The sequence below is a fragment of the Nicotiana attenuata genome, unplaced genomic scaffold (assembly GCF_001879085.1).
Source record: "Nicotiana attenuata strain UT unplaced genomic scaffold, NIATTr2, whole genome shotgun sequence".
In the NCBI taxonomy this organism is placed as follows: domain Eukaryota; kingdom Viridiplantae; phylum Streptophyta; class Magnoliopsida; order Solanales; family Solanaceae; genus Nicotiana; species Nicotiana attenuata.
Genome location: NW_017675176.1, coordinates 1 through 53,964, shown reverse-complemented (window position 1 = coordinate 53,964; position 53,964 = coordinate 1). Strand labels below are relative to the sequence as shown.

The 53,964-nt window shown below is 40.4% G+C and overlaps 2 protein-coding genes across 2 annotated transcripts; one reads left to right on the top strand and one right to left on the bottom strand.

The window, feature by feature from the left end:
- Window positions 1-22,119: 22,119 nt before the first annotated feature.
- Window positions 22,120-31,342, bottom strand: LOC109219773 (protein pleiotropic regulatory locus 1-like). The gene is made up of 17 exons (XM_019384246.1): window positions 31,033-31,342; window positions 30,871-30,895; window positions 30,598-30,712; window positions 29,853-29,925; window positions 29,625-29,687; window positions 28,029-28,113; window positions 27,203-27,295; window positions 26,164-26,227; window positions 25,963-26,048; window positions 25,776-25,877; window positions 25,556-25,639; window positions 23,554-23,614; window positions 23,399-23,465; window positions 23,227-23,304; window positions 23,039-23,103; window positions 22,816-22,893; window positions 22,120-22,731 (listed from the first exon to the last, which is right to left on the bottom strand). Exons 1-17 carry the CDS (start codon window positions 31,170-31,172, stop codon window positions 22,559-22,561), a joined length of 1,452 nt encoding a protein of 483 aa, XP_019239791.1. The 5' UTR covers window positions 31,173-31,342; the 3' UTR covers window positions 22,120-22,558.
- A 6,745-nt stretch (window positions 31,343-38,087) lies between these two features.
- LOC109219772 lies at window positions 38,088-39,306 on the top strand. Its single transcript, XM_019384245.1, has 3 exons — window positions 38,088-38,227; window positions 38,376-38,437; window positions 38,956-39,306. Exons 1-3 carry the CDS (start codon window positions 38,170-38,172, stop codon window positions 39,079-39,081), a joined length of 246 nt encoding a protein of 81 aa, XP_019239790.1. The 5' UTR covers window positions 38,088-38,169; the 3' UTR covers window positions 39,082-39,306.
- The last annotated feature ends 14,658 nt before the right edge of the window (window positions 39,307-53,964 follow it).

Below are 53,964 nucleotides of genomic sequence, written 5' to 3'. Positions count from 1 at the left end.
CTCTGAGAACCCTTAGCTTTGACTTGCTTAGTAACCTCTTCTTTGATTTTCAAACTCATGTCGGGTTTGAATTTCCTGAGCTTCTGGTTTTACCGGCGGACGGGCTGGATCTTGTTGGCAGTTTGTGAGCTACAATGGACGTGCTGAGACCAGTCATATCATCATACGACCAGGTCGAATATGTCCTCATATTCCTTAAAAATTCTGTGTATTCTCCTTTTTTGATAGTGACAGGTGAACACTGATGCGAGTTTCTTTGACATTTTCTGTATCTCCCAAATTAACGACCCCAGTTTCTTCCAGGTTAGACTTAGGTCTATTCTCAAAATTCTCAACCTCTCTGACGACCTCTTCTGGTATATCATCCTCTTCTGAATCTATATCCTTTTGCTGCGTTGTTTCGTTGCAAGTCACAATCATTGGTTCATCATCAAAGTAAGTAATAGTAATGTTGTGTGAAATAGAGTAAATGATAGAGAAAATAAGAGCGAGATATATGATAAACTGAAATGCTTTGATTAAATTCATGATTGTTTGGAACATCGGAGCTCTTTTCAAAATTAAAGACAATGCGGAAAAAAAATCAGCTAGTAAAAAGTAAAATGAGATGCTTGGTGCTTTTGTTTAGCCTTGCTACCCCGAAGCTTTCTGGGCCCTGACGGTTTTAATTGACCAATTGCTGAGGTGGTCTCCTCGGTTCACCGCTTGTATGGAAGGGCCTTCCTCCCCTTCCTCCTCGAAAAGAACACAGAAATCCATATCATCATCCTCCAGAAACAGATTCTTCATGGCTGCCAATGCTTCATCTTCTTCTGACCCATATATAGTATCTGCCGGTTGGAAGGTCTGCTCCAGGCTAGGTATCGGAAGCTCCAATGTATAGTAGGGGCCGCGCCATGGTGGCGACCAGTTCTGGAATTCTTCCCAAGTATAACCGTACCCTAAGACAAATGTAGTACCATGCTTCTTTAGTTTGATGGGCTTAGTGATCCCCTGGAGGGTTTTGCCAAGTCCCTTTCCAGGCTCGTACCCACACCACTTCAGGATACTATCAATCTTGTTATCCCACCACTTATCCTTGTCTACAGCGTTGACCCTTTCAATGTGGTGGTATGTTTCTCTGCCTATTCTCCTTCTGCCTCCAATTATTGGGATGGTCTGGCGACTATATATGGGGTTACTACCATCTCCACGAGTAATCACCTCATGGTGATTCCATTCGAATTTCACTGCCTGATGCAGGGTCGATGCTATGGCTCCGGCGGCGTGGATCCAGGGCCGTCCTAACAGCAAGTTGTAGGATGTCGGGACGTCTATCACTTGAAAGTCGACATCGAACCATGTTGGCCCCATTTGCAAGCATAGGCTGATTTCTCCAATAGTAGCCCTTTGGGACCCATCGAAGGCCTTGACATTGATAGCCCCATCTTTGATTTCGTGCAGGATTTTTCCCAAGGTTCTGAGAGTTATCAGCGGACAGATGTTGAGGCTAGATCCTCCATCGATCAGGACTCTAGTGATGAATAATCCTCGCATTGCACGGTGATGTGCCGTGCCTTATTGTGGCTCAGTCCTTCCGGTGGCAGCTCATTTTCGTGGAAGGTGATTTTATGGCTTTCCAGCACTTGTCGTACCATATTTGCCATTTCTCCTCCAATTATGTTGTTGGGCACATAAGCTTCGCTAAGTATCTTCATTAAGGCATTCTTATGAGCGTCAGAGCTCTGTAGAAGAGCTACGATGGAGCTTTGTGCTGGTGTTTTGTTTAATTGCTCAACGACCGAGTACTCCTTAGCTTGTATTTTCCTCCAAAGATCGTCGGGCCCAGTTTCAATAGGCCATCCCGAGGCTTGCTTACTGGACTCAGCTAAGTGTTCTGGGGGTATAAATCCTCCCTGTTCTGGTCATTCCTTGTGCAACAATTGTCTCTCCTGTCTTGGTCTTTCCTTTCCTCCTAGCTTCGGCAGTGTAATCCCATGGTATGGCATTTGAGTGGAATGGTGTTATGTCTGACATTGCCACAGGAATAGGTACCCTTGGGGGTAACACAGCAACTTCAAAGGGTGCAGGTTCTTTTGGAACTCCAAATTCAACCTCAATTGGCCCGGGCGCCTTTGCAGAAGGAGGCGCTTCAAATTCGAGAGATATAGACATGTTTACTTCCATCGTTCCTGGAGGGCTGATTCTGCACAACAATTGGGCTAAGTGTAACCACTGTTTTCTTTGGTTCATCACCTTCAGCAATCAAACATACGACCCTTTGGGGTCCCAATCATCTTCGATCTCGATCATGTGAATGTTCCCACCTTTGTGGTCAGGCAGAGGGTTGTTGCGAACATTAGGAGCAGGCTCCTTTGCTACGATGAGCTTATTGTTAATCAGGGTTTGAATCTTGTCCTTCAATGAGCGGCACTCGTCGAGGGTGTGTCCTTCATGCCGGAATGGTACGCACAGGTCTTATTAGGGTTGACCCACTGGGAAGGATAGGGGTGACGTAACCACTAGTTTTAAGTCTCTCGTACAGCTGATAAATTGGTTCAGCGATGGTTGTGTATTGTCTGGGAGGTCTGCGGTCGAAATTTGGCCTAGGTTTGGGGAAATTTTGGCGGGTGGGAGGTGATTGGTAATGAGAGGGTTGAGCATTATAAGCTTGGTAGACAGGTGCTGGTTGAGAGTATCTGGGTGAGGTGGGTTGATATGTGAGAGGTGGAGATGATTGGTAGACGGGAGGTGGATTTGGATAGGAGGGTGTGGGTGCTTGGTAATTCGGGATAGGCTGATATGTAAGTGGAGGTGATGGGTAGGTGTGGTATTTTAGTGGTGATTTGGCTCCCTGTGCGACCATTACGGCACTCACATCTTTCTTCTTGGACGTGCCACCGGACTGTAAAGCCTTATTGGTGGCCTGTAATGCTTCAAGATTAGTAACCATACCATTCTTAATGTCTTCTTCGATTCTTTCTCCCAGTTTGATGATATCGGAGAACTTCTGACCCTCGATTAGCATCAACCTCTCGTAATATTGGGGATCTTGAGCCCGGACGAAGAACCTGTTCATCTGTTCTTCTTCTAGGGCCGGCCTGACCTTTGCAGCTTCTGACCTCCAACGAGTAGCATACTCGTGGAATGTTTCGGTAGATTTCTTCTTCAAATTCTGGATGTAGAATACATCCGGTGCATTCTCTGTATTGAATCGGAATCTATCCATGAAATCTGAGGCCATGCCTACCCAGCTTGTCCATTTCTTGGGGTCCTGGCTAATGTACCAGGATAAAGCATCCCCCTTCAGACTTCTCATGAAGAGCTTCATACGGATCTTCTCATCCTTTCCGACTCCGACCAACTTATCGCAATATGTCCTCAGGTGGACCCTGGGATCTCCTGTTCTATCGAACATTTCAAACTCGTTGTGCCTGAGGTAGGCCTAGCGACAAGTTGATTTGGAGAACTTATAATGCTAAATGCCTCATTTTATTGATAAAAATAAGACGAATCCCAAAACGACACTAAAATTACATAAAGTAAAATGTCACTAATGGCCATTGGCCTTATTACATTTTAAAGCGAAAAAGAAAAGAGACTCCTAACTACTTGGTCCCAGAAGGACCTTCCCCAGGTTGAATGCTCTCGTTGATCAAATCCTCCAGCTCGCGTAGGTTCACCAGTAAAAATGCCTTTGCCAGGCGTTCTCCTTCGTTTCCCTCAGCGTTCTGGCAGTTGGTGACTCTTTTTCTTACTTTTCCTTCCAATTCCAGCAGACTGTATTCCAGATATTCCAGCTTTTCGCTAGCCTTGGTGACCCTCTCTTTCCATTCATTGATTTAGTCACTTGATGGGAGATTCCTCCACCAGGTCAGCAAGAGTGAGGGTATACTGACCATACCGAAGTCGGGGACCTTGTTCTCCATTTTCTGCAAAACAAAAAGGGTTAAGATCATACCCCCCCCCCACCGGACTCGACTATTTAAACCAATAATTAGCATAAAAGCATTTAGTTCTCCAAATAAATGCACAGAATATGGTGGCGTCCGTCTGGGTTTCAAGGAAACCCAGTGGACTTTGGACAAGGCTATCTTAAAGAGTCATTATGTGGACAGCATAACCGACTCGAGAGGATATTAGACTGGTACCCATGAGCGGACAACTCAAGAGGGAAAGGCACGGAACCGTCGACTGCACCGCTGATCGACTGGTTTTACCGCAAATACGCCTTTGCCAAATTTAGGGGGTAATAATATCGGAAGAACGCAACAACTCATTATAAGCATTGCTATGGTATTTGTTTGGCACGAGTGGAATATGATGTTGAAGATGCAATTACAAAAATGAAACAAATTGTCACGTATTTTCACGTTCATAAAGATTACAATAATTGCTCAAAAATTACAACAATATTGAAGGAAGCAGTAAAAGAAAGCATTAAAGAAAGAAAAAGAAACAAAAAAGCCAAGTCAGTTCCGAATAAAGATGTTAAACAAAGCAATAAAAGAAAACAATAAAGTAACATATAACATGAAGTGGTAAAAGCCTAAAGAATCCCCAGCAGAGTCGCCATGCTGTCGACGCCCCCTTTTTCCCAAGAAATCGAGTTTACGACATTTTTTGGGAAAAGACAACTCTATTCCCGTTTGGGAATTGGGTTTTGGAATTGAAGAGTCACCACTTAATGATTATAGTGCATTAGGACACTTTAAGGAAGAATTTGAGATGAAGAACCAGAGTTCGGGTAAGGGCTAGAAATTATCTCGAGGGGAAGGTGTTAGGCACCCCTCAAGATCCACTAGTGTGGTTCCCGGCCATGTTACAATTGTGACTTTAAGCAAGCAAGCATAAGTAAACAAGCAAGAATTATAAATACGAGGGGGTGTTCATATAATGGTTGCAAATAATTTGAAACTAAAATGAAGTTAAAGAGGCTGAAATTTGGCGAAGAAAGTAGTTTTAAAATTCAGAATAAACGCGTGAAAAGAGGGAGAAATTTTACATAATTGCTGGAAGTAGCAGTTAAAGAAGCTGAAATTTGAGAAAAAGCAGTTTTCGAAATAAACAAGTAAAAAGATAAAGGGGAGAGGGGCTCCTATGTTTATAAATAATATGGATCACCCCACACAACACCCGGTAACCGTTTATACACGTGGTGTTATCGCGTGGTCATCATATCCATATCTACCCTTCCCACCACATTAAAGTATTAAAGCGCAGAATGTCTCGTTACTTATTGCATGCTAGTACCCGTCCCAATCCTATTAGTCCCGGAGGCATTTGGACTACTAGTCCTAAAGGGAGAGGGGTTTGGGGCCTTTTGAGAGTTTTTAAAGGACAAAAATACTAAGGCGTCAATCAAAACACATAATACAAGTAAAGGGGAAAGCAAATAAGCAAGTAGGGCTCAAATAAACCTCCTAGAATCAGATAAAGCCATAGAGTTTATCATGTCTTGCACATACTGGTTTGGTCTAAAATTAAATTAAAGCGATGAGCGGACTGGTTCAACACATATTTTTAGATAGGAAGTCTGCATTAGGCTTACTCGAATGCAGTTGTTTAAGACATGATCCAGTTGATTAGTTAACCTTTTTTGTCTATGTGTTGGATAGAACTACTGATTTTAAAACACAAGCTAATTTTAAAAGAAAATTTCAGAGTAACAAAAAGTTTCAGAAAAGTGTACGTGGTTTAACAACTAAACGAGTTCCAAAATGCAGATCGGTTGGGAAATGTTTACCAGAGTTCATGCGAGTAGGTTTAGAAAGAAAAGTCGTTTGTTTTAGTAAAATCAACACTTTTTGAATAAGTGAGACAATTTTTGGTTTCGAAATCCCTATAGGCATGCTTTCTATACGTGATACCTTTTTAAATACTAATGGAAGCCTTGTAAACCAAGATATCTACATATGCCATTTTATTATTAAACCTATCCGTTTGCCTAATGATGCTATTATATGCAGAGATGCAAACCCCTATAGGCATGGTACCTACATGCGTAGTTGTAGAATTCAGAAGTTAAATCCTATAGACATGCTTTCTACGTATGAAATTGCACAAAATTAGAGACAAAATCCTATAGGCATATTTTCTACCCTTTGTGCATAAAAGTAACCCCTCCCTTTTTCACTAAATCCCCATAAGTTTATACAATTTATTACAGACCAGTAGAACAAAACTGAAATTAAAAGTACATCAGAAATTATCAGCTGCATCAGAGGGACCTAATTCAAACTTAGTGTCTAATAATATGAGATTGAACCACTTCCGAGATCAAGATTTCCAAAGCCTTCTCTTATCTAGGGTGTTTCAGAGATCCAAGGAGTTTCAGGAACCCCAGGCAGTGCTTACACCCAAGATATTAATCAGAATGAGTTATAGTGCAGTGTGGAAGAGCCAACCCTCAGGTGTCCAAGTTCAGAGGGAGCTCAGGGGTCCCAAAGCAAGGCTCACAAGAGAGGGGCAGAACTTAAATTCTAAGAATGAGTGCAAGTGCAATAGAGGGGGATGGAGGAATTCCAAGGCAGGCTGGTGGTCATACCTAACCATGAGGTAGGCTAGCACACCCTTGACCAAGCCTGTTCAGCCAGCAAATAAGAGCACAGACCTATTGAAGGTCAGACTATAGTCTAGACAGTGATTAGGACACTGCCAGACCAAGGTCTTAAGCTCAAGATACATATAAAGGGGAAAGGGGAATGGGAATTGAAAGAGTTTAGGACTCAGGGAGTCCAGTCCATATACATGAACAACAATGTCAAGTGTTGTCATGTTTCTGAACCATAACTCAACATACAAAAGGGATTGGGGGATAGGGATTCATGTAGGAGCATAGCAAAGAGACAAACCAACTTGCAAAATTTACATTATGGAAGCAGTAAACCCAATAAAGAATGAACTGGAGAATAAACACATAGGGGAGTGGCAGAAATTAAACAAAGGTAACATACCAGTTGCAGAAGAAGCAAGCAAAGAGAAGCAGGATACTTTCAAACCAAGCCACAATCAAAAGAACCTTAAGCTTATGAGTACAGAGAACTCGAATATTTTTTAAAGAAAATCTGAGTGTATTTTGAGAGAAGAAGTGATGACTTGTTCATGTTCCAAGTCCCTTGAAAGGGAAGAAGTACAGGTATTTATAGTTTTGAAAACGAGTAGAAAACAAGGTAACAAATACAGTTTCAACACAAACATGGAAATAATCACAGTCAAAATCAATTAACACAGGTTTTCCCTTTAATCAAGGGATTACTGCTCAACGGGCACTTAACAGGATTAATATAAGGAAAGAAAATCAATTTGTAAGCAGAATGATTGTTGCCATAAAAGGAGCGGCAAAACCATATAATAGGGGATTAAGTCTAAATACAGGAGTGTACTTATTTTGGAAAGGATCTGGTAAGGCCAAACAAAGAAGGAGAATCAATTAACCCTTAACGGGCAAGTAAAAATCAGAACTGCACAAAAGTTTGAAAATCAATCACGAATTTGAAAATCAATCACAGAAGGGACTAAGTATTTAAATGAGGTGCACAAGTAATAGACATGTGAGGCCAAGCTATGGCAAGGAGAGGTAGCATACAGTAATAGCATGATAGTCATGTAGGTCAAATTTCGTTAGCCTAGTAAGAGAGAAAAGATCAGAAGCATGCAAAAGGTTAGGTGAAAACCTTTCTGAAAACATAATCGAGTTTGACAGATAGTAAGAAAGCAGAATCAAAAGAATCACACAAAGAGATGCTGAAACCTTCAAATAAAGTAGAACAATTTCAAATAGGAGAATCGCACAGGTAATCTTCAGGAACTTGAGTAAACCCCGAAGAAACTAGGGTTTTTCGAAATCAATCGAGTTTAGAGGCGATAAACAAGTAAAACAAACAAACAGTCTCAGAAGCTCGAATAAACCCCCAAAATTAGGGTTTTCGACACTAATCAGGTGCAAACAAAGTAAATCAAACAGATAGACTCAGAAACTCAAACAAATCTCCAAAAATTAGGTTTTCAACACCAATCAAACTTAGAGATGATAAACAAATGAATCGAACAAAATATTAACAAACAGACTCAGAAACCCTAGTTTGAAATAAAAGATTTTAAAAAGGAAAATCGGGGAAAACGTTTAAAACATCGCATATAGCACAGATCGAGCACAGATCCGAACAAATAAATGAAAAAGAACCTCGAATAGGCTAGGGTTTCTGAGAACCCTAGAAACGAGAAAGGCTTGGAAGAGACAAGATCAGATCTGGAGTCGATAAGGTCGGAATCAGGCTCAGGAGGCTAAGACACGTCGGAGCAAGGCCGGAGATGGCTGGAAACTTCGAATCGATGAAGGTCTGAGCGAGGACCTTCGAGGTCTGGCCTCGAACCTTCAGGTATCAAGCACGTGAGAGCAGTAGGGGGTGAGAATAGGTCGTCATTGGTTAGAACAGCCATAGATTCCGGTGGATTTGGGGTTGGAGGTGGTAGAGAGCGATTAGGGTTTCGAGAGAGCTCGAGAGCGTTTGAGAGAAGAGAGGAGTTAGAGGCGGCGCTTCTGAAAGAATGGGGTAGGGTTTAGGGGTCGTTTGGAATTAAAAAGGAAAGAAGAGATCTGGGTCGTTGATCAAAATGATCAATGGCTCAGATTTTAAAAAGAAAACGGGCGAGTTTGAGCGATTGGATAAAGTAATCGGGTTTTAATTGATTTGGGGGTTGCAATTGGGTTGAATTGGGGTGCAAATTGGGCTGTAATTGAAATGAAATTGAGGCCAGATTTTAATAGCCACTTTTCCCCCGTTTTATTTTATAAAAATAGCAATGATGGTTTTAAAAATAAATTAAAAATACTGAGTAAACAAATATTACATAAATATTAACTTAAAAATACTGGAACTAATTTTGTAATTATAAAATGCTATTAATCACAAAACAGGCTATAATTGCAATTATATGCAATTTAGCTTTAAAAATACCAAATAAATTTGTAAAAATATGCCAAAATTAGCTTAATTATATTTTGGTGCAAATGTGAGAATAAAAATGAATTATTCTCCAAAATGATAATTTTGGGAATAATTATTGGATTTTGTTGTATTAAAATAGGCAATGAATTGGTTTAAAAATCATTAAAAATGCCAGAACTCATGGATGTGCTTATATATGCACATATATGCTATTTTGGAAGTATTTTGAGTATAAAATTACTCGGGAAAAATTGGGTATCAACACCTCCCTCGTGCCCGAAGTAGTAAAGGAACTTTTATTAAAATCAGGCACGTCTTCCGGGGTATGGACCCTGTTCACCGACGGCGCCATAAACGTGAGAGGATCCGGACTCTGTATAGTCCTTAAGCCACCTACGGGCGGCGTCATCAAACAATCTATAAAAACGGCATAATTGACGAACAATAAAGCCGAGTACGAGGCTATGATTGCAGGTTTGGAACTGGCTAAAAGCTTGGGAACTGAGACCATCGAGGCAAAATGCAATTCACTCCTGATAGTAAACCAGGTGAATGGGAGCTACGAAGTCCGGGAAGACAGGATGCAGAGGTATTTGGATAAAATCCAGGTCGCATTGCGCCGTTTCAAAGAATGGACCTTGGTCCACGTACCTCGAGAGCAGAATAGCGAGGCCGATGCACTCGCAAACTTGGGATCATCTATCGAAGAAGATGACCTACTCCTCGGGGCCGATGTTCAGCTATCTAAATTAGTGGTTGAAGAAGGTCACGCCGAGATTAACTCCACCAGCCTTACATGGGACTGGAGAAACAAATATATTGATTATTTAAAAGACGAGAAACTGCCCGCAGACCCGAAAGAGTCGAGGTCCCAGCGAACCAAAGCAGCCCGATTCTCGCTCGACGAAAACAAGACTTTGTACAGAAGAACCTTCAATGGCCCCCTGGCACTTTGTCTGGGGCCAGGGATACAGACTATGTATTCAGAGAAATTCACGAGGGCACATGCGGCCGCCGACTCCTTAGTCCGAAAGGTGATCAGGGCAGGCTACTACTGGGACAGCATGGAGAAAAACACCAAGGAGTTCGTCCGAAAGTGCGATAAATGCTAGAGATTTGCACCTATGATTCACCAACCAGGCAAACAATTACATTCGGTCTTATAACCATGGCCATTCATGAAATGGGGAATGGACATCGTCGGACCCCTGCCGACAGCACCAGGTAAAGCTAAATTCATCTTATTTATGTCTGACTATTTCTCAAAATGGGTGGAAGCACAGGCCTTCGAGAAAATAAGAGAAAAAGAAGTCATCAACTTCATCTGGGATCACATTATATGCCGATGCGAGATTCCCTCCGAGATAACGTGCGATAACGGAAGAAAGTTCATCGGAAGCAAGGTAAAATAGTTCCTTGAGGATCACAAAATCAACAGAATCTTGTCAATGCCCTACCATCCGTGTGCAAACGGCCAGGCCGAGTCCACAAATAAAAACATCATCCAAAACATAAAAAAGAAGCTGGAAAGCACCAAGGGAAAGTGGAGAGAAATATTTCCCGAAGTGCTATGGGCATACCGAACAACTTCAAAATCAAGCACGGGGGAAACACCTTTCTTTCTAGTATATGGCGTCGAGGATTTGATACCAGTAGAGATCGGGGAGTCGAGCGCCAGATTCCAGCATACCATCGAGAGCTCGAACAACGAGGACATGACAACGGCCATCGAATTACTAAATGAAAAACGAGAAGCTTCGCTGGTCTGGATGGCCGCCCAAAAGTAAAGGATAGAAAGATATTATAACAGGAGAACGAACCTTCGATATTTTGGATTCGGGGACTTGGTCCTAAGGAAAGTCACTCTTAACACTAGAAACCCTAATGAAGGAAAGCTAGGCCAAAGCTGGGAAGGACCGTACCGCGTCCTCGGGATAGTCGGCAAAGGGTCTTACAAGCTCGGTACCATGGAGGGCGAATAGCTTCCAAACAACTGGAACATATCAATGCTAAAACGGCATTATTGCTAGAGCACCCGATTAAAAATTCCGAAAAGACCCTCGAGCATGCGTTGCACTCTTTTCCTTCAACCGGATTTTGTCCCTAGAAGGGTTTTACCGGTAAGGTTTTTAACGAGGCAGCGACCACATGCTACCTAAAGAGGCTCAACAAGTATTCAAGGTTTTCTTTTGCAATCCACCTCCAAAACTAGGGGCATTCCCCCCCCCCCCCCCGAAAGGTCACCTGCTCGGGAAAGCCAGGATATCTCAAAACGGGGCATCGACAGGAAAGTAATGTACCGGGCCAAACGGTCGAACAAACCGTGCCCGTATAGAGCAACCGAGCCCCTAACAGCAAAAACATGTGTACTTGTACCAAGTAACCGAAGAGTGCTTTTTCATTAAAGCAGTTCACGCTTCAAAGGAAACTCAATGTTCTAGCAAAAGGCATCTCCAAAACCAAAGTGTCCCGAACACTCGGAGACTAGCGTCCACAATTCGACATCTGAACGACCTCGAGGTCGGGACTCCAAACTCATAAGCCCTCAACGAGGCAACATGAAAATAGCAAAAAGCATCTCTAAAACCGAAAGGTGTCCCGAACACTCGGAGACTAGCGTCCACAATTCGACATCTGAACGACCTCCGGGTCGGGACTCCAAACTCATAAGCCCTCAATGAGGTAACGCGAAAATCATGAAATGACTCCAAGGCCGAAAAGTGTCCCGAACACTCGGGGACTGGCGTCAAAAGTTAGAGAATCACATGACCCCAGGGTCGGAATCGCCAAAATCATAAGCCCTAAACGAGGCAATACCAAGTCCACAATTAACGGCTCCCGAGCCAGAACACCCCCGATAACTCGGGGACTGTCGCCAAAACTCCATTTGTTAAAAAACTCGAGGCCATAAGACCCCGAGCGGGCAGACTTGGTCTCGTAAGACCTACATAAGGTAGCAACAACATGTGTAAGACCTTGAGCAAGGCATGAATCACACTTGTACCAAGTGACAACATCTGTAAAACCTACTTGTACCAAGTGGCAACATCTATAAGACCTTAGGCAAGGCATGAATCACACTTGTACCAAGTGGCAACATCTATAAGACCTCAAGCAAGGCATGAACCATACTTGTACCAAGTATCTAAAAATTGTAAGACCTTGACGGCATGAAAATTTTGTAAGACCTTGCTAAAGGCATAAATCCGATCTCAAAGTTTAGGCTATATATCGAACTTGTAAGACCCCTAAAAAGGCATACCCTCAATATAGACGCCCAAACTACTTCACTTGGGATCAAAAATGGCTCTGGACAAACACAAATGACTACGGTCATAAGGCTATACCAGCCAAGCTAATGCGACTCGAGGACGCCCGACCGTCGCTACAAAATCACAGACCTTCAATTACTTTGAATCTACTTCGAAAAGAACTGGTTAAACAGGATACCCTCAGCATAAGCAAAAGAGCTTCGACCATGTCAGCTCCAAATCACAGGCTTCGAGCTACTCAGCCTTCGAGCCAAACCTCCCGAGGTGCTCGATCATCGCCACAAAATGGCTCATAATCGAGGTTCTTCTCGAACCGTCGAAGAGTCGGGCAAAATTTATCGCAAAAAGTCCTTAATGAGGGAAAAATAAAGCCCACATGAAAGGTCACTTCTACCCAAGGCGTAAGAGCCATTGTCGCCAGCCCACACAAATCTGAAAACTTGAGGGTCGAATGAGCTCGAGTCGTAACCTGATTCAGAGACTGAGCCCAAAATAGTTACCTAAAAATTCCCCAGGGCAGAAAGCATAAGAGCCCAAAAGCCAGCTTACACATAAAAGGTCACATCGACCCAAGGCGTAAGGGCCATTGTCGCCAGCTCATGCAAATTTGAAAACTTGAGGGTCGAATGAACTCGAATCGCGATCCGATTTGGAGACTGAACCCAAAATAGTTACCTAAAAATGCCCCAGGGAAAAAAGCATAAGAGCTCAAACGTCAGCTTGCACACAAAAGCATAAGAGCTCGAATGCCAGCTTACATATTAAAGGCCGTATCGTTCCGAGGCGTAAGAGCCATTGTCTCCAGACCGCACTAAAGTGAAAGAAAGGATAGGAAGCCAAAAACCTTCTTATGACCCCCAGGGGGAATGGTTACAAATATTGGAAAACCCCTTACAAAGAAAAGGCAAACAAACTCCTAATCTATTATTGAGCCTGCGCCTCCGATGGCTTCACCGAGGGTTGCGTCCCATCGGCTACGGGTCCTTCAGCGGCCTCTTCTCCTCCAGGGGCTCCGCCTTCATTTTTGTCTCCTCCTGAGCCACTGCCCGACACACTTCCGAAAGTAAGCAAGGCAGCATCTCTCCTCCCCAGGGTCTTCACCTTCCCAGTCTGAGCGCTGGTCACAATAGCATCCTCTCTATGCAAAGATATAAGCGCCTCAGCTTCGGTTTTGATCCCGGATAGTGCAACTACCAGCTCGTAATGGAGACCCATGTACTTGTCACTATCCTCCCTCGCATCACTAAGCTGACGTCCGACTAGGGTCACTTTCTCCTGGAGGGAATCCCTCTCGGAAGTTATCTCCCTTACGAGCCATTTGAGTTCGGAGACTTCAAAATCTCTGGCCCGGAGCTCCTCGCTCAACAGAGCACCTTCCTTCTCAAACTGCACAAACCAGGTCGGAGATGTTAAGACACTGAGATCTGGCGAAAACATTCAGATGATGGCGAACATGGACTAGATAACTTGTTCAGTATGATGAGCTTTCTCGAGCTCATGACAGATCACCTCACACCGTTACCAGGCAAAAGTCTGACTATAGAGCGCCTTGGCCTGAGCCACGGAAAAAGACAAGATTAAAAGACAAAGATCAAAACAACCAAGGCTAGAGCGACAGGCAGGGTTCGCACGGATTACCTGCTCACAGAGCCTGCTCATCTCACCGAAGACGAGTGAAGCATCGATCTCAGGGATTTCCTCGGGAACGGTTAGAAGCCCCCCGGGCGCACCTCCGCCTTTGATAGGTCTCTCTGATTCGGAAATCTCTTCACGCAGGGCATCTTGCACTCCTTTAGGAGATAGGGTCGTTCCCTGAGGGGAATCAATCACGACCACGGTGCTAGCAGGATCGATCGGGACCATCCCTTATCCATTCAAGGCCCCAAGACTAGGACCCTCCGAACCTTCTACCGAAGGCACCCCTGCCCAAAGGAAACCCTGACCATCGGCCACCTCGGAGGCTACACCTGGTGCCCGCTCAGTTGTCTCCTTGCTACAAAGCTGGATCGCAGCACCCTCAGACTCCGGCTCGGAAGCCACCACCTCCACGGCCCAAGGGTCGGCCAGGTTTGTCGCTCCATCGGATGCTGTTGAGAAGTTATTTTCTCCCTCGCCGTCAACTCGAGTTAGGGCCGCCAGGCCGGCCTCAGTTTCTTCTGCCTTCATCTTCTTAGATTCCAAGGGCCGGTCCGACGGATCCCGTTGTCTCTTTTTCCCTTCATCGGATACCAAAGTGCCTTCCTCACTAGGTAATACTCCCTTCATCAAGGGGACCTCCCCCAGGCCTACACAAGCGCAGGGGGTAAACACAGGAAACAACAATGCTGCTAATAGTGACTCAGGTCAAAGAATATGACTACGGCAGGGGTAAAGGCTCACCGTGATCTTTAGCTTCCCACCGAGCTTGAGACAAATCGCGCCACCCGCTCGACATATGGGCAAACCGAATTCAGACGACCGACCCAATTCGGGAGGTCCATAACCGCGTCGGGATAGATTATCGCGGCTGCATTATCAAGAAAAATTTAGTGCATTCTAACATAGTCAAAGAAAGGCAAGGGAACGCTAGATAACATGTCTACTTACGTTCCACATTCCACCTCTCGAGAAACGGCATCCTTCCGCCAGGATCAGGTCAGAAGTCCGTACTCGGACGAAGCGGCTTATCCATCCCTTGTTCCCGGCTCTTCGGTATAGGCAAAAAGGTCCTTCGGGACTCGGCAGCGGAGCTTAATCAGACCCCCGCGAAAGAAACGAGGGTTGTACATTCTGATCAGATGGTCGAGCGAGAATGGCATCCCCTCGATCATGTTCACGTAGTACCTGATCATATAAACAACGCGCCAGAATGAAGGATGAATTTGGCTAAGGGTCACTAGATACCGTTGACAAAAGTCGAGAATCACGGGGTCGATCACGGGCGAGGACAGTCCCACCAGCCCTAAGGTGAACGGGTAAGTATACACACTTAACAAACCGGCTTTGTATGTCGTAACATCCTCCCCTCGAGGGGGGATTTCCACAAGCATCGCGTCCCCCTAGCGATAATCGGCTCTCACTCTTCCGACATCTGTTATTGATCTAATGTACTGAGTCACGGGCTCACGGCATCCCGGCTTCGAAGAGGGCTTCTCGAGCTTGATATCAGAAGCCATCGTGAAAATTCCGGGGACATTCCTCAGCACGGGGAGGCATTGCCACTTCACCCTGAGATAGAAGCAAGGAGGAAGGGGTCGCATTATCTTGAGAAACGGAGGCAGAAGTTCTCGCATCCCTAGAAAATTCCTGAAGAAAAAGGGAAGTTGCGCTTTTAAAGAAGAACGAGAGTAAGTACAGAAGGAGCCTTTTATGAGGTTCGAAAATGCAGTAAGTTGGAATGAACGAAGAGGGGAGTATTTATACAAACCCCCGTGCGCGTCGAAGAAGATCAAGGGAGCGGCTAACTGACATAATCAATGTGAAAGCCTTCAAGGGCTGCGTGTCTCTTATGCCAAATATTCCTGAAGGTAATGTATCATTAGTACTTCTCTTCTGCCTTATGGATTCTCTAGCTGACGCACAACTAAATTCTCCATTTTGATTGGGCATCCAAAAACATTGGTCATTCTTTCCTCGGGCTCATAATCATCTTCAACTAACTCCTGTCCCAAGAAGTAAAAATAACTACATCATCAGCATATGCTAAATGGTTAATTTGAGAAGCATTAGCTGGCATGTTAAAGCCAATGAACTTCCTTTTTAGAAAAAGATTGTTCAACATCTTGGAAAGTATTTCTGTAGTAATTACAAAGAGAGTAGGAGATAGGGGGTCTCCCTGTTTAAGACCCCTTGTAGAGTGAAAAATTCCTTTTCTAACCCCATTAATCAATACAGAATACCAAGCATTAGTCACTAGTCTCAGAATAATATCAATAAATGCTTCTGAAAATCCTAACTTTCTTGGGACTTCAGTCAAAAAATCCCAAGAGACCCTGTCATATGCTTTTTCCATATCAAGTTTGATAATCATGTTGCCTTTACAATTGACATTCTTTATTTTATGAATAATCTCTTGAGTAAGTAGGACATTTTTAGTGATCATTCTACCACTAATAAATCTTGTATGGTGTTAGAGATCATATTTTAGGCAAGAAGTTTGATTCTAGAAGCAACTATCTTTGACAAGATCTTATTGGAGACATTGCTGAGACTGATAGGTGTCATCTGAGAGAAGTTCACAGGAGCCTCAACCTTAGGGATAAGAATAAGACATGGGTGAGTGAAAAACCTGCTAAGCCCTTTGCCTCTAAAGAAATTCTGCACAAAATTAACAATATCAGTCTTAATAATGTTCTAGCAATTTTGATAGAAGAAACCATTATACCCATCTGGGCCCCGAGCACTCTCTAGGCTGAGCTCCATAATAGTATTAAAAATTTCTTCTTCTTCTTGAATCATTGTCAAAAGGTTGTTGTCTCTTTCAGTGATCACTTTATCAATTTGGTTTAGAACTGCAAAATCTGGATTGTGATCATCTTTGGTGAAAAAATGATTGAAGTATTGAATAGTTGCCTCCCCTATGTCGTTGCCATTTTCAATCCAATTTCCTGTAGAGTCTTGAATCCTGTGGATGAAGTTTCTCCTTCTCTTATGTTTGATGACACTGAAGAAATATTTAGAGCAAGAGTCCTCTTCATCTCTCCATTGAATGTTAGCCTTTTGCCGAAGGATACTATCTTGTATACTCAGTATTCAGCAGACACTCTATTCAATTCTTGTCTATTTTGGTCAGTAGGATCTATACCCATAGTGAGTTTTTGTTCTGTCAAAAGTTGTTCAAAAATTTTGACCTTCTCAAAAATATCACCTATAGAAATTCTTGACCATGAACTAAGTTCTTTGGCTAGTTTTTTTTAACTTTTCTTGGAGGATTCTCATGGGATTGCCCTCAAAAGACATGTTCCATACGTTTCGCACTATCTCCTCAAAACCAGGTTGAGAAGTCCAAAAGTTTAGAAATTTGTAGTACTTGGTATGGTTACAATTATCAGTGGTGCATTTGATGAGGAGCACATTATGATCTGATCATTTCCTAGCCAAGTGAGTAACTGTTGTATTTCCTATAATGTCAGCCATGATTCATTTAGTAGGACCCTATCCAATCTCTTGTTGATTCTCTTCCTTTTCTTTCTTCCATTTGTCCATGTGAATATATCTTCACTGAAACCTGCATCAAAAATTTCACAATCATCGATACATTCAATAAAATTTAAACTATGTCTTACCTTGTGAGTTCTCCCTCCTTTCTTCTCTTCAGGAGCTGTGATGCTATTAAAATCACTCGTTACTGCCCAGGGTCTTGTAACCCTCTCACTAATGTGTCTTAGATTATTCCAGAGTGTCTTCCTTCTCCTGGCTTTGGCTTTGGCATATACTACAGTGTACCAAAAGTTAGTGTCAGAGGGGTAAATACTTCATGGCAAAGGTTATTTGTTGGTGATGATTGGATTATATGGAGGCTTCTACGGAATCATTCCAAAAGCACCATATTTTTCCATTCTTGTTAGCAGCTGCATTCGGAAAGCCAAGTTTTCTCCTATAGTTTTCCAGATTGGTCGATTTGACAAAAGGCTCCTGAATAGTCACTAGTTGGACTTTATACAAATTAACAAGTTGAATCAGTCTTTCAAAAGATATTTTTAATTTAACCCCCTTTATATTCCAATTTATAGAACTAATCATTGGAATTATAGAGGTTAAATCACATTCTTCTTCTCTTTCACCTCGCCAGTAGAGGCTACCCTAGCTAAGTGTTGCTTTTTCTTTCTAGTTGTAGATCTATCTCTAGGAGATAATCATTCTCTTTGCGTAATACTTTCTATTTGCCTGGTAACTGCATCCTCTGATTCAACTGGCTGGGGGGCTAAGACTTGCTTTTGAAGTATGTTATCATTCTGTTTCCTTTTGTCAGTATTTGTGTTGCTGTCGCTTCTTCTCTCCTTGTGTTCTGTGATGGAAGTCTCTTTTCTGTCTATCTTTAGCTCGATGGTTATATTTTCTCCTCCCTGTAGATAAGTAATTTCTAGAGATATTGCACTATCTTCTACTTTTTCTACATCGGTGTTCTCCTGGAAAGTTTGGTCCTCACTCTTAGAAGGCACTTGATCTTCACCCTCATTGACGGAACCCGCCTCTATCCGCCTGTTACTGGAGCATGTATTTCTTTCCTCATCGTTTATGTTGCTTTCTTCCATCTTGCTGTTCTCGTCCTTGTTAAACTCTTCCTGATTTTTTTCCAGCACTCTCTATTGTCGTTTGGTTGGCCACTTTCTCGATAACTTTATCCCTGGTCTTCTCTTTACCTTTTCCTTTAATGATCGTGTCAGTAGTATTTTTTAAACTGGTAATATTCTTAACCTTCAATTTCCTGAGTTCCTTTCTCTTTTGGTTTTTCTTCTTTTTCTTTTCCTTTTCTTTCCTACCTTGTTCTTGCTCTATTGCAGCCTGATTCTCCCTTTTTTTTGCCTTCAGTCTCTAGCTTATTGGCCCTATTTATTTGCTTTACACTTGACTCCCCTTTCTCATTGTTGTTTTCTTCTTGAGTAAGTACATTTCCATCCTTTTCCTCTGATTTTCCCTCCGCTGCTTTGATGGTATTGTTCTCTAGTATACCTTTGGCATCTTGTTGTGCCATTTGTTTACTCAGTTTTTTATTTTCTTTCTCCTTTTCAAACATTCTGCATTGAACTAATGAATGGCCCAACAATTTACAAAACTTGCAGCATTTAGGAACTCCTTCGTATTCTAGCTTCTGAGTATGTCCCTTTAAAGGTTGAGTTTCATCTTCAGCACCAACCCAAACTGATTGGAGCAGTGGTTTGGTTAGATCGACTTCTACCCTTACTTTAAGTTTAGCCATGCTCGGCCTGGTTCTGAGTCTGTAGCATTGTCCATAGATAAAGAAACCCCCACATGTCCCAAAACTTGTTTGACGTAATTCCATATGTGGCAGTGGCAGTGGAAGGGAAGCCCCGATAACAAAACCTAGATAGGCACTATCGGAGAATCCTCTTCCGGTTTAAAGTCGGGCGACCATTTTTGGAGCCACATAATCATTCCATCTATTTCAATAGATCTTTTGTACCAAACTGTATTGGTATCATTCGTCTTGTAAATCTACTAGATTTATAGTGTTATATCTGTCAAGAGTGGATCTAGAATATATGTAGACTGATTAGAACTAGGGAGTGCCTCTTTCTCCAAAATGCAATGTGCATGTAAGGGTAAATTTGGTACGTTGGTTTTTCTATTTTTGTTTAAGATATTATTCATATATACGACCTCAATTTGACTAGGACTAAGAAATTAAAGTTATTATTGTTGTTGTTTAAGATATTATTCTTTTCAATTAAGGAACCTTCTAAAAATCAAATGCAGGAATTCTCTTCCTATATACGTATATAACGATTAAATTAAGGGTTCGACAGCAGGAAATAATATTTGAAAGTATTTGTAGACAAATTATTTCCTTGACACTGATTTTGCAAAGGCTAGTGCTGAGCAGAGGCGGATCCAAGATTTATGGGTTCAAGTTTTAAGGTTTTAAAAATTGAACCCATTTTATTTTTAAATTATGGGTTCAAATCTACTATTTTTGTAATTTAATAAATTTTTGTACATAAATATTAACTCCTCAATTGAACCCATAACTAGCACATTACATCCGCCCCCGGTGCTGAGTACCGGTAAATATTGACCAAATAACAAGAAAAAAAATCATCACCGTCAAGTCTTCACCTTAGTTCCCTGCTAATAAGAACATATTGAGATTTGTCCAGATTAGTTTCAAGGGTTAACTAATGCTTCTGGACCAAGTTAAATGACCTAATTTTGACTCCGAAAAAAAAGTTCTACCAATCATACTGACATTTTTGCTAAGATGGAAGTCATATTTTCGTGAAAAATCTATTCTAATAGTTGGTTGGTAAGTTAAATATATTTTTCAAAAATATATATGTTCAAAATTGATAAAAACAATATTGGCACATTGTAGGTGGGGATGGTAATGGTGGTGGTGCGTGTACTGGGCATGGCGGGTTTAGACATATGTGGGGCGGGACAGGTTGAAATAAATTTTTTTGAAGTTCTGTGCGGGGGCGGGGGCGGGTTAAGATTAAAATTTCTTACAGAATTACATCTTTTCCGGCTATGCTAATTCTCTTCGGCTTTCACCTTTGGAAGATGACCTTCCTCTCTTTGTTCTATATCTATGATGACTGAAGCTCTCTAATCTTGTAATTTATAAAAAAAGCTTTTGACTAGATTGCACTCCCAGAAAGTACTTTGCCAAGTCTAGCATCTCCTACAAGGCTTGTTATTTATTATAACTGAATTCATCTATGAAATTAAAGTGATATATTCTATTATTATTCTGTTTTTGAATCCAAAAGATATTACTTTTATGTCCTTAATTCAGATTTTTGAATTCTTATCTTAATCAATGATTGTCCTAGTTTAATTGAAACTACTTGTAGCACTTCAAGTTCCTCTGCAAACGTGACAGCTTACAATTTGAATTTAAGTAAATGGAACCAAAATAGACACAATGTTTCCAGTCAGTTGTTTATGGATTTTGGTTTCCATTACAAACTAAGATTATGTTAGCTTAAAAGATTTATAGTGTATACCATTGTGATTGAAAAAATTACATGGGGCGCCCTATTTGGTCGCCTTTTTTTAACTTATACCCGTTTTGTTTTTCCGTTTGCATTCGTATCCATTTTTCGTTAAATGCATTTTAAAAAGACGATTTTGCGCTTCTTTAATAAAAAAAACTATTGACAAACTACTTAAGCATGTTACGCTGAAGTTTTAGCTTGTTTAGACTGAAGTTTCGGATAAAACTCAAGACAAAACTGTAGACTGTGTTACAAAACTTCAGCATGTTTTGGTATGAAGTTTTAGCAAATGAACAAAATAACTTCAGCATGCATTAGCAAAAACTCTTTAGAAAATTACATATTGCAAAATAAAAACTTAAGCATATTTAGTCTGAAGTTTTAGCAAATGAACTAAATAACTTCAGCATGTTTAGTCTAAAGTTTTAGCAAATGAACTAAATAACTTCAGCATACATTAGCAAAAACTCATTAGGAAATTACACACTGCAAGACAAAAACTTAAGCATGTTTAGTCTGAAGTTTTAGCAATTGAACTAAAAAACTTAAACATGTTTAGTCTGAAGTTTTAGCAAATAAACTAAATAACTTCTGCATGTTTAGACTGAAGTTTCGGATAAAACACATGATAAAAGTGTAGACTGCAGGATAAATAACTTCAGCATGAAGCTTTAGCTTCAATGTGAAACAACTTCATGCTACATTAGCATGAAGTTTTAGCTTCAATGTGAAACAACTTCATGCAAGTGTGATTCTGAAGATTAATATGGATAAGTTTATGATTTTTTGATAAAGTTGCTGAGATGAGAGGAGGAGATTCACGAATCACGTTGCAGATCACCCGATTAATGCGTGATGCATGTTTTATATCTTTTGTCAGGGGTGTAATTGTCATATTATTACGAATTTTTTGTCAGCCGGCTACCAAATAATTTTTAAAAATAGGGTACAGATTAAAAAGTAGCACAAATATAGGGTACGACTGCAAATCCCCCATTGTGAAATTATAAAAAACCACCTCAACATTTCCAGCCCAAGTTTAAATCCTAAGCAAAATGAAAATTCCAATTAAAAGCTTAAAAAGAAACTAACAAATGAAAAAAAAAAATCAGCAGGACGGTGGATGCGGGCAGGTGAACGCAGGTGAAAGTCGTATGCAGGACGGGGTGGGGTGGGTTGAAACCGAACCCCGCACCCGCACCGTTGCCATCCCTAATTGTAGAGAGTTTTGATGAAACTAGAGAAAGTGAGATATTTAGCTAAGAGTCAAAATACTTGTTAGGAAAATAATGTCCGTAAGTGAAGGAAATCACTTTCCCTCTTTAAAAGGAAAATGTTTTCCTTAACACCATTTTAATACAACAAACATCGCAAATGGCACATAAAAATGACTTCAGATGTACAAACACCCAAAAATTCCCTCTGTTTCTGCTTTTTTCTATTTATACATCAATGGAAGCTATTTTCAACTCGCTCTGTTAAGATAACTACTTGACAGCATATAAATGTGTAACAAGATGGATACAACGAGGCAAATGGAAATCAACAGTTCAACACCATCAACTCTGAAAATGGTGCCTTTCTTGGGTCTCTTGCTCTGAAAGACCCAAAGAGTAAAGTTTGATTTGTATGCTTAGTGCGACTACAACCTGAATAATTAGCCGACATGGAATAGCAGTAAACGCTTTCTGAACTGTAACTAGAAACGCCTAATGTCTTTTGGAGGCTTAAAATGAAGAGGATGAGTTTCTGGTGTGGCAGTTTCATCTTCTTTCCACATCTTGATGGTCTTATCAGCTTCACAACTGATCAGCCTTGAGCCAGTCATATCGTATGTGAGAGCGTAGATGCCTGCTTCACTGTCCAGTGATCCTGAAACATGGAAAGGACTAGAATAAACCTTTTGCTCCTCTTGACCAACAATAAAAGTAAACATCAAATTATCAACACGCATACCAGGTTGAACAATAGTTTGAGATTGCTGGAAATTGTGACCACTTCTCCAATCCCAAAACCACATGCTTCCATTGTCACCTTCACAAGGAGATACACAATGCATCAGCAGAGTACATCACTGACCTCCAGCTTAAGAACCAGAATGAGGAAAGCAGGGGTTGGAGGGGCGGAACAAAAAATGAGAGGAATGGGCAGATGGGGGGTGGCATTAACTATTTCTCACCTCCTGTGACCATTACGCCGTCATCATTGACCGCCATTGCATTGACTATGGTTTTCTGTTGGGAGCTGGAAAAAAGAAATGTCGACATGATCTTAGATTCTAATTTAAGAAATAAGGATATTAAATATGATGTAAGATACATTAAAGATGTAGAGGTAAAATTTCTATGGCATGTCATAGTAACTTACAGCATGTTATGCATAAATTCTCCTTTTGGAAGATTGAATTTTTTTATGTTGTCTGCTGATGCAGAAGCAAAACAATCCCTGCAGCAGAATAAATTTTAAGAAAAATTAACAGTGTACTCCAAGCAGAAGTTGGGGGATCATAAAGATAGCAGCATGTGCCATGTAAACATACTCCGTAGGATGCTGAGCCATAGCTCGAACAGATTTCTTGTGATGTGTGAGGGTTGCCATTGTCTTACCTGCCAGACAAGGACAATTAGTAACCACAGCAAGTCAGAAACTGAAACCATTATAAAATAAACAGAGCATTAAGGAAATCTGAGTTACCATATCTAAGGTCCCAGAACTTAATGGTACTGTCATGAGAGCCAGTTATAACCTGCGGATCCTGAAATGAAACTTCCCATCATGAAATCTGATTGTAAATACGTAGGCCATACAGCAAGTATAAAACAGTCATTAGCATATGATTACGACATCAACAAAATGAGACACCTTGCATAATGCTTTTAGTAGAACCAGCTCCCAGGAGTTCTTTGCTTCATAAAATGTCAGAATTTCCAGCAAAAGCACCCTGATTGTGCTAATTATACAGAAATCACTTCTAAAAAGAATACATACGTGTAGTTGCTAAGGTTTAACTGTCTCATGAAGGTATATCTGTTTTATTGGGCAGTCCATAACGTGTTTCTACTATGTGAATCCTCCTTATCAAGAAACATCCAGCCATCCAATCTTAAACCAGAAAGTATCCATAGAAGGCCATTCAAATGCGCTCATAGAGATTTTAGCTTAAAATAAATAGCATAAAATCACAATATATCTTTATATGAAACATTTCACAGATCCCATCTGATTACTAGCTAGACCACCACCATCTGGTTTTCAAACCAAACGTTTTGGTTCAGAAAACCATTTTGTTTTACTTTTTAAATAACACCAAAAACAAAAGACAACCCAAGACATGTTTTTCGTTTCCACAAGAGGTCAGCCCCTATGCCTGTAACTTCTTTTTTTTTTTTTGATAGGTATGTCTTTTAACTTCTATATCTTCCCTTCAACTTTATAAATTACAACCCCACCCCCAACCCCTACCCTCTTTTTCCCCCTTTTTTAGCCAGTACAGAATTAATCTTTCTACTTTTTCTTCAATAAAAAGTTAATGTGAAATAGATTTGGTTGCATCAAAGATGTGAACTCGGTTTTAATGTATTAGGTTCACCCATTTGTGAATCCCAAAAAGAATTAGATCAGCTAGAGATATCTGGATGAGCACTCGTGAAGTCAAGGGTCCGGGAATAGGAATTTGTGCAAGTACGAGTGTCTATGTGGGAATTAAGCCTAATCTAATATAATCAAATTCTTGAAAGTTTTACAGAAATATAATGGTGTCAAACATTTTTGAATGTTCTAAAATAGGAAGACTGACACAAAAATTGAAATGGATAGAGTAACAAAACAGTAGTAGATATTATGTGAAGTATAAAGCATCACATATTGAAGGAAACCGACATGGATCAAACTAAATCTAAATTATGTTTGCTCCTAACAGACAGTAATCTGGATGTAGACTACGATTAGCGTTAATAAACGAAAGAATTTGCTAATAATCTCACAGTGAAGAAAACTGAACCTAATTTCAGACGAAGATGAAAAAGAAGTTCTGGTAAATATGAAAGTTACAAACAGTATCGAAATCAAAAAAGTAGAAGATAGTTGGGGTTTTGAAATAGGTAGAGGAAGTCATAACGGGCTACTACTATTTGATGGTATAAGGTTTTATTATGTTCATTTGCACTGTTCCGGGTGCAGTATACCCTAAAAACCCAAAATCAGACTCTTCTTTGAGTATGATGCGGTCCTGCACTGGCAGAGCCTGGAGTACTATTTTCGAACGTTATATGGAGTCCTCTTCCCATGATTTTTGCTGCTTTCTTTAGTTATTTGTATTGTCTCAGTCTAGTCAGTCAGTCAACTGATCCACTTGTGAGTGCGTTAGTAGAGTAGTATTCTGGTAGTCCAATTTTTTTCTCCACAGTTACTCTGATAGTCCACCAATATTTTCCTCTTTGATCAGTTACTCTGGTAGTCCAATCTAGATTAAGGCTCCAGAAATTTAGGATTTCAGCTATTACCAAACTAGGATTTCAAATCAGGATGAAATTTGCTCCAGCATCTAGAATTTTGCAGCTGCCAATCGTGACTTAATTTCGACACTACTCTAACTCTCAAGTCATGGGCTATTGACTGCCGTATTGTCTCCTGCCCTCATGCTTAAAAAAATAAGACAGGGATTTAATATTAAACACAATTATAAAGGAATGCTTACCATTGGCCTGGTAAAAACAGAACAAACAGTGTTATCATGTCCAGACAGAGCATGAATTTGCATTTTGCTACGAATATCCCAAACCTGAAATCATGATAAATTCAGATAAAATTCAGAACTGCACCAATGTTATATTTAGAAAGAACAAAAGTAGTAACTACTAAAAGCTTCAGTACTAGGATCAGCTATCACCCAAGATAAAGAGCCTCAGTAATGATACCCGACAGACAGAATCGCGACCCCCAGTGAACAAGATGTCAATGGTTGGATGAAGAGCCAAGCAATAAACACCACTGAGGTGGCCATGATAGGAGCGGATCACCTGAAATTATATATATATATAAGCAAACATGTACCCAAAAAACATTAACCATGAGTTGTGAATGGCTATCAGCACTCTTAACTACCTTATTTTGTTCCAGGTCCCAGCATTTAACTAGCTTATCATCACCAGCTGAGAACATGTATGTGTGTTTGTTGCTAACAGCAAGGCCTGCAAGGAGACTCCAATTGTCACCGGTCTACATCTTATGTTATCACTCAATGTCTCAGACATGTTACAATGTTTGATTGAATTTCAGAACACTAAAAAGTTCTAGAGAACAAACCCCGAACTTGTTCAATGTGCCCTGTTAAAGTGAGCTTCAATCTTCCACTTGCTAAATCCCATATCTTGTATCATGGCAGAAAAAGAAGATATACTTAGTTCCTGATGGACAACCAATTAGAAAGGCCTAATATATGCGTAGCCATCAGTATATGAAAATGAAAACCAGTAACAAATTCCCACCACTCTAACAAAGACACAGGCAAAGAGGTATCCTCGCCAATTGGCATTCTATTCCACATGCACACATTTGATAATTTACGAATGTAGTGATGTAACTTTGTCTAGCAACTCTAGAGCTTATATCAAGTCACACGAAATATTTCCAAGTAACCTCCAAGATTTTCAAGACTCATGTTCAGAAGTGATACTTATAGGTATATATATTATAATCACAACTAAATCATCCTCATTGCTGGCCATGCATACTATTTTTTTTTTTATGCGAAGTGACAAAATATAAGCCACATTCAAATAAAAACTGCATAAACATGCATTAAGTTTCAACTGAACTTGGAGAAAACAACCAGTATGGTTATCATGCACTGAGAAACGTATTTTGGTACCAGCACTACAATTTCGATTTCTTTTTTTATCGTTGCTATTTCAGTTTTTTAGTCCAAGGTGAAAATTATGTATTTCGGTAATTCTTTCAGCATAGCTAGCTTATTCAATATAATACTGGCTGTTGAAGAATGATGCAACACTTATCTGATAGTTTGGAGCTAGTAGAACTGATCTAGGGTGCACAAGCTGAAACAGAGAGGTTATATTCCAGATCCCTTACACCTTAAATCCGATGTTACAGCAGCTTTTAAATTAAAATTATGGTCCACATGATAAATATTTCATTTCTACTGACCCCCAAAAAACAAAGAGAAATGTCTCATCTCAGAAAAAACGTGATTCTTGACCAATTCCATCTCCCAAAGAAAGTCATTTCCATCTCCCAAAGAAAGTCATTTCCAAAAGTCACACTAACAGGTTTATTCCCTTGTGGGGTATTGGAATTGTCAGGATTTCAAACTCAATTCTTTTACCTTGATAGTACGATCTGCCGATCCAGTACAGAACCAAGTGTTACTAGGATCCACCGCGACCGACCGCACCCATCCCAAGTGCCCACTGATAACCTATACAATTAAGAAACGCCATGCATTAGAGCTTAGATCTATAATATACCATGCCGCATTGACGATTGAACAGCATAAATAGTGCAGGTGTAAAGTATAAAACGATAAAAATGGATTATTTTCAGTCCTATGAATGAACTAGACCCATTTATAGGGGAGTTATCCTTTATGAGACTAGTACATAACAAGACTTCTTGCAATTCAAAATAACAAATCTTTAAAATTGTTATGAGGCCACTATCTTGCTGTTTTGACCAGACTGCAGAATATAGGAACTTGGAAGTCAAATCTTCTTAAGAGGTCAAATTTTCATAAGTTTATAAGTAATCAGGTAAAATGGCTCTACTGTTTTAAACATTCAAAAATTTATCTGCAAAGTAAAAAATTTGAACTTAAATGTGATGACTTTTTGGTAATCTAAAAGCAGGCCATAGGTGTGAAACCTGATGGAGGCAAAATTCTCCCTCCACTAGATTATTGATATAGTTACAACCAAATTTAAGGACTAAAACAATAACTAAATGACAATAGTAAGAAGGTAAAATTGATTCAGGCAATCTGCTCTTCTCAAGCGGAAAGGTTATTAAGCTGGAGTGAGGTGCTAAAGAATAATCTGAACCACTACGTGAAAACTTGGACAGGTAAGAAATTTATAAGAACGCAAAACATAGAAACACAACCAGGCTTTAATCAATGTACATAATGCCCAGCCACTACAACAGAATTATCTTACCCTGTAGTTTTTCCAGGGAGCATGCCATACTGGGCGAGGCCATTTGCTTGGTATTCTTTCCATGATTGCAGCAGTTGACAGATTTCTGAAGGGAACAAAAAATAAAGAATTCATTGCATAAGTACAAGATATGATTCCTGGCTTAAAGAAGAAAATTCTTTTGCAGTTTTGACTTGGTTGATTGATCAGAGTCACAACTTTATTAAGAAGAAAAAACACATACAGAAATGCACCCAGGGGTGTCGCATACTGGTCAATTAGTAGGGTGCAAACCTTGGAAGCCAGAGTCAAATCCCAAAAGAAACAAAAAGTACTAGTATATGATTTCTTCCTATTTGCCCAAGACTTGGTGGGCAAGGTTATTCAGTACTTGTGCTTTTGGGAGGTAGCATGTACCCGCTGGAATAGTTGAGGTACACCCCAGTTGGCCTGGACACCACCGTTATTCAAAACAACACACGCGTAACAGACGTCATTGTGGATTTGTTAAAATGGAAACTTCCAAATACCAACTCAAGCATATAAATTATTGCACTAAAGATGAATCCTTGATATGCTAAATGCCAAGACTAGGTATCAACATGAATTTTTGGCAGATATTTTATGGCAAGGTACTGCATTAGTCATACATACACGAGTAATACATATTTGTATATTCCGAGTTACACGTTATGTTCTTTGTGTCATTTGGTTAAATTCTCACTAGAAGGGAATACAACAAAAAAGGGCCATCATAACAATGTTGAATTATCTGTTAAGAAACATGAAAGCTGAAATACAGATTTGACATAGCCCTCCATCTAGTTTTCTACAGTACCCTTCCTCTAGTATTTGACAAAAACACATTATTCTGGTACAACCATATATCATACATAATAATTTCTGAAATCACACCTACCTTGTACTGGGGAAAAATGGCAATCCTGAAATACTATAATCACAACATCAAACAGGTACAGAATGCCAATTAAGTGTCTATAACGAGATCTCATAATATGAGCACTGACAATCCCTGATATCCAGACATCACATGGAACCAACCGCTCAAGCTTAACGACAAACACTTATCAAACTGCTTAAAACTTTGAAGCCCTTTTTTAGGAGGGTCCATGCTTACATCTTGAAGCCTTGTAAATACCCATTCCAAAACCTTATTCACTACACAGAAAATTGGATCTAAAATGCACCATATTTGAATGAGTTGGTAAAGAGTGCTACTTCATTGAAAGAGAAAAGGTCAACAGAGCAAACTAATAGCTAAACTCATATCATGATTACTACAATCACCCTCATCTCAATACTCTTATTTTAGCATGGGAAACATCAAAAAACTAGTTGAGTGGTTTCTAAACACTTTCCAACAGCTAGTTACAAATCCCCAGTAAGGTCTCAAGAGGGCTATCATAACCAGGCCGAGTTTATTCCCCAAATTTGTGAACTTCCCTAGTCCTATGTATGAAGAAGAGGTGAAAAAGAGGTTAGTAGATAAAGATACTCCACCAGATTAAAATATTTCTTGATACAATTAAAAAAATATAACCAACACCTCATCTAATATAGTGAAATATAATAGGAAAGAAAGGCATGCATAATAACCTTTCTGATGAACCATGAGAAGGAACAATGGCATCGCTTTTCCCTGAGAACCTGACATCAGCACTGCAAAATAATTTTACAATACTGTAAGTATAAATTTGAGTATATAAAAGGCCAATCAGTCCCTACCAACATCCTATCCTCCAAATAAATAAAACAACCAAGGATTATGTGGGTGTCCGTGTGGGTTGCATGCGGGTGTCTAAAGAAGGAACATAAAGTACTTACGGGCCCTTCGCTGGTATGGTAGGACCAAGAGCCAATTCATTTCCAGTCCCCTCGCCCCTTGTATTTTCAGGACCTGACAAGAAAAGCCAAATGTATATCACAAATGAGAGAGAGAATTTTAACGGGACAAATGAGAAATATAATTCATGACAGCGGTTCCAAATTCCAGCAATATTTGTCTTTTACAGAACTTATTGCAATTTCTCAAAATATGTTTCTCCTTCTCTTTAACTCACTCCAAATGCATACTTTTGAGAGTTCTAGTAATCTTCCTTTACTCAACTACAGATTGATAATAGTAATAAGTGCAATGCTCCATGTGCATTCATGAAAAACTTTCACAAGAAGATACTGCTGACAAGGTTCTGCACCTATTGCTATAATTATGCATTTCTTTTTGTACGCCTTTTATCAATATGATTTTCGTTTTGTCTTCTACTCGTTCCATGACGAAAAGGATATCAACTTTCCATTGAGAGAAGATGCCTTACAAGGCATATGAGCAGATTGATAACGAGAAGAATTTCATTAATCCATTCACGAGATGGAAAGGAGAGGCGGAAAATAGGTCACTATAAAAATTCTTGATAAGTGGGTCACTATGAATATATGTATGAATTGAAGATTTTGTTGACTGAACAGCTCACATCATCTAATACACTAGTGTTTTAGGTTCGGCCCTCCTATTCAATCTGTAGCAATAAAGTGTAATGTAAGGTTCTAAGTTGACAAGAAGATTGAGTACCTGGATGAGCAAGGGCATTAGAAGGAGCATTTTGAGCTTGATTCTGCACAGCCGCTTTGGCATTAGAAACCGGTTGGGCTGCTGTGCTTTTTATCCCTCCATACTCAACATTTAGCTGTTACATGTAAAATCCACATCAATTTTGATGAATAGCACCAAGTTGCCCACAATATGTAAAGCATATGCACTAAAATCTAGTACTAAACTTGTTCCTATTCTCATCTACTTAGCAGGAATGTTATAACCTTTTTCAAAAGAATCAGCATTACTGACCTTATAGCTCGTTCGAATTTTCTTGCTGCACAAAAGATTTAAATGAAGGTAAACAATTAGATAACACAATCATATTCGAGAAAACAAAAATTAGGGCAATAAAACAAAATTCCCTTTTTGTTATTTCAATTGGATGTGGGGTTTAATTAAACGGTACCGTACCTTTCAGGATCAGGAGGGGGAAAGTGACCATGGAGAGGGGAAAAGAGGTCAAGAGACCGTTTAAGGGATTTGAAGCTGAGCTTCTTGATGGATTGTGGTTCCACTGCCACTTCTGATTCCATTGTTGTGGGCCCCGGCATTCTTTACAGGAAGTGTAGGAGAGTTGCTACTTCTTCTTGCCGACGCCGGACGAGTACTGTGCCGCCGGGAGGAGGTGGCGGGGATATAGGACTCTCTTTCCTTCGAAACCAAAACCTCTTGGAACTTCTGTAAATGTTTGGGTTCACGGGACTAATAACTGGAGCAAAATAATACTCTACTACTTTGCATATAATAACTAACATATACTAATACCAAAATAATGTCGGCAAAAAATTACTAAAACAATAGGAGTATTGTTAAAAAATGTAGCACATAGTAAGAATATAAAACAAGAAGATAACTAGAATAAGAGAAGAAGAGATAAATTTCTTATTTCATCAAGTGTTCAAGTGTATTCCATCTCACATTTCATGCCTCTATTTATACTATTACATATGAAGGTTACAAAATCATTGTCTTAAACATGGCATTAACAATTGAGATCAAGGGGGAAGATCATGGGGAGGGGTTATGGAGGTGTGGGAGTTACAATCATAATGGTGATGTGTAGTGGGAGGTAATTTACATCATGGGTGAAAGTAGTGGGAGTAGTGGACATCCACATTTATTAAATATTTTATAACACTCCCCCTTGGATGTCCAAAAAAATAGATAATATGTCTCGTTAAAACCTTACTAAGAAAAAACCCTGTGGGAAAAATCTAGTGAAGGAAAAAAAGTCAACANTTCTTTCTCCATAGCCTCTTAGGTAAGTGTTCTTAACTTCTTTCCCTCTTAATTTCTCCCACTAATAACTAATTTCCTAGCCCTAAATCATGAATTCAAAGTAGAAAATGGGGGTTTTGGGTAGAGTTAGGGCTTTGGGGATTTTGGGTGATTCAACCTCAATTTGGGATCGAATCTTGAAATAAATTATATATTTGAACTCGTGGGGTTATGGGTGATTGGGTTTTGGTCCGAGCCTCGTGTTTGGGCCATGTGGGACCGGTGTCGAATTTTGGTATTTTTGGAAGAATGATTGGAATTTCATTTCTAGGCTATGGGATTATGTTTTTGAGCCCTTATTGATATTATTGAACTAATTATGCCTAGATATCATTGTTTCGAAGTTGGATTGTAGAGGAAAGGCGGTACTAGAGAGTTGATTGCTATTCTTGGACCGAGGTAAGTGTTTGTTCTAACTTTGGCTTGAGGGAATAGGATTAGGATGTTATTTGCTACTTGCTAAATGTGGAGTATGGTGTATAGGCATGGTGACGGTTATCTATACACCGGAATCTAGCATGATCGTGAGTCTTAATTGCTTTTAAATCGAATGATGTGACACAATTTCCTTGCTTAATTGATAAATTTCATATAATGTGAACGGTTGAGGAAGAATTGTGATTGGTATATTTTGGAGCGTTGGCTCGAACAAGAATGTGATAGTTGAGAAAAAAGTGATTTAGAAGAGGATGTGTTGTGATCATTCCCTTGCCGGGACGTGTAAACTATTATTATGTACTCTTCCTTGCCGGGATATTTGGGCTGTTAGTTGTACCCTTGCCGGGTTAAATCGTTCTGTTGTTGAATTCCCCCTAATGGGGTCTCCTTTACAAAGATTATATGTATTATTCATTATAAAATGGGATCGTGTGGCACGCCGACCACTTATATATTATGAAATGGGATCGTGTGGCACGACGACCACTTATATATATAATGAAATGGGATCGTGTGGCACGCCGTCCACTTATAAACTAAGAAATGGGATCGTGTGGCGTGCCGACCACTTATATATGAGCTATGGTATTGAGATAGTTTCGTCGTTATATCCGTTGATCTGTATTCGCTGTATTTTCCCCGAGCATGCCCCCTTCCCCTTTTTAGTTGATATTCTCTGTTGTTATTTCTGTTGCCTTTGTATATATATATATCTGCACAGGTTATTTTTGGTAGGTCCTGTCTAGCCTCGTCACTACCTCGCCGGGGTTAGGCCAGGCACTTACCAGCACATGGGGTCGGTTGTGCTGATGCTACACTTCTGTGTTTTTTGCACAGATCATAGTACCGGAGCAGGAGCTTTTGGACAGCAGTAGGAGCGTTGGGAGCTTACTTCAGTCCGGAGATTCCCGAGGTAGCCTTGCTGGCGTCCGCATGGCACGGAGTCTCCCTTATCTCTGTCTTTCGTTTGATTTCCTTTGTATCGGATCAGACAGTACTGTATTCTTCTTCAGACTTTGTATTTAGCATTCAGTAGAAGTTCGTGAGTTAGTGACACCAGATCTGGGTAGAGGTGTATTTGAATTTCCGCACTTGGTTTCAGTTATTTATGTTTCGAGACTTCCGTTTTTATATTAATTGCCTCGTTCTTCTTTATACTGTTAATGATGTTGAGAGAAGTGTTAAATTAATTGGCTTGCCTAGCTCCTATTAATAGCCATCACGACTCCCGAGGGGGGAAAATCCGGGTCGTGACATTCTCATAAACACACATTTTTTTTAATTCATCATTATTTTTACTATATGTAAAGGTGTAGAGATGAACTCAAAGCATATAATTCAATAGATAACAGAATGCATAATTATTCCAAATGAAGCAGACTTCTATATATAAACAATAAAAAGTATGATATTGCTTTGAAAGAAAATGTAAAAAAGGAACACAAAGAAACTAAAATTTCACAACCTATAAATCTTTCCTCACTTCACTAATACTTAATCTAAAAGGTTTGTATGAATTTATATATACTTGGAGGCATGCAAAATAATAAAAAAAGGAAAACAAAAAAGAATATCATATCAGCAAGGTTCGCCAACACAACGTCATAAGCCAAAGAAGAGATTAAAAATTCTTAAACCACAAAAAAAAGATAAATTCTTAGAATGAACATTACTCTACACTCTCATATCAAGATGGAACAAAATTAGCTCGATCCAAATGAGGAACCTTAATTTTCATCTTTGTTATTCTCCATCTGTCTCTCTCTTAGTAACATGTTGTGTTATACAAACACATAAAATGATCCCTGAAGATGATAACATGACAAACTTTTCCTCATTAATTATTTTTTAATAGTTATTACTATATGGTTGTCTTAAAAGAGCTCCAAAAGATGAACTTTCATGCTCTTGAGGAGTTTGCACATTGAGGCTCTCTTAGTCACTCTGTATATAAAATTACCTTTAAGTGATCCACGAGTGTAAGACCTCATTGAGAACATTTAGCGAAATTGGAACTTCACTTCTTTTGGTTAGGGGGTGCATAATTTCAGTTTTTCTGCCAACACTATAAGTATTAGGAGAAGAATGGCATCAACTAAAGTTCAAAACAGGGATGAATAAGAAAGACAATTCAAATTTTTTTGGATGGGACATAATCTGCAAGCGTGGAAAGGAAAAAACAATTATAATAATTGTGGCCATAATCATTCAATGCCAAAAACTAAGTGGAAAGGAAAGACCGAACCGAGTTATGAAAATTATAAACAAACGAAAAATATTTCTGGAAAATGAAAAACCTCTTTTAATAATGTTGAATCTATCCAAACAGTGATTCTTTCATTATAAATTACCGGTTCATTATGATTTATGGATTATTGTTTCTGCAGAGTGATTCATACCCGGGGGATTAGTTTTCTTATGATAGTGTAATATCAAACATTAGCGATCCTCCTTCTTGCCCACTGCAAAAGGTTGAATCTTAAAATATACAACTCCACCAACACAAATTAAGTTAATGTGCAAGCGTGCACCTCAGAACCAGAGAATAGAATATATAATTCAGGATATAAGATAAAGATTTGATACATGAAATTCTTACTCTGGCGCTATGATTCTCAAAAGTTGCATAAGAATCAGACATGAAGTCAAAGCAGAGTAGTTGTAATACTACACGAAATGAAGTCGATCAAAGCAGAACGCCTAAATAACTTCAACAACAACATCACATGCCACATATCCCCAAACCAAACAGTCACTTGATCACCGTTCTATACTTGTACATATAAACAAAAATTGTTCAATCATAATTTTTTTTTAAATATTTTACAACCGGCCAACTTTGGTTTTCCCATTGATAAGTTGTTGAATTTCTCTCAAAAAGTCCATGATTGTGATCAGGTGTTTGAAAGAGCAGTTGAGGCAGTTTGTCTTTCGAGAGGACACATTTCAGAAAAAAATTAAGATTGGAAGAAGGAAACTGTAGTTTCTTAGCATCTATGATCAAAATTACAAGTGCAAAAAGAAAACTGACGCTAAAAACAATTTCGCAGTGGTTATGCTTTTTTATCCGATATCCTCGAAGGGATGCTTCTACAATAAGTTTGCGACAGTTTTTTTTACTGACAATGTTTTATTTTTTTAACTAAACAGGTAAACGGAAAAAAAGGAGGACAACCTAAAAAAAAGGAGAAAAAAGGTGAAGTGCGTTGTCGGCTTGATGAGACGTGCCATGTAACTGGGACTATGTCCCTGAATTATCTATCTATAATATAGATCGTGGGCACAGATTTGAAAATTACTATTTATCATCATTAGAGTGTGCACACAATCGTTCACAAATTTTATTACAATTAGTCGTTGTTGATAAGTTAACTTTTAAAAATGTGAAAAGATAGATTTCAGTATTTTAAAATTCAAATTCAAAAAATATTTTAAAAAGATAGTTATTTCAATTTTTTTGAAATTCAAATTCAAAAAACAAACTAATTTTACCTAACTTTAACTAATTTGTTCTAAAATTGCCACATGGCATTTTATTATCGCAACACTTGGCAAATTCTCATGGCTGACTTATTTCTTTTTAATAATAGATAGATCATCCTTCAAAAGCCAGACGATTAATGTTTATTATCCAACAAAATGGCAGGTACGATCGATTAAGTTTATCAACAACAATTTGATGCAAACATAACGATGATACGATGAAAAGAAACTGAAAAATCCATACAAAAAGAAACTTATTGCTGTTAAAAAATATAGCTCAAAGTAACAATAAAAAACAAGAAGATAAGTAGAATAAGAGAAGAAGAGATAACTTTCTTATTTCATCAAGTGTATTCTATCTCACATTTCATGCCTCTATTTATACTATTACATATGAAGGTTACAAAATCATTGTCTTAAACATGGCATTAACAATTGAGATCATGGGGGAAGATCATGGGGAGGGGTTATGAAAGTGTGGGAGTTACAATCATAATGGTGATGAGTAGTGGGAGGTAATTTACATCATGGGTGAAAGTAGTGGGAGTAGTGGACATCCACATTTATTAAATATTTTATAACACTCCCCCTTGGATGTCCAAAAAAATAGATAATATGTCTCGTTAAAACCTTACTAAGAAAAAACCCTGTGGGAAAAAATCTTAGTGAAGGAAAAAAAGTACACATATCTCTAATACGCTTTATTTGCTGCCTCGTTAAAAACCTTACCAGTAAAACCCAGTGGGACAAAACCTAGGCTAAGGGAAAAAGAGTATTGGGGCGATGTGGATGAAATGGAGGCTTGCTTCTGAGGTTTGTGTGATAAGAATGTGCCACCAGAACTTAAAGGTAAGTTATATAGAGCGGTGGTCAGACTGACTATGTTATATGTGACGGAGTATTGGCCAGTCAAGAAATTCCATGTCCATAAGATGAAGGTAGTTGAAATGAGGATGTAGAGATGGATGTGCGGACATACCAGGTTAGATAGAATTAGAAATAAAGTTATTTGGGACAAGGTGGAGCGTGGCCCTATGGGGGACAAGATGCGGGAGACGAGGCTTAGATGGTTCGGGAATGTGATGAGGAGAGACACAGATGCTCTAGTGAGGAGATGCGAGAGATTGGCCCTGGAGTGTCTAAGGAGAGGTAGAGGCAGAAGAAGTATTGGGGATAGGTGATTAGGCGGGATATGGCGTTGCTCCAGCTTACTGAGAACATGACCATAAATAGGAAGTTATGGAGGTTGAGAATAAACGTAAACGGTTAGGATAGGTAGCGAGCGTTGTCCTGTCTTTGTATTATCGTATCCCTTGACTTTTGTTAATACTTGTTGTTGCTTTTGTTTCGACTTTCTAATTACAGTACTTACTATTAGTTTTGTATTTTTGCTCCGACTTTTCGATTGATATTCTTATTGTGATTGGTGTTGATATTCCCCAATTTGTTTTTTCTTTACACCACGAATTGGGGAATATCATCTCAATAAATATTTACTTTTATTAATTTTAATGGTCTATCATAAGTTGCTCAAGGTAATGTAATAGTTAGGAAAATATATTTATCTCTCACATAATCAAACATTTGAATTTAAAATTCTCCTAAAATGAGTATCAACAACTTGATTCATTCAATATGTAATTCGTGGGATTATATCTTTTGTATAATCCCATGAATAATATTTATTTTGAATGCTTTTTGCTCTCTCCTTTTCTGGACAAAAGAAAAGATTGTTTGAAGGAAATTGATTTACTTAGTCGTGTAGAGGATGTGAGAATATGACTAACAAAACTATTAGACTATAATTCATATAAATTATTATTATGAAGTTAATTTAATATTTATGACTTCTTAATTAGTTTGGTCTGCTCGGAAAAAATTATTGGGAAGGGATTGATCAAACATCTCAAAAAGAGAAAGCAATTACTCCTTTCATCCAAATATTTTGACATTTTCTATCATCGAAAATAAATTTTATTTTGCTTTATGAGTTAGCTTTAACTTTATTAAATAAAATAAAATTCTTAATAAGCTTACTACAAGACATAATTCACTAATGTCAAAGTTATCATATTATTTATTATAACATGTTAGTCCACATACAATAAATTTAAATCAAAGTTAAAAGAAAAACTAACAAACATTAAGCATCGTGAATAAAATAGAAAAAGAAAAAGAGTTATACGTGAGGTATTTTACAAATTAGCAAAGAGGAAACCCAAAGTTTTTAAATGAAAGTTAAGGGAACAATCTGTGAAAATTAATATGCGGCTGAAACTTGAAAATTTTAGGGTTTAAGGTATTGGTCGAAGAAGCAAAAAATCCCAGAGAGCGAGCACCGTCGCCAAAATGTCGAAGAAAAACGATTTAGGTCGACGGAAAAGACAGCACGAATTCAATCTTCGAAGTACAATTCTTTGCCCCTTCTTTTCCTTTTTATCTTTCATATATTATGCTATTTGCTATACCTCTTGAAGTTCTGCTTTTTATTTACGTTTTATAAAAAACAATAATTTTGATGTGATACTAATCATTGATTGATGGTGAAAATATAGAGGAAAAAGCAGAGAAAGAAAAGCTAGAGAAGAAGCTACAAGCAAAAAAGAACAAGATGAAGGTTAATCACCCTACTTTTACCATCTGTAAAACATGCATTTTATCCATAATTAACCTCTTTAATTGCTGATTATGTCATTATTTCTCTGATGTATTCACTACCTCAATCAGAAAAGACTTGATCTTTACTGGGTAATCTTTGATTTTTTTAATACTAGTTTTACACATTCAAAAGCCTGGAGCAATTTGATGATTAAAAAAATTTACTTTATCCAAAAAAAAAGGAATTATTTTGGTCAGTATCGGAGCCAGGAATTCTGACTAGGGGATTCAATAAAATCCAAAAATGCCACACCTAGGATTTGAAATTGTATTTCTCTTATGAGTGATTCAAAGTTTTATATGTATAAAAATAACTTTGACCCTATTTACACAATATAGCTTCTATACGAATCCCCTTCATTGCATGTGCTCCGCTACTTATCTTGGTTGATGATAATAGAAGCTTACTTTTACCAACAAAAACAAGAAAGGAAGGAAAAGATAATAGGAACTAATTTGGATGATGATGTGATTTAGGTGGATGGTAAGGACAAGAAGAAGAAAGGTGGAAGTGGGTTTCAAGTGGGGAAGAAAAAATTGAAGACGAAGTTGACACCATTGGCCAAAGCTAAAGCTGCACAAGCAATGGAGGTTGACAAATGAGATTATGCTGTAATTCGGTTAGGTGTATGTATGTGGGCAATCAATCAGAAAGTTTGGTTGATTAGATAACTGGATTGGTCCTCCTTGTCTTCTTTTTCACCATTTCATCCTTTGGTCTGTGAAATTGAAGAAGCTCTTACGTCTTTTCTCTGCAATTAGTTGATAAAGAATTGATAATTGTTCATGTTACGTAGTTCTTATTCAATATTCTTTCTCGTGCTTTTACCTTTTTATTCTTTTACCATGTTTATGTCTTGCAATGTTTTGGGTCTTAGCATTACCATATTTAACTGAGTTTGAGTAGTTTGGCATGGAGACAACAATGGGGATTTGGAGTTCAGATCCTGAGCAAGCGTGACATTAGGTTTTGGAGTGGCATTCTGAAAATGAGTGACTAGCATAAGAGCTGTTGAAGACTTTATACTCTGTTTACAATGTTAATGATAAGGGATGTTAGTTTTTTCTTTAAGAAAAACATCAGTACTGTCATGCATAACCCCCACCCCACCCCACCCCCAACCCAACCCAACCCCAAAAGAATGAAGGAAAAAGGTCAGTGCTGTTATTTTTGTCCGTCCTTTCCCATTTTCTTCAGATTCCTTCCATCGAAGCATTTCCATCTTGGTTATAAGGCTTTTAAAGGCTTTTTAAGCTCAATACAAGTTCTTACATCTTTGCTCGTCACTCTTTTCCTTGTACACGGTTGTTTAGCTCCAATTATCAGCTACTTTTATTGTTGGGAGACATTGCGACAGAGTTTTCACGCTGCCTTTTTTCTGTTCAGTGTTGAAGATTTTTGAGTTTCATGTCTTGCCTACTGGAATGAGACCTGTAGTTCGATCTGAAAACTTTCAGGAGTTTAACACCTCTGTTGCAGAAGTGGACCTCTTTGGAGGAAGGAAAAAGTGCTGGGAACTATTTGGAGGAAAGAAAATGCAGCTTGTTTCAGCTTTTATTCTTTGGTTTTCAGAGTGGCATTTGACATTTGAAAGCATTACCGACACTTAAGTTGAGAGCTTACAAAGATCTTGTCTTGTTCGAAAGCGAGTGAGGTATATTCATTAGTGAAAGCCCCACGAAGGTGCTGTACTATGGACTATGGAGTATCAGTTAGGAAGAACTTTCAGCTCTAGGCTAGAAAAAAAATATTTGTCACATTTTAATCAAATCTAGCTAGATTTCAGGTTTAGAGAGCTTGTAGCAAGTTCTTAGCATTGGGTATTAGAAACTTCTAACTGTATATGCATATGTTACTAGGCATTGCATTGGTAATGAACTACATCAAGGAGAACGCGATGGCGGCAGTTGCACTTGCCGTTCATTGCCGACTAAACAGGTAGAATAGGGTCTACTTGATTTCAAAATGGTAGCTATATTGACACTTTGGAGTAATCACAGCTGGAAATAGGTAAAGAGCAACAGAGAAAGGGAAGGTTTGTGCATTGATGTTTTGAGATCTCTAGATTTAGCAATTTATCTATGTTGTGGAACTTAATTGAATCCATGGAACAAGTATTTGAAGTAGTGATAGTTTACACTGAACAAGATATCTTTGAAGTTGAAGTGCTTATGTCAAAGGGTTATTCTGTTTGTGTTAGTTATGACTTAAGCTAATATTGTTTTGTTGGAAATGCAAAGCCCCCTGTAACCACGAACCTTACTTTTGGCCAATAGGAAAAGGAGACTTAAGCTGCAGATTTGTTGTGGATGTTTTCTGGGAGTAGCTACACGCATATATATGGTTTAATTCTGATGTCTAGAGCATTATTCTATAAAGTTTCTTTGTTTGTCCTTGGTGTTAGGAGTTCCCATCTAAATTTTATTATCTCATCAGTCATCACCAAAAAGAAGATGCCCGTCTAAATTCTGTAGTAGATATTTTCATGCTTGTGACATATGGTTCAAGAGATTAGGTGGGTTATCCCAGTAATTTTTGGATTAAATTTACTACATGTTTGGTTGGAGGTATTAGCTAAAACTAGTTCTATATTTATATATCAAAACCTTGGTATAAAGACAAAGTATAAAACTGGCGTACACATTGTGAGCTCTGCTTGATGTTGCACTGCTGCAGAGGCTTTCATGGACCAGCATCTATCCATAGGGGTGCCAATCTCAAGTCAAGTGTAATAAAAGCTGGATATGCCATATCTTTTCACATAATAACCTTTTCTATGCACAATTTTTTCTCCACAAATATGGCATTTTGTTGGCATGTTGTTGCTTCTCACTATATATTTCTTAGGGGTCGTTTTTGGTACAATGGTGGAGTATCCCAGGATATCCTTGTGGTAAGATATTCCACGGGACTAGTTATCCGACCTTCTATATGGGATAGTTAATTCCACCATTTAAGTGTAAAAGTTATCCCAAGGTTAGCTAATATCCCAAACCAAACATGGGCGTATAATTAGACTCAAAGTCGGGGTATCTAAGCTAGATTCATTTCCGCGTATAATTACTAAGGCAAACATAAATAATTCATTGTGATTTGTGGGAAAGCACTCAAAGGATTGTGATGTAGAAAATGAAGGTGAAGTGCATTCAAGCAATCACTCATGTTGTCTTTTGTATGAGTCTCGCATCCATATCCATATGGGCAGCAGCTTTACCAAAACGACTACTTGGTCTTGAAGATTACACATTTACACCTACACTAGTTTCTCCCACTTGTTTCTCTTGGAGGCCCAAAAAAGGTCTCGTCATCTCAATTGTCCCTTTCACAAACTTGGCCAGCCTCCGTTTTAAAGCACTGATGCAATCCTGCGCGATGCTACGCGCGTGACTTTTGCGGACCTCTTCATCCCGCATTTGGCCCTTACCGCTTCTAAGTTAGTATTTCCTCCGGTCCAAAATAAGTGAGTTTTTGGCTTTTTTTTTGTGATCCAGAATATGTGATTTTTTTAGATTTCAAGAATAAATTAATTATTTTTTCCTACATTGCCCTTGGAGTAAATAGTGTTGGAGTATGTGTTGGGAGTATTTATGTGAAGAGATAGTAAAGGTTAATATGGTCAATTTCATTGCTAATTAATGTTAAAAGGTGAATTTCTTAACCTGTGTGAAAATAGTTAAAAATCACTTATTTGGACCGGAGGGAGTACTTATTTATGTTAGATGGTTATACTGTAAATCAAATAATCTAATAATAAAAGTTACAAAATAAAGTGAAATTATGTTTCATTTAGTTATGATTAAGTGATAAAATTAATTATATGAACGACAACAACTAAGTTATTTTCATTACAAATTACTACTACTACAATTTATTTTTCAGTTAGATGCGAGGCTGGCAAAAGTGCTCTCTCCCCACCTATAAAATTGTAAGTCTAATTATTAGAATTCGAGGGTGCATGGATTGGTTTATGTAGTAATTATGCAGAAATTTTATGGGAGAATGTCTATGTGATGATTACAAAGTATGTATTATTTTGTGGTTAATAACTATGTAAAGATTGATATACTGTGGAAATATACTTAGTAAAGAGCTAAAGTACTCTTCGCTATCGTACCATGTCAAATTAAAACATTCAATCCACCACGTCCCAATAAAGAGTAGAGTTAATACAAGTGGGTGTCGCTTGAAGATTGAGATTTCGTCACCATTAATCAGAAGTTTTAAGTTCGAGTCATGGAAATGGATCGAAGAACTGTTCAATATGGAGCACTTCACTCGCTTATTGAGTATACTCGGTGTGAATTCAAATTAATCGGATCAGTGATATTAGATATTTAAGAGGACAAAGAAAAGAGTTTGTACAAGTTTGGTTCCCACACCTAAGGAGGAGCTATACTATTGGACATTCAGCAACTAGTCTCACACAGTTCGACACATCATGTCCTACACTGCCACTGCAGATCAGAATGCTAGTAATTGTTGAGGAAGTGGACACGCGGAAGATTCGATACATTAGGAGACTGTTCGTAGCCAATGAATTACACTATGGTCGAATGCTGACTACAATTATTAGAATAAATTTGACTTTTATTTTTACGTACTAATGAGACCTTGGAAATATGAAAATGAAATAGCTAGTCTAACACCCTTTACTTCATTATCATCTGAATGGGTCAGAATCAGACCCACGATAACTAACGAAGTTAATCTCGTCTTAAGCTAATTCATGATTAGTAAGTGGTACGACCATTTAGAATTAACGGTTTTTAACCCTTGCCTGATTTGATCAATAAGGCCACGGCCCATCCGCCATCATGAAAGCGAAACCCCAACGTGGTCACGGCCACTAATTGCCAGCTCCGAAGCTCATAGCTATAAATACCAAAAGAGAAAATCCTAGAAAAGGGGGGGGGGGGGGGGTCCTTCTTGGTCACTATCCAGGAAAAAGAGAAAAAACACAATGATACCCATATTATGAGAGAGTAGAACACCATTTGTACGGCTCAGAACCTCTTCATGGAGAGGCAGGCCAAATCAACATTATCAATAAAGGATTTTAATGTTTCTCCTCCTAACTCTGAGTACTTATTTTCGTTTCCTTCATTTGGTCCAATGGATTATTACGTTTTGCTATGATTTTCCCGTGATTTAATTATGTTGTTTTATACTCATAAGGTATGTGATAACTTTTGAGCAAACAATTTGGCGCCGTCTGTGGGGATTTCCTAGCAAAATCGCGTAGTTCTTCCCTGGACCAAAAAGGAAGAAACGCCAGAAAAGGAAAACAAAAGCAACCCAGCTCAAATAAGCCAAAGCGGCATGTCGGACAAGGGGAACTCGAAGATCTCAAATCAAGATCCAAGTCCTCTCTCTCTCTAATCTCGGATAGTGCAAAGAAGAAGAAGAAGCCCCTCCTAAGGGAAGATCTCTGCAAGGCATCTCCCGCATCCCTGATATGAGCTCCGGTCAGAAACCGACACGGAGATATCTCGAGCCGAGAGTCGCCTCAAGACAGCCTATATACCCTGGTTGGGAAGACAACGGATAAGCCGCTCAAGGTCTCGAATCCAAACGAGCTTCAGCACTCAATACCCACAATATTGGACTCAGGCTATGAGCCTTCGCCATCAAAATGGACTAAGTTCAACAACAGTTGAACTGGGACTCAGGCTATGCGCCTTCGCCATTGAATCAAGGCTATGCGTCTTCGCCTCTAAATTCAACAATGCGCCTTCGCCATTGAATCAAGGCTATGCGCCTTCGCCACTAAGTTCAACAATAGTTGAACTGGGACTCAGGCTACGAGCCTTCGCCATTGAATCAAGGCTATGCGCCTTCGCCACTAAGTTCAACAACAGTTGAACTGGGACTCAGGCTATGAGCCTTCGCCATTGAATCAAGGCTATGCGCCTTCGCACTAAGTTCAACAACAGCTGAACTGAGACTCAGGCTATGCGCCTTCGCCATCAAGATCGACAAAGTTCAACAACAGTTGAACTGGGACTCAGGCTATGTGCCTTCACCATCAAAATTGACAAAGTTCAACAACAGTTGAACTGGGACTCAGGCCATGAGCCTTCGCCATCAAAATCGACTAAGTTCAACAACAGTGGAACTGGGACTCAGGCTATGCGCCTTCGCCATTGAATCAAGGCTATGCGCCCTCGCTACTAAATTCAACAACAGTTGAACTGGGACTCAGGCTATGCGCCTTCGCTGTTGAATCAATGCTATGCGCCTTCGCCACTAAGTTCAACAACAGCTGAACTGGGACTCAGGCCATGAGCCTTCGCCATCAAATTCGACTAAGTTCAACAACAGTTGAACTGGGACTCAGGCTATGCGCCTTCACTATTGAATCAAGGCTATGCGCCTTCGCCACTAAGTTCAACAATAGTTGAACTGGGACTCAGGCTATGCGCCTTCGCCACTAAGTTCAACAACAGTTGAATTGGGACTCAGGCTATGCGCCTTCGCCATTGAATCAAGGCTATGCGCCTTCGCCATCAAAATGGACTAAGTTCAACAGCTATGCGCCTTCGCCATTGAATCAAGGCTATGCGCCTTCGCCATCAAAATGGACTAAGTTCAACAGTTGAACTGGGACTTAGGCTATGCGCCTTCGCCATCAAAATGGACTAAGTTCAACAATAGTTGAACTGGGACTCAGGCTATGCGCCTTCGCCATCAAAATGGACTAAGTTCAACAAGAGTTGAACTGGAACTCAGGCCATGAGCCTTCGCCGTCAGAACCGACTAAGTTCAACAATAGTTGAACTGGGACTCAGGCTACGCGCCTTCGCCATCAAATCCAACGAGTTCGACCTCGCTCGGACCATAAGGCTAGACGCCTTCGTCCTCAAATCTAACTAGTTCAACCACAGTAGAACCGGGACTCGAACCAAGCGACTTCATCATTGAACTCAGCAAAATCCAACCTCCAACGAATCGAGGCGCAGGTTAGGCACCCTCGCCCTTCAAGTAAGTACTCCCAACTCAAACTAAGATTGGGGGCACGTAAAGTCAGACCCCGGTCAAACTACAAGGCCGCGTTTTCTATCATCACGGCCGACAGTGCGACCGCTCCCGAACCGGGACTAAGGCTAAGTGCCGCTATCGCCAAGCAACGGCTCCGACTCGCTCACCCCGAGTCGAAGAAGAAGAGTCGTCAACAATTAAAAACTAACATGCCTACCAGAGTTGAACTTGAAGGCAAAACACCCCTTCGAGCGCATGCAAAGAAAAAGCTAAGGGGAAAAAGACGCCATATGAAACAGATACAAGGCAAATAACGGAAAGGAGATCTCATTTATCCACGAAATTAATTACGGGTCATCCCCGCTTACACCCGGCCAAGGCCGATCAATACAAGGAAAGAGAAGAAAAAATGCATTAACATCTTTTTTACTCGGCGCCATCCACGCCACCATCTGCACCAGCGTTAGCCTCTGGCGTCGCCGCGTCAAAACCACAGTCGGTACGGGCCTCACGAGCCTTTTGACGCGCTCCCTCGAAAGCAGCTTCGTTCACGATGCCGGCCTCCCACAAATTCTTATATACATCACGTTGGGCCTCGGCAAAGACCCAAAGTTCGCGAGCCTGGCTGGAAGAAGCGGCTTGGTCCCGTAGGCGCTGACTCTCTTCTTCTAATGCTGTGATCCGATCCGCCATGACCTGGGCATCCTGCTCAAAGACACCGATCCGCTCGTCGAGACTCGCTTCTCTAAAGGCCGCAACAGCCCTCTCCAACGCTCGTTGGGATTCGTGCACGCGGATAGCTTCCTTCAACGCCCCAGCCCTCGACGAGGCATCCCTCACCTGAAGCTTCAATACCGCGACTTCACCCTCCAACGCAGTCACTTTCCCGCTCCATGCCGCAGCGGCCTCCGCAGCCTTAGCCTGGCCCTGGAGCTCACACTCAGCTGCAGCCCTCTTCCCCGCCTCGAGCTCCTCATCCTTCCGCCGGAGCTGCTCCTCGAGAGCACTCGCTCTGCCAAGTGTTTGCTGCATCTGAAGCTCCCGCCTCGACAGTTCCTCGACCAAGGTCCGACTACGGGGATCATTCCTCAAGCGCGCGCGTATCTCTCGGCACCGATCTCGGTAGCGGCGGTGCTTCTCCAGCGCCTGCAAAAATATCCCCGAACGGACGTTGGCTCGACGAATGCTCTCCACCTCCAACAAATAAGACTGCAAAGCAAAGACAACGATTAAGATAAAGGACAAACTAAGGCAAAGAAGAAGCGAACCGACGTCATAGTACATACCCTCAAGCCCATCACAGCCACTTCATTCATCAGTCCGATATCCGTAACGTCCCTCAACGATGCATTCTCGGCCTCCAAGCATAGCAGCTCAAACTACGGGACCAAGCTACTCCCTTGGAGCAATAAGTTCAGCTCCGTGGGAACCTCGACGAAGCGAGACCGCCCCTCTGCGCGCACCGCTGAATTGGTGAAGCCTTCCTGGAACATACGGACGTCGTCGGGGTCCAAGTCGGATTCAGACTCGTACTCATCTCCTACAGCATCCCTTCCTCCTTCCGCCACCAGCGAGGTAGAAACACCCGCCGTAGCCACCGAAGGAGCGCTTGCCTCACCAACATTAGCAGCCGCTGAGGAACTACCTCCCGTCTCAGCGACTGGAACCACCAATTGAGTCGCCGAAGCGACGGCATCATCATGGCATAAGCCAACCGGGGCAACCCCCATTACGTGTCCACCCTCAGGGTCAGGCGCTGCAGCCACACTCCGCTCCGCATCCGCCGGGGGGGAGTCCAAATTAATTACCACAGGAGGAGCCGGCGTGAACACGACCCTACACCTTATCAATGGCCTCTCCTCCTCCCCATTTGATGGCGATTCCGCTCTAAGGGCGCACAACTCCCGATGGCCCCTCGTCCCGAAGTGCGGCCCGTGCTAGAGAAGGAACCGCTAAAGATTCAACTGATGTCGCCCTCGGTATTGGGCGCGACACCGGCGTTGCAGTAAGTCGAGCAATTGCACCCGGCCGACGGAAGGCCAACTGAGGGGCCCTGACGCGACGTGCCCTCCCTGATCACAGAAAAACAAAGTTGATGAATAGAGTTGAAACAAAGCGGAACAGAAGAAGAAATCAATTTTTTACCTGCCACAGGCCTACGACCATGCCTCTCCTAGAAAGACGCCCATGTGCGTATCCCCACCGTATGGGGGAGCACGACCTCAACCCACTCACGAATCCCAGCAAACGGAGCCGGCATCAACTTTTCGGCTACAAAATTGATACGAGTTAACGTTTATGAGCACAAGACGTAAGGAGGGGCAGAAAAGGGAATTCGACGATTAAGGAACTTACGTGCATGATTCCAAGGCTCTGGGAACCCAGTAGAGCACGCCACTAAATGTTCAGTCCTGAGTAGAATAAGTGCTCGAAAGGGCGAGGGTCGACCTCATCATCCAGTTTCACAGTCAGGCCCCTCGTCCCGCGAGGGCACGCTCGAATCATGGTACCACGAACTCTCTGGGGAGCGTAGAGGCTAAGCACATGCTGCAGCGTGACCTCCCTACCGGCCAGTTCTGCATATTTGATAAGCATTGCTAATAATTTGTAAAGATAAGGAGCAAGCTGACCCGGGCATACCCCGTAATAACGACAGAAATCAACCACTAGCATTGGGAGCGGGAGCTTAAACCCCAACTTGAAGGGATAGGCGTAAAAGACGCAGTATCCCCTGCGGTCGGTGTGGACCCTCTCCTCGCTTCTAGCGAGAACGACGTCAACATAGCTGGGGATGACCCCCTGTCCCCGTAGTTGGGCCATCCCAATCTCCCCCATTAACGGGGCTTCGTCCACCTGATCCTCCCCACCATCGGCAGTGAAATCAGTCATCGGACCTCCGGGCAGAGATACTATCTCGTCAACCGATGGAGCTTCATCGGTCTCCGCCAGTTCTGCACCGCCCATTGCCGGAGATGGCCCTTCAGTCACCAAAGAGTTAACCGGAAGATCCGTCGGAAGAACATTTTGGGACGAACTGCCTGCCATTGTTGATTCAATAACGAGAAAGAAACAAAGTTTGAGGGACAAAGACGGAAGTTATATCAATCGAAGAACAAAGATGAAGGTGAATTAGCAGGAAGAAAAGCTTCTTCAGAATCTCTCTCAGACAAACAATGAGAATATAAAGAAAATGAATGAGTCAGCCCTTATTTATAAGCAACACAAGTGGCTTTCACAAGCCCCAATAGCCTTCATTAACTACATGACCAACCGCAAACCGATTCAGTTCTGCAGAAACGTGTGTCATTATGACAGGCTCCATGAAGCGGCTTTTCAGTCACCAACCGCCAACCGGCGTCTCACCTGCGAAACGGTTGCAACGACCCATGAACGCCGAGAGGATGTTCCGTGCGCCTTCAGAATGGTGGACGTCGCCAAACACGTATCCAGCGTACCCCTACTCCCTTCGGCTGCACAACATACGACCCGTCCACCATGGTTGACGGTTATGCTCCCAAACAAACGTAAGGATCGGAGCGCAACAAAGCTCGACCTCACTCGAATTAAGTTAACGGGTCAGGTGCCTTCGCCAAGGGGGAAAAGTTCGACCTTGACCGAACGACGACTTGACAACATAATAACAAAACACTCACACTCTACAAGGCTAAGGGCCATCGCCAAAGAGAATTTGGCCTCGACCGAAGCGACAGCCGACCTCCCTATCTGAGTTTCTCAAACTGCAGTCGATGAAATCCGCTCATCGAGCTCGGCCAAGGCACGATCTCAATAAGCGGAGGGACTAACTGTATGGGTCAGAATCCGACCCCACGATAACTAACGAAGCTAATCCCGTCTTAAGCTAATTCATGATTAGTAAGTGGTACGGTCGCTTAGAATTAACGGTTTCTAACCCTTGCCTGATTTGATCAATAAGGCCACGGCCATCCGCCATCATGAAGGCGAAACCCCAACGTGGTCACGGCCACTAATTGCCAGCTCACGAAGCTCATAGCTATAAATACCAAAAGAGAAAATCCTAGAAAAGGGGGGGGGTCCTTCTTGGTCACTATCCAGGAAAAAGAGAAAAAACACAATGATACCCATATTATGAGAGAGTAGAACACCATTTGTACGGCTCAGAACCTCTTCATGGAGAGGCAGGCCAAATCAACATTATCAATAAAGGATTTTAATGTTTCTCCTCCTAACTCTGAGTACTTATTTTCGTTTCCTTCATTTGGTCCAATGGATTATTACGTTTTGCTATGATTTTCCCGTGATTTAATTATGTTGTTTGATCACGCCCAACTATGCCTTATAAAAAGGACTCTACGGACGTTGCAAATATAACCTGAGTATTATGCCCAGGGTCGAATCCACAAAGAGTTAACCTATCAACTGCTATCTTCAGACCCACCAAGTCTTCAGAACCAGCTTCCCAAATATTCAAATCTCAGTTGAGTGTTCTTTAATAACTAGCTTGCAAATAACTAAATGGCTGTAACTAAGTAAAAAATAAAGGTTGTAAACAATTATGAGAAAAAGCTAAGGCAATAATTTCCCCTATTGATGGAATCCCTTCTGTTTATGCTCATACAAATTTACCCACACATCTCTATCAATCATGAACGCTAATCTTAACGTAAATCTCTCCCGAGTAACCACAGTAATTTACTATTGCACTCTCCCGAGATACACTAGCTTACTTTATTTAGCACAATTCAATTTAGATTGCACCCAAGGCTTCGTTATTCCTAATCCCGCCTTTAAACCCGCAATTATAGATTCCTCTAATAATCTAGGAGTGGTGTGTTCAGCAATCCCTAAATATGCACTCTTTTCCAAGTTATGCACACTAAATAGGCACAGCTAATTGAGGATCCTGTCAATTAACTACAACGAACACGAAGTTGAACAAATAAAGATTAAACTAGCAATTTGTATTCACATAAACAAGAAGTTCATCACCCAATAGGTTCCATCAACACCTTAGACAAGGAATTTAGCTACTCATGACTATGGGAACGTAAACTAAGCTTGAATTCATCATAAAATCAAAAGAAAAGAAGAAAGATGTTTTGAGTACTTTCTCACAATTGTTTTCCTTGCTNGTGAACCTGTTGCTTCTGCCCTGATTCCTCCACCTTTTTGGTGAGGATGCTCATTTGCGTCAAAAGAGTCGCCATGTTTTCAGCCATTGTATTAGAAGGATCAAGAGGCACTGAGTGCACCACTGGAGTGATAGGTGCATTCCTAGATGTCCAACCCGAATTCTGCGCCATCTTGTCGAGCAAATTCTGACCTTCTCTCCAAGTCTTGCTCAAGAATGCCCCACTAGCCGAGGCATCAACTATATTCTTCAAGCTATCTGACAGTCCCATGTAAAATCGTTGTCCCAACATCTGCTCTGGAACACCATGGTGGGGACACATAACTAACATTCCTTTAAACCTGCCCCATGTCTCGTGTAGTGTCTCCATTGGTTTCTGTTTGAAACTCACAATCTCATCAATTTGTTGAGCGGTCTTGTTGGGAGGATGGAACTTGTTGTGAAATTGCTTGACCAACTCATTCCAAGTTGCTATAGAGTTTATGGGAAGCGAGTTTAGCCAAACCTGAGCAGCTCCTGTCACCGAGAATGGAAACAATAATAATCTGATTGCTTCCGGAGTCACGTTCGGTTGCCTTTGAGTTTTGCAAATAGACAGGAAGTTCTTTAAGTGTTGCTGCGGGTCTTTCGTTTGTGTCCCAGAAAAAAGTCCCTTGTTCTGCAACAAGTGTAGCATGTTATTTGTGATCTGGAACGATTCAGCTTGTATTGCAGGCACAATAATGGCAGTGGCCAGATTGTCAGCTGTGGGTTGTGCCCAGTCATAAAGTGCACCCTCAGGCACAGGAGGTGCCAATTGCTCATTCCTGACGTTCACGTTGGGGTCGTTTATGTCGCCCATGTCAATTTCGAGTTGGTGTATTTGTTGTGATTGTTGAAGTCTTTTGTTTGCACGATTCAATGCACGGAATGTCTTTTTGGGGTCCGAGAGTCCTTCAAGCAGTTCTCCAGTCCTCGTAGAATTTCTAGGCATGCACCTGTGCACCCAGATCAACAACCGTCAAATTTTCAATGAAAAAGTTGGTAGAGAGAAAACTGATTCTTTGTATTTCTGTCAATGGCAATTGATAATTCCGTTAACTCCCCGGCAACGGCGCCAAAATTTGATCACGCCCAACTATGCCTTATAAAAAGGACTCTGCGGACGTTGCAAATATAACCTGAGTATTACGCTCAGGGTCGAATCCACAGAGAGTTAACCTATCAACTGCTATCTTCAGACCCACCAAGTCTTCAGAACCAGCTTCCCAAATATTCAAATCTCAGTTGAGTGTTCTTTAATAACTAGCTTGCAAATAACTAAATGGCTGTAACTAAGTAAAAATAAAGGTTGTAAACAATTATGAGAAAAAGCTAAGGCAATGATTTCCCCTATTGATGGAATCCCTTCTGTTTATGCTCATACAAATTTACCCACACATCTCTATCAATCATGAACGCTAATCTTAACGTAAATCTCTCCCGAGTAACCACAGTAATTTACTATTGCACTCTCCCGAGATACACTAGCTTACTTTATTTAGCACAATTCAATTTAGATTGCACCCAAGGCTTCGTTATTCCTAATCCCGCCTTTAAACCCGCAATTATAGATTCCTCTAATAATCTAGGAGTGGTGTTGTTCAGCAATACCCTAAATATGCACTCTTTTCCAAGTTATGCACACTAAATAGGCACAGCTAATTGAGGATCCTGTCAATTAACTACAACGAACACGAAGTTGAACAAATAAAGATTAAACTAGCAATTTGTATTCACATAAACAAGAAGTTCATCACCCAATAGGTTCCATCAACACCTTAGACAAGGAATTTAGCTACTCATGACTATGGGAACGTAAACTAAGCTTGAATTCATCATAAAATCAAAAGAAAAGAAGAAAGATGTTTTGAGTACTTTCTCACAATTGTTTTCCTTGCTAAGAAACCTAAAAAATCAATACATGCCTCTCTTGGGCGAAGTCTAATGTTTTAAATAGGGTTTAGGTCTAAAAATCCCGTAATTGACACTTTGGTCCCAGAAGTTTCTGCGCCTGCCGCGGTTCTGCCGCGGTCGCGGTAGAACCGCGGCCAAACACCCTTGCGGAATCTTTGAACTTCTGCAGCTGCTTCCCACCGCGGTTCTGCCGCGGTCGCGGTGGAACCGCGGTGGATCCAGTTCTCTGAATCTTCGGCCTGTTTTTGCACGGGTCACTTAGGAAATTTCACAGTTGGCCTCTTTTTCATCACTTTTGACTCCAAAACTGCTCCTTAGCCGTCTTTATACATATATCACCTACAAATCATGAAAAGCACTAATAAGAGCATTTTGTCATCACTTTTAGCATTAAAACTACACAAGAAGGTGATTATTTGAGGTGTGATTATAGTCAAATTCACCTATTATCAACACCCCACACTTAAATCTTTGCTCGTCCTCAAGCAACTAAACCACACTTCTAGGCCTATCTGCTCAATGCATTGCCCCAATTTATGTCACACCTGCTATTATCAATGATCGACCCAAGCAGTGCACAATCGTATTCAAATGCAGACTCTCATACCAAGACACACTTGTGCTCACTCTAATTACTCTAACAGAAGTGAAGACTCACTTTTTCTTCCTGAGTCACATGCCCTCACATAAACAAAATCTGAGAGAAGTTCCACACACATAAAATTCAACAACAAGGAACCATATATAGAAAGAATTCACTCACTCTCAGCAAAGAGCATTCACATGCCACACAGACACACCATAAGCTTGCCCCTAGTGTAATACTCCACTAATCGAGCCATTCAGTCAAAGATCAAGAGGTCTTTATAGGTTGTAATGTAGGCTAAGGGACGGGTAGGATATATTTGGATATAGTGACTAACCTCCCTAAGCACTTTTAATACACACTTCCTTTTATTTCACCTTCATGCTCAACCCAATCATTACTCCACATTTTGTTTCACTTGTGACCCCCACTTTTCTTTAGGTACACTGGCTTTCTCTTTTTCTTTTTTTTTTCTCTTTTTTTTTTTATGGATTTTACACTGCCAGTTCACCACCCAGAACCTTCATTGTTGATTCCCCTTTTTTCACTAACTCTCTCCCACCCCACACTTTGACTTTTGTATATTCTTTAGTGATTCAAGTGCTTCTAGGAGGTAACGGTTCAAACAATTAGCTTATTCAAACACAGCGATTTAGATCATTATAGGGTTATCAAAGAATAGGCTTCAGGCTCAAAAGGGTTAACTATGGTAATATTCACAGGTGGATTCTCAAGTATAAAGGGTTGCACAAAGAAATGCCTCAATCATCTCTAAAACCAAACGACTTCTATTTCGCTTTGCAAACACACAGGGCAAGTTCTAGGTATCATATGCACGCATAGGATGCAAGTAACAACTCACACACACTTAGCATG

What these genes read in the sequence shown, in the direction of transcription:
- LOC109219772 (XM_019384245.1), top strand. Translation starts at nt 38,170, where the DNA reads ATGTCGAAGAAAAACGATTTAGGTCGACGGAAAAGACAGCACGAATTC. An exon ending in GCACGAATTCAATCTTCGAA is followed by an intron (nt 38,228 to 38,375) that starts GTACAATTCTTT and finishes GTGAAAATATAG; the next exon opens with AGGAAAAAGCAGAGAAAGAA. An exon ending in CAAAAAAGAACAAGATGAAG is followed by an intron (nt 38,438 to 38,955) that starts GTTAATCACCCT and finishes GATGTGATTTAG; the next exon opens with GTGGATGGTAAGGACAAGAA.
- LOC109219773 (XM_019384246.1), bottom strand. Translation starts at nt 31,172, where the DNA reads ATGCCGGGGCCCACAACAATGGAATCAGAAGTGGCAGTGGAACCACAA. An exon ending in CTGTTTTTACCAGGCCAATG is followed by an intron (nt 23,615 to 25,555) that starts GTAAGCATTCCT and finishes GTTTCATTTCAG; the next exon opens with GATCCGCAGGTTATAACTGG. An exon ending in CGGCGTAATGGTCACAGGAG is followed by an intron (nt 22,894 to 23,038) that starts GTGAGAAATAGT and finishes CTCCTTGTGAAG; the next exon opens with GTGACAATGGAAGCATGTGG.